General features: G+C 37.5%; 9 protein-coding genes across 11 annotated transcripts; 5 read left to right on the top strand and 4 right to left on the bottom strand.

Annotated features, from left to right (window-relative positions):
• The first annotated feature begins 32,631 nt into the window (after positions 1-32,631).
• Positions 32,632-34,770, top strand: LOC148168380 (replication protein A 70 kDa DNA-binding subunit-like). Its single transcript, XM_088046201.1, has 9 exons — positions 32,632-32,664; positions 32,711-32,955; positions 33,000-33,399; positions 33,443-33,647; positions 33,697-33,809; positions 33,856-34,082; positions 34,133-34,382; positions 34,431-34,625; positions 34,672-34,770. The coding sequence occupies exons 1-9, from the start codon at positions 32,632-32,634 to the stop codon at positions 34,768-34,770; spliced, it is 1,767 nt and encodes a 588-aa protein (XP_087902327.1).
• Positions 34,771-35,004: 234 nt separating this feature from the next.
• Positions 35,005-36,580, top strand: bora (aurora kinase A activator-like protein bora). Its single transcript, XM_088045821.1, has 2 exons — positions 35,005-35,353; positions 35,395-36,580. Exons 1-2 carry the CDS (start codon positions 35,169-35,171, stop codon positions 36,434-36,436), a joined length of 1,227 nt encoding a protein of 408 aa, XP_087901947.1. The 5' UTR covers positions 35,005-35,168; the 3' UTR covers positions 36,437-36,580.
• A 54-nt stretch (positions 36,581-36,634) lies between these two features.
• On the bottom strand, positions 36,635-38,131 carry LOC148168378 (transmembrane protein 115). Its single transcript, XM_088045822.1, has 3 exons — positions 37,216-38,131; positions 36,995-37,168; positions 36,635-36,950 (listed from the first exon to the last, which is right to left on the bottom strand). Exons 1-3 carry the CDS (start codon positions 37,920-37,922, stop codon positions 36,746-36,748), a joined length of 1,086 nt encoding a protein of 361 aa, XP_087901948.1. The 5' UTR covers positions 37,923-38,131; the 3' UTR covers positions 36,635-36,745.
• A 90-nt stretch (positions 38,132-38,221) lies between these two features.
• On the bottom strand, positions 38,222-39,240 carry LOC148168377 (uncharacterized). The gene is made up of 5 exons (XM_088046200.1): positions 39,237-39,240; positions 38,824-39,176; positions 38,620-38,775; positions 38,371-38,574; positions 38,222-38,319 (listed from the first exon to the last, which is right to left on the bottom strand). Exons 1-5 carry the CDS (start codon positions 39,238-39,240, stop codon positions 38,242-38,244), a joined length of 795 nt encoding a protein of 264 aa, XP_087902326.1. The 3' UTR covers positions 38,222-38,241.
• A 34-nt stretch (positions 39,241-39,274) lies between these two features.
• On the bottom strand, positions 39,275-39,770 carry LOC148168376 (uncharacterized). Its single transcript, XM_088046199.1, has 3 exons — positions 39,633-39,770; positions 39,406-39,588; positions 39,275-39,355 (listed from the first exon to the last, which is right to left on the bottom strand). The coding sequence occupies exons 1-3, from the start codon at positions 39,768-39,770 to the stop codon at positions 39,275-39,277; spliced, it is 402 nt and encodes a 133-aa protein (XP_087902325.1).
• Positions 39,771-42,913: 3,143 nt separating this feature from the next.
• On the top strand, positions 42,914-46,504 carry Chro (chromodomain-containing protein chromator). The gene is made up of 8 exons (XM_088045911.1): positions 42,914-43,000; positions 43,239-43,298; positions 43,346-43,729; positions 43,779-43,852; positions 43,900-44,033; positions 44,117-44,338; positions 44,383-46,133; positions 46,190-46,504. The coding sequence occupies exons 2-8, from the start codon at positions 43,241-43,243 to the stop codon at positions 46,285-46,287; spliced, it is 2,721 nt and encodes a 906-aa protein (XP_087902037.1). The 5' UTR covers positions 42,914-43,000; positions 43,239-43,240; the 3' UTR covers positions 46,288-46,504.
• Positions 46,505-46,550: 46 nt separating this feature from the next.
• Positions 46,551-51,723, top strand: LOC148168374 (deleted in lung and esophageal cancer protein 1-like). The gene is given in 17 exon segments (XM_088046198.1): positions 46,551-46,733; positions 46,781-47,197; positions 47,244-47,996; positions 48,043-48,146; positions 48,183-48,368; positions 48,406-48,532; positions 48,578-48,644; positions 48,724-48,977; positions 49,024-49,542; positions 49,626-49,743; positions 49,794-49,925; positions 49,968-50,229; positions 50,277-50,639; positions 50,681-51,002; positions 51,045-51,182; positions 51,222-51,345; positions 51,387-51,723. Coding segments are annotated over 17 exon segments (4,320 nt in total). The 3' UTR covers positions 51,638-51,723.
• Positions 51,724-51,776: 53 nt separating this feature from the next.
• LOC148168373 (tRNA (cytosine(72)-C(5))-methyltransferase NSUN6) lies at positions 51,777-53,273 on the bottom strand. Its single transcript, XM_088044644.1, has 7 exons — positions 53,184-53,273; positions 53,013-53,129; positions 52,726-52,912; positions 52,523-52,676; positions 52,265-52,472; positions 51,941-52,198; positions 51,777-51,860 (listed from the first exon to the last, which is right to left on the bottom strand). Exons 1-7 carry the CDS (start codon positions 53,271-53,273, stop codon positions 51,840-51,842), a joined length of 1,035 nt encoding a protein of 344 aa, XP_087900770.1. The 3' UTR covers positions 51,777-51,839.
• Arf1 (ADP-ribosylation factor 1) lies at positions 53,253-55,686 on the top strand. 3 transcript variants are annotated; one of them, XM_088044645.1, is made up of 4 exons: positions 53,253-53,344; positions 53,878-54,046; positions 54,105-54,214; positions 55,236-55,686. In XM_088044645.1, the coding sequence occupies exons 2-4, from the start codon at positions 53,899-53,901 to the stop codon at positions 55,524-55,526; spliced, it is 549 nt and encodes a 182-aa protein (XP_087900771.1). In that variant the 5' UTR covers positions 53,253-53,344; positions 53,878-53,898; the 3' UTR covers positions 55,527-55,686. The 3 variants fall into 3 exon arrangements, with proteins under 3 accessions (XP_087900771.1, XP_087900773.1, XP_087900772.1); XM_088044647.1 differs by having other exon boundaries at positions 53,264-53,353; XM_088044646.1 differs by lacking the exon at positions 53,253-53,344 and adding an exon at positions 53,365-53,541.
• The last annotated feature ends 7,028 nt before the right edge of the window (positions 55,687-62,714 follow it).

The following is a 62,714-nucleotide window of genomic DNA, read 5'->3' as shown; positions in this document are numbered from 1 at the left end:
TTAAAACCCGATTATTACTAAGCATAAACACTCTGTATAGTAAACTGCTTTTGTTAATAGAAACGAGTCAAAAAAAGCACAATCAAACGCGCCTAACGTTTCTCTGAATTAAAAACTCTCCAGAATGTCAATAAATGAATATAGAGTAGTACTTTACCTTACAAAATATTTTCTCAGAACAGCACTCTGTAGCACACATCTCTGAAACGACCGTCTTTATCAAAAGTCGAAACACAACTGTTTTCATTAATATGTATATTCCTAATTGCTTATAACAAAAACTGTTACTTTTTTCTTGAGCGAACAAAAAGTACCTAATCAGGTGGCGCTATTACCATGCCATAACCAAGGGTAATGAATGACAACGATTTTTCAGAAGGTCGAGTTCCAAAATAAATCCAAATATACGATGGGTAGACAAAACAGATTTTGCAACTTTACATTAGTTTCAAAATTTTCAAAAACGATAGAGAAAACCGCATATTTCTTATCTGTCATAGGTCCACAAAATTGATTTACATTCTAATTTAAACAATCGAGTTTTAGTGGTAAAACACGACTTAAAAGTAGTAATTCCTCAAATTTCACTAAAATTACGAGATTAATCAATTTTAGTGAAGCATTTGGGCATTAAAAATAAAAATTTCTATTTATGTCTTTCGATTTACAATTTTGCAATTTGGCAGAGTTAATATTTGATTAAAAACTAGTAATTTCCCGAAATTTCATAACTGTAGCACTAAAATTACCTTAGTAGTATTTTACCTTGCAAGATATTTTCTCAGAGCAGCACGAAACGACCGTCTTTATCAAAAGTCGAAACACAACTGATTCTAATAATGAGATTTATTATGTAATTTCCTAATTGCTAGCTACCTTTTTCTTGAGCGAGCAAAAAATAATCAGGTTTTTGCGTTTTAAAAAGACATTTCATTTCAAGACTTGCGGAAAATATCATTTCGGCAATATTAAAACCAATCAATTAGAAAATTTACCAAAAAATGCAATGCAGTTTTTGTCAAAACTGTTCCCTTACATTAAGAGCGGTCGCTACCTAAAATCCTTATGGGCAATGCAATGTAAACTAGAGCCATCATAACTCAAAAATGGTTTGGACTAGAAAACTGAAATTTAGAATATATACTGTCCTTGTAGTTATCTACAAACTGCATGCTTTTTTTTATTGATATCGCCCCTGGAACGGTAATTACACTGCATCAATTTTGGCTGAAGACTGTAACTTCGGTTTGCGTTGTTGTATCAAAAATGAATCCAATCGGATTGTAAAGCAAGTCGTTCTGAATACAACGGTCCTAAGTTTTAAAAAATATTTCAATAATTAAGCGAGTATTCGTGGCGTAAAATTTTAGATTCTAAATCGAAGCTAAAATTGTGTAATTTACAACCAGCAATTGCCGGCAAACCACAGAAATTAGTACTTCTCCACAAGCACAAAATTTATGATGGGGTCAGGTAGTTTGACGAAACCAAGAGGTCCAGCTGTTTGTGAAATAATAGCTCTTTCTTAGAAATGGTAATAGGAAAATAATAGAACGGTATTTTCATCTTTGCACTGCATTATTGGACCACAGGAAAAATGTTAAAAAAAAACTCTTATATTAATAAGGATTTCTGTACTAGGATCAACAGCCTATTTCACGTTCCTATGCATTTGTTATACAGAACCGGAAGCCAAAATTTGTTTTTTATCACCAATAATTTTGTCGTCGCGACGCTTTAAAAATGTAGTTTGTAAGTTTTAGCGATTTTTGAGGCATAATAGAATCAAACACCCAATCCCATTTTTCAAAATAATGCTCACATGGCGTAAGTTTTTTATTGTAATCAAAAAAAGTACATTAAAAATCATTCACAATACATTAGTCTATGATATTTAGTAAAAATTTTTTGTTAATTCCCATTATTTTAGAATGCGTGACTAATTGATTGTTAAGTTTTGCACTATGAATTACAATATCTCATTATTATTATTTAATGTTTATCTTCATAAATAAATTAAATTTTTCTCGAAAAAGGTGAGATTTGTGTAATTGCAAAAATTGAAGAATTAATAGACGTACTGAGATCTTCGAATTTTGTCCAAGATTTTTGTAAATGTAACAAAAAATAGTGAACATACTTAGAAATAATTAAATTATTAATAATATGTAATTATATTCTGTTGTTTTAGTGATTGATCTATGTTTTAAAACCTTTAAATTACGAGAAATTTTTCAGTCTTTTTACCACCCCAAAGTCATAATTTTGACAACAAGACGTTATAATACTGTCTGGTCGTTCTCAAAATACCTATGTGTGAATTTTGCAAAGTCTTCCCATGTGGAATGCTAAAAATTATTTCGCTTTCAGCCAAGTTTTCGTATTTAATTAATCAAAAATCATTAAATATTCACTTTACAAAAATTATATATAGCATTTAACATAGTGCACGTTGAACAGATTCATATGCAAAAAACAGAAAGCAATTTACTCAAATAGTTTTCGAGTAATCGTGTTTGGAAAAATACATTAAATTTGCCTTATATTGAAATTTGTTTGAGATCTCCTTAAAAAATAAAGATAAAGACAAATATTTATCACCTAAACTATTCTAAAACAATTTAAAATCCTAATTTATCAGATATAAAGTTCAAAATTTTGAAATGATTATCCTCAAAGCTACGATCAGTTTGAATGAAAGAGAAAAATCTTGTTTCAGGCAAATTTAAGATTTTGTGTGTTTATGGAAAAGCTTCAGTTGTAAACTATCCCTTCTACAAAATTGATTTATGGTACCCGCATTTCTACCTACCAGACAGACCTCTCTGGTACAGAGAAAAGAGATGTTACTGCTAAACAAGGATAAGATGTTTCGAATTTGAAATTTTCGAAACACGATTTCTCAAAAACTAATAACTTTAAAAAAAATCTGTTGGGTCGACATTATGTAAAATTACTCTACTCTAAGACAAGTTTTTGTATTTAATTAATCAAAAGTAATTAAATATTCACTTTACAAAAATTGTATATAGCATTCAACATAGTGCACGTTGAACAGATTCATATGCAAAAAACAGAAAGCAATTTACTCAAATAGTTTTGGAGTAATCGTGTTTGGAAAAATACATTGAATTTGCCCTATACTGAAATTTGTTTGATATCCCCTTAACTAGGGAAGATTCGATATGGTGTAAGAATATTATTTTGGAGCTGTTGTCATTGCCCTAATATTATATATATATATATATATAATTTCAGATGCATATGAGGCTTAACAGATGGTGACAGTTTTAGTCGATTTAATAACACGAAAATTGTTGGTTGGATCTTTGTTGCATAACAGCATTCAATTGTTATTTGAAGTACCAATTCGAAGAAAATTCTAAATATTTCGGTCGATTTAACTTATTTGTAGAGCAAAGCTAACCCATTTTAACGTTCTGGAACTACGGCAAATAGAAGGATGCGGTTTGCACCATTGTTTTTCTCTCCCTTAGCCCGGTAAAAACCTGGTGTTCGTTATCAGGATTACGAAATTTTAATGTTTTGGAAAAAATTATGTAAATCTAGTTTGGTCGATATCTCGCTCTATTGATTGATGCTCGACTTATACAGGGTGTAACAGAAATAAGTACATTAAATAAAACTGGTGATAGATCTCGATAAAACAAACAACTTTTTCCTCTTCGGTTTTCCAAAATTCTAAAGAATTTTCCAAAAAATTTGTGACTTTTTAAGTGTTCCTCGTATATGCATGCACATTTCCGTATTAAACAACGTGACACAGACCTTGTCCTCAAAAACGCTCTGCACAATAAACTGAATTATGGCCGATTAAAGTTTTCGGTTGTTGCCGTAGGGCCAAAATTTTAATGGTCCGGAAATACCAGCGCGAATTTCGAAAACTATGACAGATAGAGAGATGATATTTTCGCCATCGTTTTTTACACATTTTCCGAATTTTGAAAATAAAATTTTTTATGTCTAAAACTAGTATGTAGGTAAGTTCAGCCAAGTTAAATGCATAAAAATTTGCGGGCTACTGTATGTAGGTATGTCTAAATTATGTATGTAATTGATCTACTGATCTGAGATTTGGCTGATGGATCTTGAGTTGCTTTTTTCATGGACGTATTGATGATTTTAGCACCAAAAAAGCGCATTAAAAATGACCTCGAAAAAAGCCTCTGCAAACAAAATTCGGCCATTGTTTTATTTTTTTTATTAAAAATCTGGTTTTAACATGTTTTGAATTCATTTTTTTTTTCAATTCACAAGGTAGATAGATATTTCTTGATTCTTGATTTGAATTTTTGAAGCGGCAGATTTTGCGCCATGGTTTTGTTCATATAAATCCTGCCTTATTTCGATTTAATTTCTTGCATTTGGTCTTTACAGTCACTTGCTGCGCGCCATCGCGTTTTTAATTTTCCACCTGTTACACGAAGACAGCGAGCGCATGCTCTAAAGGATTTCTCCGGTGATGGAGTCACGTAACGACGGTTATTGGCGCTGCCAGTTAATTGTATTTGGTGAATTCTGCCAATAGAAGGCTCGCACTCCGGTAGGGAAAAGAGAATAAAAAGCATACAGAATGTTAAATTTTTTTCTTCACAATCTCAATGATGGATTGAAAATTTGAAGTAAAATGAAACACCCGTACCTTCTAAGCAGCGGCTACTTTGCGGAACACTTGAATCGAGTTTAAAATCGCGACACACTTAAGCCGCAACAAAGTGAAGTTGAATCAACTTGAAGCAAGTTTAGTTAATTTTTTTACACCAAGGTTCGCTCTAGCTCATTGTCATTGGCAGTACTGGCCATTGGAGTTCATTCAGCTGCTTCAAATAAACTCCTAAAAAAGTAGCCTTGTCACACGACCTCAGCTAGCTTGCTTCTTTATCTAGGGCTGGGTCTTTTTCACCAACATTCCGGAATCCTGCGTCAGAATGAGGCGCATGAAGCCAGCAAGAAATATACCAAAATTAAACAAGCAACGTTGAAAGAAAGAAATACAAAAAATGGATTCAGCCACTGAAACATTATTACATCAATGAATCCAATAAATAGTGTTATAGTTCATACAGTGAGAGTTTGAATGACAGAAAAGTCACTAAATCTTCGCAATAAAAAATGTACTATACGCGCGAAATTTAAAATATCAAAATAACCCTAGTTACTGACAACCCTGTCAACCCATTTCGCGTAGGAATTTAGTGTTTTTAGTGTATTTTGTAGCATAATTTGCTGCCAACCTATATGTCAACTGTCGAAATGTCCCAATCTCTCACCGGATATACTATATACACTATTTTTTCTATTTTTTTAGAGCCACAGAATCTGACTTGTATTTTAACCGCGAAAATTATTTGAAATTGAATTCATCGGTTTGAATTTACTGACGAATAAACACGAAGGGCAATTTTTTGCTCAATTACCGAAGTTTCGTAATGACTTAATCACTTCATTTCAATCAGTTCAGCGCTGCCACTCAACGGAGTCGGATGTGTTTGTGTATGTGAAGTGAAAATGTGCCGTTTTGGATTAAAATTGTAAAGGTAGGTGCTAAACAAGTTTATTTGGGAACAATGCAGTGCAGAAACATTTCGCGGGACTTTCGATTCAATGCAGAGTTTAGTTGATAGAGCTTCACGCGTTAACTTGTCTAGTGGACAGATACAGTAATTTAATTAAAATATCGGGTTTATTTCAAGTTTCTTCACTTTGGGATTTAGAAACATTTATTAGTACACAATGTTCTTTGAGATTGTAGTATAAATCGGTCGAGGTATCAATCGGATCGCGCTTTTGGAATTGAATAGTTGCGGGGTGGTTTCTAGCAGATAGTTTAGTTTAGTGCCGTTTCAGTTTAGACATTTCGCGTGAGTTTCTCGGGTCGTTTTGTTTATAAGTTTAAACAATTTTGCTATGGTTTAAAGTTAATCGATGAACAGCGCAATTTTATGGTGTTAGTCGGACCGCGCTTTTGGAATTAAATAGTTGAGGAAAGGGTACTAGCAGATAGTTTACTTAGGGATGATTCAACTTAGACACATTTTGCATTAGTTTCTCGGGACTTGTCGTTTATTTTGATTGGTTTAAACAATTTTGCTTTTGTTTAAAGTTATTATATGGCTTTACGCGTTAGCTCTTCAAGTGGATAGTGACAGAAAAATATAGGAGACGTTCGGTTTATTCCCTTTAAATTTTCATAGTTTTAAAGTGCAGTGTCTTTGTTAGCGCAAACCATTTTTTGCGCAATAAAAAAAACAGTTAGGTAAACACGTAATTAGGTGATCGGGGTCTCAATCATTTAGCGATTTTGTCCGGACCTTTGTCTGCCACTATTAATTTTTTTGCAATTACAAAAAAAAGTTAGGTATCACGTAACAGTATTTAATTAGTCGGTCGAGAGGGCAGTTGTGCAGTGGCTCTCGACGAAGAAAGACGTGTTATCAGTGTGTTTGTAGAAATAAAGTGATTTTTGAATTGAATCGACGCAGGGTGAGGTACTAGACTGATGGTTGATTTAGGGACGTTTCACGTTAGTTTCTTGTGATTTTTCGATTACCTTTTGTGTTCGCTGATTGTACTTGCTCGTTGGAGGTGTTAGACGGACCGCGCTTTTGGATTAAATACATAGTTGCAAAGTGGGTACTAGTGGATAGTTTATTTTTAGAACCGTTTCCATTTAGACACTTCGCATTCGTTCCTCGGGATTTTCGTTTATTAGTTTAAACAATTTAAAGTTATTTAAAATGTGTTTAAATGTTATTCAGTGCGCGGCTCATTTGAGAACTTTGTTTTGATTCGATTTAATTTTTAACTCCGCCTGCAGCGTCCTGGGCTGTATTAAGTAATGCACTAAGGACGCTGCTGCCGGTCCCAAGCCCGGATAAAAGGAGGAGGGTTTGTGGACAGGTTTGCTAGCGACTTGTCCACTGTAAAAAAACATGAGAAGCTTCAGGACTCATTCCTGTTGGCTCTCTCCACGGAAATCTTCAGATGGGTTGATGGGAACAAATGTTGCACTCTTTTCTTAGTCATAAAGCATAGAAGCGATTCCTCAAGTGTGTCTTTTCGATTAATTTCTTTTTGTTTCAGATATTCATTCCCGAAAGGATAAGAAGATCTTCAATAAAAAATTTGTATATTTTTATTTCAGAGCTCTCCTGTATTTAGTATAGTTAGTGGTTAAGTTAGCAAGTAAGTTTAGAAAGTAAGTTTTGAAATAAGTTAATTTAATGAAGATGCGCCAATGAATCTAATTGAAATATTTAACTCTCGGGAAACTAACATCTTGGGATATTAATATGAGACTAACACAAGCATGGAATGTAATATGTTTTAGGTTCTCCTGGTCGAGTTCGAGGAAGATCTTCATGGATGGGAAAAGACAACGCCCCGGCCAGCAAGCAAGTCCCATTTCATTACTACTGTCCTTTTTAGGGCTTGACTAGAAGATTTTAATGTTCTGAATGTAACAGAGAGAAGCCAACATTGAGGTGGAGGACAGGAGTTCAACTTCCAGGTCCATCTTCAAGAGTGCAAGGATTCAAGGCCCCGGCCGGCAAGCAAGTTTCATTTTATTTATACTAGATTCCTTTTCAGGGCTTGTCTAGGAGTTTTTAATGTTCTGAATGTTATAGAGAGGAGCCAACATCGAGGAGGAGAACAGGAGTTCAACTTCCAGGACCGTGTTCAAGAGTGCGAGGATTCAACGCCCCGGCCAGCAAGCAAGTTTCATTTTATTTATACTAGATTCCTTTTCAGGGCTTGTCTAGGAGTTTTTAATGTTCTGAATGTTATAGAGAGGAGCCAACATCGAGGAGGAGAACAGGAGTTCAACTTCCAGGACCGTCTTCAAGACTGCGAGGATTCAACGCCCCGGCCAGCAAGCAAGTGTCATTTTATTTATACTAGATTCCTTTTCAGGGCTCGTCTAGGAGTTTTTAATGTTCTGAATGTTAGAGAGAACAGCCGTCATGGAGGTGGAGGACAGGACATCGACTTCCAGGACCGTCTTCAAGAGTGCGAGGATTCAACGCCCCGGCCAGCAAGCAAGTGTCATTTTATTTATACTAGATTCCTTTTCAGGCCTCGTCTAGAAGTTTTTAATGTTCTGAATGGTAACATTCAGCCGTCATCGAGGAGGAGGAGGACAGGAGTTCAACTTCCAGGACCATCTTCGAGAGTGCATGGATTCAACGCCCCGGCCAGCACGCAAGTTTCATTTCATTTTACTACTTTTCTTTACAGAGCTTGTCTAGATCAGAATTCTTGATTCTTTTCACTAATTTCTGTTTGTTTCAGACGTATTCCAGTGAAGAATTTTCTTCAGTGATTCTTCCTTCTTCATTAATTATAATGTCTTTTGTATGTTTTTATTTCAGAGCTCTCCTGTATCTGGTATAGTTAGTTAAGTCATCAATTAAGTTAGCAACTAAGTTTAGAAAGTAAGTTATGAAATAAGTTTTAGAATAAGTGCGCAAATAATAAATCAGAATGTGAAAATAATTATTTGGTAATGTTGGGGTTTTTAACTATAACTAGCTATTGGGAACTAACATTTTGGGATACTAACACGGGACTAACACGAATATGCAACATAATACGTTTCAGATTTTAGGATTCTGCAGGATTCCAGTACTCACAACGTTACAATCCACCAGGTCGAGCTGCCAACGCTGGAGATGTCGACGACAGGTTTGAGTTTCTAACCGTTTCTTTTTCAGGTTTGGAAATGTTGAGTGCTAGCACTCAATGGTTTGGTGATTTGTTTTGTGTTGTGTTTCTGTTTTAGATTGCAGAGTTCCCTTGGTCACTTGTGGAGCGCTTGCGCCCACTACACCAGGGCCGGCCGGCCGAAAGGTCGGCCGGTCTCACCGAAAGAAATTGTTTCCAGAGCAGAAACTGCAAGAGTTCGAGGACCTCTCAAGCGGTTCGTGGATTCCGAAGTTTCCGGAGATGTGCCTACAAATAAAGCGATAAGTTTCTAACCGTTTCTCTTTTAGGTTTGAAAATGTTAAGTGCTAGCACCCACTTGTATCCTTTTTTAATTTTTGTTGATTTGTTTTGTGTTGTGTTATTTTGTTTCAGTTAGCAGAGTTCTGCAGGGTTCCCTTGGTCACTTGTGGAGCGCTTGCGCCCACTACACTAGGGTCGGCCTTTGGGCCGGCCCGTCTCACTAAAATAAGTTTTTTCCAGAGCAGAAATAACAGAGGACCAGTTGTCAAACGAGCCGTTCTTGAAGACATAAGATACTCAGCGAAGGTAACAGTTTTTCTTTTTGTAATCACTGTTCCCAATAACACGAAATGTAATTTCAGATTCGGAGTCCAAAGAAAATCCAGCCTCGCATCGTCTACAGCTAGGAAGTGGAGACTCCTGGTGAGTACATTTCTTCCTTTCACTATTACGCACAAAACAGATACTTACACACAAACAGATTTTTAACTCCGCCTGCAGCGTCCTGGGGTGTATTAAGTAATGCACTAAGGACGCTGCTGCCGGTCCCAAGCCCGGATAAAAGGAGGAGGGTTTGTGGACAGGTTTGCTAGCGACTTGTCCACTGTAAAAAAAACATGAGAAGCTTCAGGACTCATTCCTGTTGGCTCTCTCCACGGAAATCTTCAGATTTATTATTTGTTTTGGTAAATTAAAATAATAAACTTGTTTTGGTTCCAACGCTGCCATCCACTTCGTATTACGAACAAACTAAAACAAAAAAAAAAAACACAGTTAAATTTGTTTACACTGGTTGGATAAGAACTTACCCTTTAATCCGGTTCCGGATACATTTTCGTCAGACTCCAGAACTCCTCCATTCCTCATTCCCCATTCTTCTAGGGACCACTCACAACACCCACAGCACTCACAATACTTTGATTAAATACGCCCATATCAATTTAACACTTTCACTTCTTACATTACTTTTGAACCTAAAATAAAACACCCGCACCAAGAAAAATTTACAACTTTGCGGGACACATCGAGTTTAAAATCGCGACGCACTTTACCCGGAACAAAGTTATGTTGATCAACTGGAAGGAAAACTAGTTAATTTACTTACACCGAAGTTTATTGAACCCCAATAGAGTTATTTTAGTTGCCTCAAATAACAAATTCCTAAAAAAGTAGCCTTGTCACACGACCTCAGCCTGAAGCTGGGTCTTTTTCACCAACATTCCGGAATCCTGCGTCGGAGTGAGGCGCATGAAGCTGAAGAAGGAAACCAGAAGAACTAACTAACTTTGAAGGAAAGAATTAACAAATACACGTCAGAGATCACTGAAACTGTAATAAATTAATGCAACCATGCAATAGGTGTTAAAGTTACCAACAACAATTAAAAATTTTGGTAGTAATAATGATTTTGATACTTAACATAATTTAAACACTAATCCACGTTTGCACACACTTTGGAACACTGTCACTCCGCGAACCTTTAATAAACAATAATAATTGTTCATAATACGCAAAAAATACTTCAATCATTAGTAGAACTAATTACAAAATATGAAGTAGTACTAAAAAAATCCAACCTTTTTGGTTCCATCGTTGCCGTCTGCTTGATTGTCACGAACAAACTGCAAAGAAGAAATCGAAATTAAAATTTTATTTTGGTTCTTTTCAGCGATAACTTACCCTTTTCTCCGGCCCACGACTGCTGTCTCGTCGGATTCCAGAACTCCTCCATTCCACATTCTTCTAGAGGCCACTCACAACACTCACTACACTCACAAAACTTTGATTAATTACGACTATATTAATTTTAGAACACTTTTGCTCTTTACATCACTGTTGAACCTAAAATAAAACACCCGCACTAAGAAAAATTTACAACTTTGCGGAACACATCGAGTTTAAAATCGCGACACACTTTACCCGGAACAAAGTTAGGTTGAATCCACTGAAAGCAAATATAGTAAATTAAATTTTACCAAAGTTTGCTGAACCTCACTGGAGCTCTTTCAGCTGCTTTTAATGACAATGAATAGGTATCTAAAAATCAGATGAATCTAGAAAAAGTTACTTAAACTTACCTCAAAAAACTTTATCACTTTGAAGGTTTACATTCTTCCAAACCTATCATTTTCCGACCACATGCACTGCTCGAGTGTTTTCGGGTAAAGTTCAAATTTTGCGCTAAAGATTTAAAAAAGACATATTTAAACACTTTCCCACTTTTGCACACACTTTGGAACACTGTCACTCCGCGAGTCTTCAATGAACAATGGTTTGTTCATAATGCGCAAAAAAATACTTCAATTATTAGTAGAACTAATTACAAAATATGAAGTAGTACTAAAAAAATCCAACCTTTTTGGTTCCATCGTTGCCGTCTGCTTGATTGTCACGAACAAACTGCAAAGAAGAAATCGAAATTAAAATTTTATTTTGGCCTTTATCAGCGACAACTTACCCTTTTCTCCGGCCCACGACTGCTGTCTCGTCGGATTCCAGAACTCCTCCATTCCAAATTCTTCTAGAGGCCACTCACAACACTCACAACACTCACAAAACTTTGATTAATTACGACTATATTAATTTTAGAACACTTTTTTTCTTTACATCACTGTTAAGCCTAAAATAAAACACCCGCACCAAGAAAAGTTTACAACTTTGCGGGACACATCGAATTTAAAGTCGCGACACACTTTACCCGGAACAAAGTTATGTTGATCAACTGGAAGGAAAACTAGTTAATTTACTTACACCGAAGTTTATTGAAGCCCAATAGAGTTATTTCAGTTGCCTCAAATAACAAATTCCTAAAAAAGTAGCCTTGTCCCACGACCTCAGCCTGAAGCTGGGTCTTTTTCACCAACATTCCGGAATCCTGCGTCGGAATGAGACGCATGAAGCTGAAGAAGGAAACCAGAAGAACTAACTAACTTTGAAGGAAAGAAATAACAAATACACGTCAGATCACTGAAACTGTAATAAATTAATGCAACCATGCAATAGGTGTTAAAGTTACCAACAACAATTAAATATTTTGGTAGTAATGATGATTTTGATACTTAACATAATTTAAACACTAATCCACGTTTGCACACACTTTGGAACACTGACACTCCGCGAACCTTTAATGAACAATAATATTTGTTCATATTACGCCAAAAATACTTGAATCATTAGTAGAACTAATTACAAAATATGAAGTACTAACCAAATCCAACCTTTTTGGTTCCATCGTTGCCGTCTGCTTGATTGTCACGGACAAACTGCAAAGAAGAAATCGGAATTAAAATTTTATTTTAGTTTTTTTCAGCGACAACTTACCCTTTTCTCCGGCCCACGACTGCTGTCTCGTCGCATTCCAGAACTCCTCCATTCCACATTCTTCTAGAGGCCACTCACAGCACCCACTACACTCACAAAACTTTGATTAATTACGACTATATTAATTTTATAATACTTTTACTCTTTACATCACTGTTGAACCTAAAATAAAACACCCGCACCAAGAAAAGTTTACAACTTTACGGACCACTTAAATCGAGTTTAAAATCGCGACACTCTTTTACTCGGGACAAAGTTAGGTTGAATCCACTGAAAGCAAATATAGTACATTAAATTTTACCAAAGTTTGCTGGACCTCACTGGAGCTCTTTCAGCTGCTTTTAATGACAATGAATATCTAAAAATCAGATGAATCTAGAAAAAGTTACTTAAACTTACCTCAAAAAACTTTATCACTTTGAAGGTTTACATTCTTCCAAACCTATCATTCTCAGACCACATGCACTGCTCGAGTGTTTTCGGGTAAAGTTTCCAATTTTGCGCTAAAGATTAAAAAAAAACTATTTAAACACTTTCCCACTTTTGCACACACTTTGGAACACTGTCACTCCGCGAACCTTCAATGAACAATGGTTTGTTCATAGTGCGCAAAAAATACTTAGAACTAATTACAAAATATGAAGTACTAAAAAAATCCAACCTTTTTGGTTCCATCGTTGCCGTCTGCTTGATTGTCACGAACAAACTGCAAAGAAGAAATGGAAATTAAAATTTTATTTTGGCCTTTTTCAGCGACAACTTACCCTTTTCTCCGGCCCACGACTGCTGTCTCGTCGGATTCCAGAACTCCTCCATTTCACGTTCTTTTAGAGGCCACTCACAACACTCACAACACTCACAAAACTTTGATTAATTACGACTATATTAATTTTATAACACTTTTAACTCTTTACATCACTGTTGAATCTAAAATAAAACACCGCACCAAGAAAAATTTACAACTGCGGGACACATCGAGTTTAAAATCGCGACACACTTTACCCGGAACAAAGTTATGTTGATCAACTGGAAGGAAAACTAGTTAATTTATTTACACCGAAGTTTATTGAAGCCCAATAGAGTTATTTCAGTTGCCTCAAATAACAAATTCCTAAAAAAGTAGCCTTGTCACACGACCTCAGCCTGAAGCTGGGTCTTTTTCACCAACATTCCGGAATCCTGCGTCGGAGTGAGGCGCATGAAGCTGAAGAAGGAAACCAGAAGAACTAACTAACTTTGAAGGAAAGAAATAACAAATACATGTCAGATCACTGAAACTGTAATAAATTAATGCAACCATGCAATAGGTGTTAAAGTTACCAACAACAATTAAATATCTTGGCAGTAATAATAATATTGATACTTAACATAATTTAAACACTAATCCACATTTGCACACACTGTGGAACACTGTCACTCCGCGAACCTTCAATGAACAATTGTTTGTTCATAGTGCGCAAAAAATACTTAGAACTAATTACAAAATATGAAGTAGTACTAAAAAAATCCAACCTTTTTGGTTCCATCGTTGCCGTCTGCTTGATTGTCACGAACAAACTGCAAAGAAGAAATCGAAATTAAAATTTTATTTTGGCCTTTATCAGCGACAACTTACCCTTTTCTCCGGCCCACGACTGCTGTCTCGTCGGATTCCAGAACTCCTCCATTCCACATTCTTCTAGAGGCCACTCACAACACTCACTACACTCACAAAACTTTGATTAATTACGACTAAATTAATTTTAGAACACTTTTGCTCTTTACATCACTGTTGAACCTAAAATAAAACACCCGCACTAAGAAAAATTTACAACTTTGCGGAACACATCGAGTTTAAAATCGCGACACACTTTACCCGGAACAAAGTTAGGTTGAATCCACTGAAAGCAAATATAGTAAATTAAATTTTACCAAAGTTTGCTGAACCTCACTGGAGCTCTTTCAGCTGCTTTTAATGACAATGAATAGGTATCTAAAAATCAGATGAATCTAGAAAAAGTTACTTAAACTTACCTCAAAAAACTTTATCACTTTGAAGGTTTACATTCTTCCAAACCTATCATTTTCCGACCACATGCACTGCTCGAGTGTTTTCGGGTAAAGTTCAAATTTTGCGCTAAAGATTTAAAAAAGACATATTTAAACACTTTCCCACTTTTGCACACACTTTGGAACACTGTCACTCCGCGAGTCTTCAATGAACAATGGTTTGTTCATAATGCGCAAAAAAATACTTCAATCATTAGTAGAACTAATTACAAAATATGAAGTAGTACTAAAAAAATCCAACCTTTTTGGTTCCATCGTTGCCGTCTGCTTGATTGTCACGAACAAGCTGCAAAGAAGAAATCGAAATTAAAATTTTATTTTGGTTCTTTTCAGCGACAACTTACCCTTTTCTCCGGCCCACGACTGCTTTCTCGTCGGATTCCAGAACTCCTCCATTCCACATTCTTCTAGAGGCCACTCACAACACTCACTACACTCACAAAACTTTGATTAATTACGACTAAATTAATTTTAGAACACTTTTACTCTTTACATCACTGTTGAACCTAAAATAAAACACCGGCACCAAGAAAAATTTACAACTTTGCGGGACACATCGAGTTTAAAATCGCGACACACTTTACCCGGAACAAAGTTATGTTGATCAACTGGAAGGAAAACTAGTTAATTTATTTACACCGAAGTTTATTGAAGCCCAATAGAGTTATTTCAGTTGCCTCAAATAACAAATTCCTAAAAAAGTAGCCTTGTCACACGACCTCAGCCTGAAGCTGGGTCTTTTTCACCAACATTCCGGAATCCTGCGTCGGAATGAGACGCATGAAGCTGAAGAAGGAAACCAGAAGAACTAACTAACATTGAAGGAAAGAAATAACAAATACACGTCAGATCACTGAAACTGTGATAAATTAATGCAACCATGCAATAGGTGTTAAAGTTACCAACAACAATTAAAAATGTTGGTAGTAATAATGATTTTGATACTTAACATAATTTAAACACTAATCCACATTTGCACACACTGTGGAACACTGTCACTCCGCGAACCTTCAATGAACAATTGTTTGTTCATAGTGCGCAAAAAATACTTAGAACTAATTACAAAATATGAAGTAGTACTAAAAAAATCCAACCTTTTTGGTTCCATCGTTGCCGTCTGCTTGATTGTCACGAACAAACTGCAAAGAAGAAATCGAAATTAAAATTTTATTTTGGCCTTTATCAGCGACAACTTACCCTTTTCTCCGGCCCACGACTGCTGTCTCGTCGGATTCCAGAACTCCTCCATTCCACATTCTTCTAGAGGCCACTCACAACACTCACTACACTCACAAAACTTTGATTAATTACGACTAAATTAATTTTAGAACACTTTTGCTCTTTACATCACTGTTGAACCTAAAATAAAACACCCGCACTAAGAAAAATTTACAACTTTGCGGAACACATCGAGTTTAAAATCGCGACACACTTTACCCGGAACAAAGTTAGGTTGAATCCACTGAAAGCAAATATAGTAAATTAAATTTTACCAAAGTTTGCTGAACCTCACTGGAGCTCTTTCAGCTGCTTTTAATGACAATGAATAGGTATCTAAAAATCAGATGAATCTAGAAAAAGTTACTTAAACTTACCTCAAAAAACTTTATCACTTTGAAGGTTTACATTCTTCCAAACCTATCATTTTCCGACCACATGCACTGCTCGAGTGTTTTCGGGTAAAGTTCAAATTTTGCGCTAAAGATTTAAAAAAGACATATTTAAACACTTTCCCACTTTTGCACACACTTTGGAACACTGTCACTCCGCGAGTCTTCAATGAACAATGGTTTGTTCATAATGCGCAAAAAAATACTTCAATCATTAGTAGAACTAATTACAAAATATGAAGTAGTACTAAAAAAATCCAACCTTTTTGGTTCCATCGTTGCCGTCTGCTTGATTGTCACGAACAAGCTGCAAAGAAGAAATCGAAATTAAAATTTTATTTTGGTTCTTTTCAGCGACAACTTACCCTTTTCTCCGGCCCACGACTGCTTTCTCGTCGGATTCCAGAACTCCTCCATTCCAAATTCTTCTAGAGGCCACTCACAACACTCACAACACTCACAAAACTTTGATTAATTACGACTATATTAATTTTATAACACTTTTAACTCTTTACATCCCTGTTGAACCTAAAATAAAACACCCGCACTAAGAAAAATTTACAACTTTGCGGAACACATCGAGTTAAAATCGCGACACACTTTACCCGGAACAAAGTTATGTTGATCAACTGAAAGCAAATATATAGGTAGTAAATTAAATTATACCAAAGTTTGCTGGACCTCACTGGAGCTTTTTCATTTGCTTTTAATGACCATGAATATCTAAAAATCAGATGAATCTAAAAAAAGTTACATAAACTTACCTCAAAAAACTTTATCACCTTAAAGGTTTACATTCTTCCAAACCTATCATTCTCAGACCACATGCACTGCTCGAGTGTTTTCGGGTAAAGTTTCCAATTTTGCGCTAAAGATTAAAAAAAAACATATTTAAACACTTTCCCACTTTTGCACACACTTTGGAACACTGTCACTCCGCGAGTCTTCAATGAACAATGGTTTGTTCATAATGCGCAAAAAAATACTTCAATTATTAGTAGAACTAATAATTACAAAATATGAAATACTAAAAAAAACAACCTTTTTGGTTCCATCGTTGCCGTCTGCTTGATTGTCACGAACAAACTGCAAAGAAGAAATCGAAATTAAAATTTTATTTTGGCCTTTTTCAGCGACAACTTACCCTTTTCTCCGGCCCACGACTGCTGTCTCATCGGATTCCAGAACTCCTCCATTCCACATTCTTCTACAGGCCACTCACAGCACTCACAACACACACACACAACTTTGATTAATTACGACTATATTAATTTTATAACACTTATACTCTTTACATCACTGCTGAACCTAAAATAAAACACCCGCACCAAGAAAAATTTACAACTTTGCGGGACACATCGAGTTTAAAATCGCGACACACTTTACCCGGAACAAAGTTATGTTGATCAACTGGAAGGAAAATTAGTTAATTTACTTACACCGAAGTTTATTGAACCCCAATAGTTATTTCAGTTGCCTCAAATAACGTATTCCTAAAAAAGTAGCCTTGTCACACGACCTCAGCCCGAAGCTGGGTCTTTTTCACCAACCTTCCGGAATCCTGCGTCGGAATGAGGCGCATGAAGCTGAAGAAGGAAACCAGAAGAACTAACTAACTTTGAAGGAAAGAAATAACAAATACACGTCAGATCACTGAAACTGTAATAAATTAATGCAACCATGCAATATTTGTTAAAGTTACCAACAACAATTAATTATTTTGGCAATAATACTAATTTTGATACTTAACACAATTTAAACACTAATCCACGTTTGCACACACTTTGGAACACTGACACTCCGCGAACCTTTAATGAACAATTGTTTGTTCATAGTGCGCAAAAAATATTTAGAACTAATTACAAAATATGAAGTAGTACTAAAAAAATCCAACCTTTTTGGTTCCATCGTTGCCGTCTGCTTGATTGTCACGAACAAACTGCAAAGAAGAAATCGAAATTAAAATTTTATTTTGGCCTTTATCAGCGACAACTTACCCTTTTCTCCGGCCCACGACTGCTGTCTCGTCGGATTCCAGAACTCCTCCATTCCACATTCTTCTAGAGGCCACTCACAGCACCCACTACACTCACAAAACTTTGATTAATTACGACTATATTAATTTTATAATACTTTTACTCTTTACATCACTGTTGAACCTAAAATAAAACACCCGCACCAAGAAAAGTTTACAACTTTACGGACCACTTAAATCGAGTTTAAAATCGCGACACTCTTTTACTCGGGACAAAGTTAGGTTGAATCCACTGAAAGCAAAAATAGTACATTAAATTTTACCAAAGTTTGCTGGACCTCACTGGAGCTCTTTCAGCTGCTTTTAATGACAATGAATATCTAAAAATCAGATGAATCTAGAAAAAGTTACTTAAACTTACCTCAAAAAACTTTATCACTTTGAAGGTTTACATTCTTCCAAACCTATCATTCTCAGACCACATGCACTGCTCGAGTGTTTTCGGGTAAAGTTTCCAATTTTGCGCTAAAGATTAAAAAAAAAACTATTTAAACACTTTCCCACTTTTGCACACACTTTGGAACACTGTCACTCCGCGAGTCTTCAATGAACAATGGTTTGTTCATAATGCGCAAAAAATACTTAGAACTAATTACAAAATATGAAGTACTAAAAAAATCCAACCTTTTTGGTTCCATCGTTGCCGTCTGCTTGATTGTCACGAACAAACTGCAAAGAAGAAATGGAAATTAAAATTTTATTTTGGCCTTTTTCAGCGACAACTTACCCTTTTCTCCGGCCCACGACTGCTGTCTCGTCGGATTCCAGAACTCCTCCATTTCACATTCTTTTAGAGGCCACTCACAACACTCACAACACTCACAAAACTTTGATTAATTACGACTATATTAATTTTATAACATTTTTAACTCTTTACATCACTGTTGAATCTAAAATAAAACACCGCACCAAGAAAAATTTACAACTTTGCGGGACACATCGAGTTTAAAATCGCGACACACTTTACCCGGAACAAAGTTATGTTGATCAACTGGAAGGAAAACTAGTTAATTTATTTACACCGAAGTTTATTGAAGCCCAATAGAGTTATTTCAGTTGCCTCAAATAACAAATTCCTAAAAAAGTAGCCTTGTCACACGACCTCAGCCTGAAGCTGGGTCTTTTTCACCAACATTCCGGAATCCTGCGTCGGAGTGAGGCGCATGAAGCTGAAGAAGGAAACCAGAAGAACTAACTAACTTTGAAGGAAAGAAATAACAAATACATGTCAGATCACTGAAACTGTAATAAATTAATGCAACCATGCAATAGGTGTTAAAGTTACCAACAACAATTAAATATCTTGGCAGTAATAATGATATTGATACTTAACATAATTTAAACACTAATCCACATTTGCACACACTGTGGAACACTGTCACTCCGCGAACCTTCAATGAACAATTGTTTGTTCATAGTGCGCAAAAAATACTTAGAACTAATTACAAAATATGAAGTAGTACTAAAAAAATCCAACCTTTTTGGTTCCATCGTTGCCGTCTGCTTGATTGTCACGAACAAACTGCAAAGAAGAAATCGAAATTAAAATTTTATTTTGGCCTTTATCAGCGACAACTTACCCTTTTCTCCGGCCCACGACTGCTGTCTCGTCGGATTCCAGAACTCCTCCATTCCACATTCTTCTAGAGGCCACTCACAACACTCACAACACTCACAAAACTTTGATTAATTACGACTATATTAATTTTAGAACACTTTTTTTCTTTACATCACTGTTAAGCCTAAAATAAAACACCCGCACCAAGAAAAGTTTACAACTTTGCGGGACACATCGAGTTTAAAGTCGCGACACACTTTACCCGGAACAAAGTTATGTTGATCAACTGGAAGGAAAACTAGTTAATTTACTTACACCGAAGTTTATTGAACCCCAATAGAGTTATTTCAGTTGCCTCAAATAACAAATTCCTAAAAAAGTAGCCTTGTCACACGACCTCAGCCTCAAGCTGGGTCTTTTTCACCAACATTCCGGAATCCTGCGTCGGAATGAGGCGCATGAAGCTGAAGAAGGAAACCAGAAGAACTAACTAACTTTGAAGGAAAGAAATAACAAATACATGTCAGATCACTGAAACTGTAATAAATTAATGCAACCATGCAATAGGTGTTAAAGTTACCAACAACAATTAAATATCTTGGCAGTAATAATAATATTGATACTTAACATAATTTAAACACTAATCCACATTTGCACACACTGTGGAACACTGTCACTCCGCGAACCTTCAATGAACAATTGTTTGTTCATAGTGCGCAAAAAATACTTAGAACTAATTACAAAATATGAAGTAGTACTAAAAAAATCCAACCTTTTTGGTTCCATCGTTGCCGTCTGCTTGATTGTCACGAACAAGCTGCAAAGAAGAAATCGAAATTAAAATTTTATTTTGGTTCTTTTCAGCGACAACTTACCCTTTTCTCCGGCCCACGACTGCTTTCTCGTCGGATTCCAGAACTCCTCCATTCCACATTCTTCTAGAGGCCACTCACAACACTCACTACACTCACAAAACTTTGATTAATTACGACTAAATTAATTTTAGAACACTTTTTTTCTTTACATCACTGTTAAACCTAAAATAAAACACCCGCACCAAGAAAAGTTTACAACTTTGCGGGACACATCGAGTTTAAAGTCGCGACACACTTTACCCGGAACAAAGTTATGTTGATCAACTGGAAGGAAAACTAGTTAATTTACTTACACCGAAGTTTATTGAACCCCAATAGAGTTATTTCAGTTGCCTCAAATAACAAATTCCTAAAAAAGTAGCCTTGTCACACGACCTCAGCCTCAAGCTGGGTCTTTTTCACCAACATTCCGGAATCCTGCGTCGGAATGAGGCGCATGAAGCTGAAGAAGGAAACCAGAAGAACTAACTAACTTTGAAGGAAAGAAATAACAAATACATGTCAGATCACTGAAACTGTAATAAATTAATGCAACCATGCAATAGGTGTTAAAGTTACCAACAACAATTAAATATCTTGGCAGTAATAATAATATTGATACTTAACATAATTTAAACACTAATCCACATTTGCACACACTGTGGAACACTGTCACTCCGCGAACCTTCAATGAACAATTGTTTGTTCATAGTGCGCAAAAAATACTTAGAACTAATTACAAAATATGAAGTAGTACTAAAAAAATCCAACCTTTTTGGTTCCATCGTTGCCGTCTGCTTGATTGTCACGAACAAACTGCAAAGAAGAAATCGAAATTAAAATTTTATTTTGGCCTTTATTAGCGACAACTTACCCTTTTCTCCGGCCCACGACTGCTGTCTCGTCGGATTCCAGAACTCCTCCATTCCACATTCTTCTAGAGGCCACTCACAACACTCACTACACTCACAAAACTTTGATTAATTACGACTAAATTAATTTTAGAACACTTTTACTCTTTACATCACTGTTGAACCTAAAATAAAACACCGGCACCAAGAAAAATTTACAACTTTGCGGGACACATCGAGTTTAAAATCGCGACACACTTTACCCGGAACAAAGTTATGTTGATCAACTGGAAGGAAAACTAGTTAATTTATTTACACCGAAGTTTATTGAAGCCCAATAGAGTTATTTCAGTTGCCTCAAATAACAAATTCCTAAAAAAGTAGCCTTGTCACACGACCTCAGCCTCAAGCTGGGTCTTTTTCACCAACATTCCGGAATCCTGCGTCGGAATGAGGCGCATGAAGCTGAAGAAGGAAACCAGAAGAACTAACTAACTTTGAAGGAAAGAAATAACAAATACATGTCAGATCACTGAAACTGTAATAAATTAATGCAACCATGCAATAGGTGTTAAAGTTACCAACAACAATTAAATATCTTGGCAGTAATAATAATATTGATACTTAACATAATTTAAACACTAATCCACATTTGCACACACTGTGGAACACTGTCACTCCGCGAACCTTCAATGAACAATTGTTTGTTCATAGTGCGCAAAAAATACTTAGAACTAATTACAAAATATGAAGTAGTACTAAAAAAATCCAACCTTTTTGGTTCCATCGTTGCCGTCTGCTTGATTGTCACGAACAAACTGCAAAGAAGAAATCGAAATTAAAATTTTATTTTGGCCTTTATCAGCGACAACTTACCCTTTTCTCCGGCCCACGACTGCTGTCTCGTCGGATTCCAGAACTCCTCCATTCCACATTCTTCTAGAGGCCACTCACAACACTCACTACACTCACAAAACTTTGATTAATTACGACTAAATTAATTTTAGAACACTTTTTTTCTTTACATCACTGTTAAACCTAAAATAAAACACCGGCACCAAGAAAAATTTACAACTTTGCGGGACACATCGAGTTTAAAATCGCGACACACTTTACCCGGAACAAAGTTATGTTGATCAACTGGAAGGAAAACTAGTTAATTTATTTACACCGATGTTTATTGAAGCCCAATAGAGTTATTTCAGTTGCCTCAAATAAAAAATTCCTAAAAAAGTAGCCTTGTCACACGACCTCAGCCTGAAGCTGGGTCTTTTTCACCAACATTCCGGAATCCTGCGTCGGAATGAGACGCATGAAGCTGAAGAAGGAAACCAGAAGAACTAACTAACATTGAAGGAAAGAAATAACAAATACACGTCAGATCACTGAAACTGTAATAAATTAATGCAACCATGCAATAGGTGTTAGAGTTACCAACAACAATTAAATATTTTGGTAGTAATGATGATTTTGATACTTAACATAATTTAAACACTAATCCACGTTTGCACACACTTTGGAACACTGACACTCCGCGAACCTTTAATGAACAATAATATTTGTTCATATTACGCCAAAAATACTTGAATCATTAGTAGAACTAATTACAAAATATGAAGTACTAACCAAATCCAACCTTTTTGGTTCCATCGTTGCCGTCTGCTTGATTGTCACGGACAAACTGCAAAGAAGAAATCGAAATTAAAATTTTATTTTAGTTTTTTTCAGCGACAACTTACCCTTTTCTCCGGCCCACGACTGCTGTCTCGTCGGGTTCCAGAACTTCTCCATTCCACATTCTTCTAGAGGCCACTCACAGCACTCACTACACTCACAAAACTTTGATTAATTACGACTATATTAATTTTATAACATTTTTAACTCTTTACATCACTGTTGAATCTAAAATAAAACACCGCACCAAGAAAAATTTACAACTTTGCGGGACACATCGAGTTTAAAATCGCGACACACTTTACCCGGAACAAAGTTATGTTGATCAACTGGAAGGAAAACTAGTTAATTTATTTACACCGAAGTTTATTGAAGCCCAATAGAGTTATTTCAGTTGCCTCAAATAACAAATTCCTAAAAAAGTAGCCTTGTCACACGACCTCAGCCTGAAGCTGGGTCTTTTTCACCAACATTCCGGAATCCTGCGTCGGAGTGAGGCGCATGAAGCTGAAGAAGGAAACCAGAAGAACTAACTAACTTTGAAGGAAAGAAATAACAAATACATGTCAGATCACTGAAACTGTAATAAATTAATGCAACCATGCAATAGGTGTTAAAGTTACCAACAACAATTAAATATCTTGGCAGTAATAATAATATTGATACTTAACATAATTTAAACACTAATCCACATTTGCACACACTGTGGAACACTGTCACTCCGCGAACCTTCAATGAACAATTGTTTGTTCATAGTGCGCAAAAAATACTTAGAACTAATTACAAAATATGAAGTAGTACTAAAAAAATCCAACCTTTTTGGTTCCATCGTTGCCGTCTGCTTGATTGTCACGAACAAACTGCAAAGAAGAAATCGAAATTAAAATTTTATTTTGGCCTTTATCAGCGACAACTTACCCTTTTCTCCGGCCCACGACTGCTGTCTCGTCGGATTCCAGAACTCCTCCATTCCACATTCTTCTAGAGGCCACTCACAACACTCACAAAACTTTGATTAATTACGACTATATTAATTTTATAACACTTTTAACTCTTTACATCCCTGTTGAACCTAAAATAAAACACCCGCACTAAGAAAAATTTACAACTTTGCGGAACACATCGAGTTAAAATCGCGACACACTTTACCCGGAACAAAGTTATGTTGATCAACTGGAAGGAAAACTAGTTAATTTACTTACACCGAAGTTTATTGAACCCCAATAGAGTTATTTCAGTTGCCTCAAATAACAAATTCCTAAAAAACTAGCCTTGTCACACGACCTCAGCCTCAAGCTGGGTCTTTTTCACCAACATTCCGGAATCCTGCGTCGGAATGAGGCGCATGAAGCTGAAGAAGGAAACCAGAAGAACTAACTAACTTTGAAGGAAAGAAATAACAAATACACGTCAGATCACTGAAACTGTGATAAATTAATGCAACCATGCAATAGGTGTTAAAGTTACCAACAACAATTAAAAATGTTGGTAGTAATAATGATTTTGATACTTAACATAATTTAAACACTAATCCACATTTGCACACACTGTGGAACACTGTCACTCCGCGAACCTTCAATGAACAATTGTTTGTTCATAGTGCGCAAAAAATACTTAGAACTAATTACAAAATATGAAGTCGTACTAAAAAAATCCAACCTTTTTGGTTCCATCGTTGCCGTCTGCTTGATTGTCACGAACAAACTGCAAAGAAAAAATCGAAATTAAAATTTTATTATGGCCTTTATCAGCGACAACTTACCCTTTTCTCCGGCCCACGACTGCTGTCTCGTCGGATTCCAGAACTCCTCCATTCCACATTCTTCTAGAGGCCACTCACAACACTCACAAAACTTTGATTAATTACGACTATATTAATTTTATAACACTTTTAACTCTTTACATCCCTGTTGAACCTAAAATAAAACACCCGCACTAAGAAAAATTTACAACTTTGCGGAACACATCGAGTTAAAATCGCGACACACTTTACCCGGAACAAAGTTATGTTGATCAACTGAAAGCAAATATATAGGTAGTAAATTAAATTATACCAAAGTTTGCTGGACCTCACTGGAGCTTTTTCATTTGCTTTTAATGACCATGAATATCTAAAAATCAGATGAATCTAAAAAAAGTTACATAAACTTACCTCAAAAAACTTTATCACCTTAAAGGTTTACATTCTTCCAAACCTATCATTCTCAGACCACATGCACTGCTCGAGTGTTTTCGGGTAAAGTTTCCAATTTTGCGCTAAAGATTAAAAAAAAACATATTTAAACACTTTCCCACTTTTGCACACACTTTGGAACACTGTCACTCCGCGAGTCTTCAATGAACAATGGTTTGTTCATAATGCGCAAAAAAATACTTCAATTATTAGTAGAACTAATAATTACAAAATATGAAATACTAAAAAAAACAACCTTTTTGGTTCCATCGTTGCCGTCTGCTTGATTGTCACGAACAAACTGCAAAGAAGAAATCGAAATTAAAATTTTATTTTGACTTTTTTCAGCGACAACTTACCCTTTTCTCCGGCCCACGACTGCTGTCTCGTCAGATTCTAGAACTCCTCCATTTCACATTCTTTTAGAGGCCACTCACAACACTCACAACACTCACAAAACTTTGATTAATTACGACTATATTAATTTTATAACACTTTTAACTCTTTACATCACTGTTGAATCTAAAATAAAACACCGCACCAAGAAAAATTTACAATTTTGCGGGACACATCGAGTTTAAAATCGCGACACACTTTACCCGGAACAAAGTTATGTTGATCAACTGGAAGGAAAACTAGTTAATTTACTTACACCGAAGTTTATTGAAGCCCAATAGAGTTATTTCAGTTGCCTCAAATAACAAATTCCTAAAAAAGTAGCCTTGTCACACGACCTCAGCCTGAAGCTAGGTCTTTTTCACCAACATTCCGGAATCCTGCGTCGGAATGAGGCGCATGAAGCTGAAGAAGGAAACCAGAAGAACTAACTAACTTTGAAGGAAAGAAATAACAAATACACGTCAGATCACTGAAACTGTAATAAATTAATGCAACCATGGAATATTTGTTAAAGTTACCAACAACAATTAAATATTTTGGCAATAATAATAATTTTGATACTTAACACAATTTAAACACTAATCCACGTTTGCACACACTTTGGAACACTGTCACTCCGCGAACCTTCAATGAACAATGGTTTGTTCATAGTGCGCAAAAAATACTTAGAACTAATTACAAAATATGAAGCACTAAAAAATCCTACCTTTTTGGTTCCATCGTTGCCGTCTGCTTGATTGTCACGAACAAACTGCAAAGAACAAATCGAAATTAAAATTTTATTTTGGCCTTTATCAGCGACAACTTACCCTTTTCTCCGGCCCACGACTGCTGTCTCGTCGGATTCCAGAACTCCTCCATTCCACATTCTTCTAGAGGCCACTCACAACACTCACAAAACTTTGATTAATTACGACTATATTAATTTTAGAACACTTTTTTTCTTTACATCACTGTTAAACCTAAAATAAAACACCCGCACCAAGAAAAATTTACAACTTTGCGGGACACATCGAGTTTAAAATCGCGACACACTTTACCCGGAACAAAGTTATGTTGATCAACTGGAAGGAAAATTAGTTAATTTACTTACACCGAAGTTTATTGAACCCCAATAGTTATTTCAGTTGCCTCAAATAACGAATTCCTAAAAAAGTAGCCTTGTCACACGACCTCAGCCTCAAGCTGGGTCTTTTTCACCAACATTCCGGAATCCTGCGTCGGAATGAGGCGCATGAAGCTGAAGAAGGAAACCAGAAGAACTAACTAACTTTGAAGGAAAGAAATAACAAATACACGTCAGATCACTGAAACTGTAATAAATTAATGCAACCATGCAATAGGTGTTAAAGTTACCAACAACAATTAAATATCTTGGCAGTAATAATAATAATATTGATACTTAACATAATTTAAACACTAATCCACGTTTGCACACATTTTGGAACACTGTCACTCCGCGAACCTTCAATGAACAATGGTTTGTTCATAGTGCGCAAAAAATACTTAGAACTAATTACAAAATATGAAGCACTAAAAAATCCTACCTTTTTGGTTCCATCGTTGCCGTCTGCTTGATTGTCACGAACAAACTGCAAAGAACAAATCGAAATTAAAATTTTATTTTGGCCTTTATCAGCGACAACTTACCCTTTTCTCCGGCCCACGACTGCTGTCTCGTCGGATTCCAGAACTCCTCCATTTCACATTCTTCTAGAGGCCACTCACAACACTCACAACACGTTGGTTAGTTACGACTCTATTTTTTATGCTTAGAACACTTTTACTTTTTACTTCACTTTTTGAAATGAAATACCCGTACTAAGAAGACTATTTAATACTTTCGACACATTAAACGAGTTAAAAGTCGCGATACCTCACCGATGTCAAAGTTAGGTTGAATTGACTGCAAGAAAAATTAAGAAAAATCTGGATATTATAAAAAATGTTATGAAAATTTCTACATACCAAAATTTATTCACTTGTCCACCGTAACACCCACATCAAAACACTACCACTATACGGGTTTGAACACTCTGAACACTGCACACTGCATCAACGTTTTGACGAATATAGGATTAACAAGTTGGCGCGAGCAAAAGTAACTAGAAAATGATAATCTGACCTTTTTGGTTCCAACGCTGCCATAAGCTTCATAGCTACGAACAAACTGCTGTTTCGTTAGATTACAGAACTCTTCCATACCACAACCTTTCAGGAATCACTCATAACACTTTCTATTATTTACGACTACCACTTTTCAGTTTAATTTCACTACTTCAACCCGCACCAAAAATACAATTTACTATTTTGCGGTACTCTTACGGGTTTAAAAACGCGACACTTTTGACCCGAGACTTAAGTTATGTTGATATGACTGAAAAAAAAAATAAGAAATTAAATAATAATAATATACCTACGCCACAACTCCACCACAAATCCACAAATTTTCCACATTCACTACGCGAAAAAGATTTGGGATTATCGATCCCTTTTTAAAACTTGCTAATCAAAACATTCAAATTGCGCAAAAAATGGGAATAAAATGAAAAGATCTGACCTTGGTTGAAGATTCAACTACTGTCATCCGCGTCCAAGCCAGCAACTTACCCCAGGACATCGCTTGTTTTTCCGAACTCCAGAAATTATTCATAATACAAAAGTTCACTGATGCTCACAATAGTTTTCTTGTCAAAATCACTTAATGCACTTTTGATCTTCTTCTTCGTATAGGTATAACACATGATCTGTAAAAAAAGAAAGTGAAATCAGAAAAGTCGTAATTGAGAATTTTTTTAAGTTATTTAAATTTTTTAGGTACAACATATTCTTTTAATGTAAAAATAAAATTTTGGCCTTAGTAAATTTACCGCCATTCCATTAATCCACTCATGGGCGATTTACTTAACAACCATTAGACATGGTGACGTGCATTAATAAATGCCAACAATTTTTTGCAGAAAAATTTACACTTCGACAGAACTAAAATTCACCGCATTGAAATTTCCACACCGAAGCGCGAAACCATTAATTACTTTCATAAAAAAACACCTGTGCGCATCACCTCTCATTCCGATTTTACTAACACCAAACAAAAAATCTAGTAGGTTACTCACCGGCCGCCATGTTTTCATCTTCCCAAAAAACTAACATAACTTAATTTTCGTGAGGTTTAAGCGCGATTAAGGTTGATATAACCCATGCATGCTCTGATTGGGACTGAATTTTACTATTTTTCACTATTATTGATTATTTTAACACTAAAAAATCACAAGCAAAAAATTGGCACCCTTTCATCACTAATTGTTACTTCCGAATGAGAGCAATGACCTTTTCGGATGCCGCCGCCGAGGTACGACGTCTTGAAGTTGCGCTGTGATTGGTGCTCGAAGGGTGACGAAGGTAAGAGACCAATAAAAAACCGACTAGCAAAGAAAATAGACATGCAGACGTGACGTCACGGATTCCAAGAAAAGCGCTCTTGATTTTTTTAATAAAGCGTCTAAAATCCGAAATCCAGAAATGAAGCAAAACGAGAAGTTCCTGCAGGTTTAGTGGTTGGTGTTTATGCTCTGTCTGATATTTTTCACCAACGCAAAAAATTAAATTTGTTCTGATTTTTGGGGGGGTTGAGACGCGACTTTTTGTGTAATTGTGGATAATAAACGCTTATTAAAAATTTAAAAGCAATTTAATAAGAAAAGTTCTCGGATCTATCGAGTTTTGAGACCGACGCTAAATTCACGGCATTGAAATTTCCACTCTGAGCTTCGAGATTTATAAAAATGGATTTTATCCGCGTATCGAGTATTGTTAACACCAACGAAAAAATCAAGTATGTACTCACGCGCCGCCATATTTGGTCATTTTCATCATCGCAAAAATCTCGCTTTTCTTGCTTTTTTGGGCTGTTCAAATGCGACTGGGAATAGAATAACCCAATCCAGCACTATTTGGCACCAAATTTCACCAATTTCGATAATTATGGACAATTTCAACAATCAAAAATCACAAGCAAAAAATTGGCACCCTTTCATCACTAATTCTTACTTCCGAATGAGAGCAATGACCTTTTCGGATGCCGCCGCCGAGGTACGACGTCTTGAAGTTGCTCTCTGATTGGTGCTCGAAGGGTAACGAAGGTAAGAGACCAATAAAAACCGACTAGCAAAGAAAATAGACATGCAGACGTGACGTCACAGATTCCAAGAAAAGCGATCTTGATTTTTTTAACAAAGCAACCAAAATCCGACATCCAGAAATGAAACAAAGCGAGAAGTTCCTGCAGGTTTAGTAGTGGCTGAAGTTCTTGCTCTGTCTGATATTTTTCACCAACGCAAAAAATTAAATTTGTTTGATTTTTGGGGGGTTGAGACGCGACTTTTCGTGTAATTGTGGATAATAAACGCTTATTAAAAATTTAAAAGCAATTTAATAAGAAAAGTTCTCGGATCTATCGATTTTTGAGACCGACGCTAAATTCACGGCATTGAAATTTCCACTCTGAGCTTCCAGATTTATAAAAATGGATTTTATCCGCGTATCGAGTATGGTTAAGACCAACGAAAAAATCAAGTATGTACCTACTCACCCGCCGCCATATTAGGTCATTTTCTTCATCGCAAAAAACTCGTTTTTCTTGCTTTTTTGGGCTGTGCAAATGCCACTGGGGGTAGAATAACCCAATCCAGCACTATTTGGCACCAAATTTCACCAATTTCGATAATTATGGACAATTTTAACAATCAAAAATCACAAACAAAAAATTGGCACCCTTTCATCACTAATTCTTACTTCCGAATGAGAGCAATGACCTTTTCGGATGCCGCCGCCGAGGTACGACGTCTTGAAGTTGCGCTCTGATTGGTGCTCGAAGGGTGTCGAAGGTAAGAGACCAATAAAAAACCGACTAGCAAAGAAAATAGACATGCAGACGTGACGTCACGGATTCCAAGAAAAGCGATCTTGATTTTTTTAACAAAGCGACCAAAATCCGACATCCAGAAATGAAACAAAGCGAGAAGTTCTTGCAGGTTTAGTGGTTGGTGTTCTTGCTCTGTCTGATATTTTTCACAAACGCAAAAAATTAAATTTGTTCTGATTTTTGGGGGGTTGAGACGCGACTTTTCGTGTAATTGTGGATAATAAACGCTTATTGAAAATTTAAAAGCAATTTAATAAGAAAAGTTCTCGGATCTATCGATTTTTGAGACCGACGCTAAATTCACGGCATTGAAATTTCCACTCTGAGCTTCGAGATTTATAAAAATGGATTTTATCCGCGTATCGAGTATTGTTAACACCGACGAAAAAATCAAGTATGTACTCACCCGCCGCCATATTAGGTCATTTTCATCATCTCAAAAAACTCGTTTTTCTTGCTTTTTTGGGCTGTTCAAATGCCACTGGGGGTAGAATAACCCAATCGGGCCCTACTTAGCACCAAATTTCACCAATTTCGATAATTATGAACAATTTCAACACTCAAAAATTACAAGCAAAAAATTGGCACCCTTTCACCCCTGATTACTACTTCCGAATGAGGACAACGACCTCTTCGGATGCCGCCGCCGAGATCGCGTCGTCTTGGATTGGTGCTCGAGGGGTGACGAAGGTGGTGCACCAATAAAAAAACACTTACAAAAATTCCAAGAAATAGAAAAGCAGTCTCACGTCACAATTAATTCCGCAAGGGGAGCTAATAGACTAATTAATAAACAAACAAAATTTCCAAAGAACAAATCTTACTTGCAGGTGCATGCAGAATTCTTTAAATGCAAGGCCACGATTATAAAGACGCGTTCTCATTGATCCTCAAAAAGGAGAGTTGATAAATAAAAAATGTGAAAAAATAAGAAAGAAATGATTGAGGCGTCACACTTTGCAAGAAAAGAATTGTTGTTGATAAGTGAAACTTAGGGATGCATGAATCCTACGAGCAATGAATTTTACTCTTGAAACAAATTATTGATTGTCTATAGATTTTCTTATCGTCAAACTGAATAAGTTGTAGTCGCGATCTTCTTCATTACATTTATTTACGGAATATTAGCGTTTTTAATTTTACAGAGATCATAGGTAATCATTAGCTGGACATTTAGACATACAGCACCACAATTATTTAGCACTGTTAATAGGTATAAAAAAGTTTTTAGTAGATGGGATTCTTTATCTACTTACTTATAGATAAATAAACAGGTAGGTAACGCAAGTTTACCTATTCAAATTAGAGACATGCATTCTTTAAGCATGAACAAATCATTGGCTGTCCCGAGACTGCCCAAGATGCTTACATAAAAGACCCATTGTGATGGAAGTTGTGAGGTTGGTAAAACCAACCATGAACCCTACCCATCCGACAAGTATTAGGTAGGTAGAACAACAAAAGGTAGACCAATCCACGACTCGCAAGCTGATGCGATGGCAAGCGAAAGTGTACCCCACTGAACACTATGAATCACATAGAGCTCTTCTTGTATTTTTTTAGTAAAAAAAGCATTTTTTAAGAATACATATCTACCTCTCTATTATCAATGAAGTATGTGGATTATTTTTACAACTCGAAGGAAATAAGCAATTGTCTAGGTCTGTTTTAAAATAATTTTGTGGTCATTTGGAACAGGATAAAGTAATTATTTGATATCGATATTCATGCAGACTTGTGGTAGCATCAGAATCAAGAACCAATTATGTATCTATTATTTTATTAAGCTCAAATTTTAATGGCAACATGTTCGGCCTCTGATTAAAAAAATAGAAGAAGAAAAATAATCCTGCTTAGTTGTTTCAACAGAGCTTATTTCTTTTTTAGGACTTGAATAAAATAAGTAATAAAATATCTTGGCTGCGTGTTTTATTGGTAGCGCATATCGAAACATATGCTGGCATTGCTAACTTTAATACTTGACATTTCACAACTCAAAATTGGTTTTTCTCATATTTGGTCTTTAACCTAGCAAGTATATACGCCTAACCCCATTAATAATTGATATAACAATGAGAGCACTGTCCTAAAACTCTAAAACTGTTATTTTTATCGCAAAGTGGGCCGTTTTAGTATTTTTTAATTATAAGGTTGGCAACGCAACCTCCATCTTGTGACAATTTGAGTTTGGCGTCGTTTTTAAAGTATTCATAACAATGAGTGATTTACTGACGATAGGTGTCCTCGAGGTACGTTCTAATAGTGTAAACACCACGTTTAGTCAGGTTCTTCCAGACTATAATGAATGGGGGTACCGTTCCCGACGCTGTCGTTCAAATTTTGGGAAGTAAGAAAATGCTGCCTTCAAACGAAAACGAACGCTACAGACTCCTCCTTTCGGACGGGAAATTCAAAATAAACGTGGCTATGTATACAGTTTCCAGTCATCTCGTAGACCCTCGTGCTCTGGAACTGCATTCTATTCTGAGGTTGAAGCGCTACATGTCAAATGTCATCAAGAGTAAAGACCAACAAGACACGTAAGGACTCGGTGGTTTTGACCCTTGCACAGCTGTTTTTTTAGGCGCATTTTATTGATTTTGGAGCTTGAGCTTGTGGCCAAAGGTGCGACCGTGGGGCACATGATTGGGGATCCTGTGATTCTCTCAGATGAAATTATTAATTCGCAACGCTCAGATTTATCAGCTTGTACTGGAAAAGTCATAATGTTGTATCATACCAGACCAGATGAGAGCGCTCGGAGTCTCCATGAGTGTAAAATTATAACCCCCATTTCTAGTCTCAATCCGTTTCACAACAACTGGGTGATTAAAGCTAGAGTTTTCAACAAAAGTGCCATTAGACACTGGTCAAATTCGAAAGGCGACGGCAAGTTGTTCAGTGTCGAACTTGTTGACAAAGGGAGCGAAATTAGGTGCACCGCGTTCAAGGAACTTGTCGACCAATTTTACGACGTGCTTGAGGTATATTATTCAAGTTTTGATTCTGTCTCAGAATGGGTTTTAGGTTGGTAATATCTACTATGTCGCCAGATGTGTTTTGAAACCTATTAATCGACAATTTTGCTCATTGAAACACGAATTTGAAATGACTATGACTCCTCAGACTATAATTGAGGAGACCGTCGAGGATGATGGGACAATACCTCAAGTCACTTACAATTACACTACGATAGATAAGATCGTCTCGATGGTAGCTGGAACTGTCGTTGGTAATTTTTTACGCCCTTATTAAAGGCACAAAAACTGCTTGTTTTTTAGATGTGATCGCTGTATGTATGACTATTTCCGACCTCCAAACTTTCACTGCGAAATCCACCAACCGTGAGCTTAAGAAAAAAGAACTCTTATTGGTCGACCAATCAAAATCGGGGGTACTTTGAATGCTTTTTGTCCCAATTTTAGAATTAATTTTTCTAGATTGTCTTGACCCTCTGGAACACCGCTGCGGAATCTTTTAACTGTGGCGAGCATTGCACGATTTCCATCAAAAACGCAAAAGTCCAGGAATTTCAAGGAAATAGAACTTTGTCAACGACCGCTGGGAGTCAAATTAAAGTCAACCCAGACGATCCAGAAGCTCTTAAATTGAAGCGTTGGTTTGAGTATGAAGGCTATCAGTTGGATTTTCAAAATATCAGCCCTAAGTAAGTGTAGAGGACCGTTCTGAGTATGACACACTTGCGATTGTTAATAGCAGTGGATTAGTCGGTCCAATTCCTTGGATGACTTTTAAAAAAGCCCAATCCCGCATCCTTGAAGACGATCAAAATTTCGTTTTTCAAACTTTGGCTACAATTCTACTGATCCGCTCCGACAGAGTCGTCTACAAATCATGTCCTTCAGGAGAGTGTCAAAAAAAAGTTGTCGACTTAGAAAACGGGATGTACCGTTGTGAAAAATGTAATCGAGAGTATGGCGAGTTTAAGTACAGGTTTTTGCTCTCGGTAAGACCTTTTTTACTTCACAATTCCAGTCTTAATTAATTTGAGTAGATTAATGCCTCTGACGCTTCCTCCAGCCAATGGCTGAGTGTGTTTTCCCGCGAAGCTGAAAAAATTATTGGAAAAACAGCAAGTGAAATAGGGGATGATTTAGAACGAGATCCGGACAAGGTTTCTGGAATTTTTGAAGATCTACAATTTCAACAATATCTTCTGAAATGTAGAGCCAAGATCCATAATTTTAACGTAAGAATGCGGGCAAACGAGACAAACATAAAAATTAATTTTCTAGGACGAACAAAAAGCGAACATATTTGTGATCGGCGTGGAAAACATAAATTATGAGCCGCACAATGCTTTCTTGATAGAAAAAATGAACCAATTATGTTAAAAATGCAAAAATTAGTGAGTAGTTTAATTCTCAACCGATTTTACGTTGCTACAATGTTTTTAGGACAAGTTAAATTCCTCTAATGTTAAGTTTCATTTTTTTAGAAGTTGAGTAAGTTTATTTGTTAATAAAAATTCTTTGGAAATGGTCCACGTACGTGGTTTGTGTGGGTATGTAACCAATAATACATGTAACGATCTTTTCGCTCGGTCTAGGGTTTTTTCGCCCACGTTGGTACCTCCTCAAATTGGCGGAAAGTCAAACGGTCAAATTTGTTTTCAAACGTAACGTCATAACGGTCGGTCTCGCCTTTTTTGTGTTCACCTTAGTTTTTAAGTGCACCCAACTAACCCCAATTTGTGATATCTCGTAATGTTTTAATTTATTTTAACTAAATCATGGATTTGCACCACGAAACCCCATCGAAATCAAAAACAAACATCGCGAAAGTGTTGAATCATATGAGCTGTGATAGCCCCTTCCGATTCCTCCCTAATGTTTCCACTCCTCCATCCCGTTTTACTAAAATTCTTAACCCTTTTGAGCAACATTTGATCGACCGTTTACATCTACCGACTTTCAGGTGAGTGTAAGCTTTAAAAAAACAATCTAATTATCTCGTAGTCCTAGCGTTTTTGCCCAAGTATCGACCCCAAAAAACGACGAAAAGTTTAAATGGAGTATTGAAGACATTTCGAGCCTTAAACCGGCAGATATAGACGAAGATACGATTTCTCAACATGTTTCAGATCACGACCCCAGGATAGAATCGTTAGTTCAAGAACGTATTGACAAGTTTTTTAGCGAGAAGGCCATTGTACCGAGTCCTTTGAACGAGCAAGTTAAGCAGATGCCTTTTATAACGAGCCCCCTTGCGGAGGAAAAGCCTCAGTATTCCGACGGTTGTGCCCAAACAGTTCTCACTTTGCCTCCAATACTCCCTAAACACGTCGAAGATGTGTTGGCCCCGTTTTTTACATACACGATTGACCAACAACATGACCAGAATTCGTCTTTATATCGCAAACTTTTTGAATTTGAGGACCACAGCAGTCCTACCTCAAGTCCCGCGCTTTCAACGGGACTCTCGCCTATTCAGTTCTCCCCGGAATTTAACTTAGAAAAGAAGTTTGAATGCAGCGTAGAGATGCCCGAACTTAGAGACTGCACGTTGTCCCCGATAGGGCGCTCACCCCTCTCTCGATCTGCTTGTAGACTCAATTTCTCAGAACATATGTCGGTGGATGCGAGTATGGTTGTTCCTGATGTCAACAAAAGTCTTAATTGTACGAACATTGAAGCGAATGCGTCTTTTCTGCCTTTGGTGGAGCCCCCAAATGAGTCTGTTAACTGGGACATGGAATACAATCATGTTTCACTTTTGTCGAAATCTCCAAACAGTAGCCCCGAGACGAGTAACTGCTCGGATTCTAATACGCCTCATTCGAAAATCTTCACTAGTCAGAGAAAAAGACTGTCTGATAGTTTTAAGGAAAGTCATCTTGATAGAGATGTCGAAATGAAGGAAGAAATTGTTCCTAAACGATTAAAAAATAAACTGGGCAACGATGCCACCGATGCCGGATACCACACAGGCGGTGCCACCAGTTGTGACGAAAGTTCTCTGCATATGTTTGCATCAACGCCTACAAAACTGAAACTTTAATTACAACAATTTTATTTGTTATTTAATGTATCCATTAAGTTGTAAACTACAATATTTTTTATACAGAATTTGTGTTTTTACGTGACGATTGTAGAAAGTGGTTTTATGTGCAATCACTCAAATAAACCTAAGGAAGAGAGAAAATTGATTTTTATTAAAAACGAACTGTGGAGGTTTTTAGGGCAATAAAACACGTCGTAACAAACTAAATATGTACTCAGTTCATTAATAAAGTCTGTCATCTTACAAAATAAAGCAACAATTAAATATATTCTATATAAATTATTCACCTAAAACTGCCTCAAATAGTTACGTCTGCGACTGGGGCGGTGCCGGGGGCGCCTCACTAACGTTGATTACAGTTTCAGGTTGCGCCGGCACAGTCGCACTGGTGGAAGGTCCGTGCATAAAATTCGGCGGCATCAAAATCTTCGGATTTGTTTTGGGTAAAAGTGGTTGTTTATCGGCATGGGATTTGGATAGACGTTCACTCAGAGCTTTGAGGGCTATTTGTCTGCAAAAAATGAGTAGAGACAGAAGCACGATTTGGTTTCATACCTTCTCCTTTCCATATCATGATGGTCTGCTCCCGGCACGGATACTGTGACTCCTGTAGGATTCGACATGTCGAAACGTCGGACGACTTTCTTGCATAAACCGATTTTAACGAGGACACTGTGGATGCTGTTGCTAGCCACAGAAATGGGGGGCTGTACGACGTTGGGGAAGAAACTGAAATTTGGAGGGTTAATAAGTCGTTTGTGGGTGAAAATAATTACCTGGCGAAAGTGAAATAATCGGCCATATCCCCTCTAGAGCCATTGGTGTGCTTCTGGTAGAATCTCAAGTAGACCCAGCTTACTAACAACCCACTCAGAAACATGGTAGGATAAGTACCATCAACTAACCCAACAGCCCACATGATCAGAGACAGAAAGAATACACTCAAAGGTATATTCCTGTTGCTTAGTTTCCCCAGTGGTGTTTTAACAATCACCAAATCAGGCATGATTTGTTTGACAGCTACTGAGACTCCTGCGATGTACCCAGCCAATCCATGGATGTGCACAGTAAACAAAAGGTCCGTGTTGAACGTACACACATACAGTATAAAGTAGTAAACGGTGGTAATAACAGCAACACCGAAATTAACAATCGCAAAGAACGTCAACATCTCCATTTGCCCCCATAACGGCTCGATTAGTTTCCCGCACAGTCCCACGGTTATAATGTCTACGAGCACTTCCCAGAAGTGAATTTCGAGAAAACAAAACGTGAATGCTGTCCATAGCCAGAAAGCGGGGGGCATTAAATAGCCTGGTGTCACTGATATCACTCGCACGGCTTCATCGGAGTACGAAAGACCGTAACTGAATAAAACAACGCCACAGATGAATTTGACGGAGGTGCTCGTGTTGCCCAGTAAGGCACCAAACTGCTGCCGAAAATACGGCAGATTACGACCTAGGGCTCGAAACATTGACATCGTCAAAGCATTGAGGTTATGTTGTTGATGTGATGACAGCTGACGATGACAGGCGAATGACAGCAGCAAAAAACCCTAAGCCGCGTCCAAACAATTAAACGATAACTGCGCCGACACCGATTATGACACAAGATAATTATTATGGAGAGATGACGAGCACCCCATTTGTATTTGTCACAAAACACCACAACAAACCGCGACTGAAAAACAACATTAGTGGAATTTCGAATTTGTGCTAGAGTTGTGAGCGCGGCTAAATTCCAGAAAACGAGCGTTTTTTAAATATTTTTACAAAAATACCTAGTCAATCTTTCATTTATTAATACAAATATATTCCTTCTTTTATCCGTCGATTTACAGCCAGGATAGCATGCCACGTGACGATGACCTCAATAGCCTAGAATTTAAAGATTTCTCACCATAATTAAATCCTCAAAAATGAACTTACCATGATGGCAACGGACGTTAAGCTTGTTGCGACGACAAGTGTGAAAATGCCTTTCATACGGAATGATTCAAGTAATGTGACCCTGTTGTAGAAACAACTCGAGGTAAATGCGGTTTCATTTGTACAATGTTCCGTTCCATCAGGGCAACAACTGTCAGGGTAAGCACCCTTGTAACTATGCCACGGTGAACCACAACACTGGAACTTAAACCCATTCATAACCCTTTTGTAATTTCACAATTATCTTACTTTTCTCTGGAATATATCCGTCGCAATTTGAATTCTCATGCTTTTGTTGGAGTTCTTGTAAAGTGTTACAAGACCCATATCCAAGTTGGATCTTATCATTGTCGAAATAGTAAAGCATGCATACCATAGAATTAGTACAAGTAGGTAGCATACGTACTAAAACAATAAAAAATGAGAAGGTGAACGATAAAAAAAGCGATTTACAAAGGCCAAGAGTTTTCGGTGAAAAAAAGAAAAACCATGGACTCCAATTGCGCATGCGATGATATTTAGTAATAGAAAAACAATGAGGAAGAGCTTCACAAGGAATGGAGCGTTTGCAATGTTTTTTGCTGTGGATTCCTCTAACATAAGAATAGTGTCTTCGATGTCATGTGAGAAAATTAATATGATGAATAGGGCGGAAAACCCTATCTGAAACAAAACGTGAAAGTTTTGAAGAAGAAAATTATCATTACCAGTTTGAAGGTCACTATAAACATGCAAACTGAAACTTGAGAGCCTGAGACTACGTCGAAAAAGCTCCTGCTTGAAGTGATAGACGTCGATTCCGGAGACTTCATGTTAATACAAAATAATTTGACAAGACGGTGTTGACAATTTTTTACCCGGCGCACCCATCGTTTTTATTATTTCTCATCAAGAATACAATCAATCAGTCGAACGCTTTCTCTAAACGCACAACTGTTTTTCTTGAGTATCTCGTCAGGGAATTAGCAGAAAATATTAATAAACACTGAAAACAGCAATAAGAAGTTTATCAGCATGTGAGAAGGTGAAGAATACCGATATTACAACAGTCACAATCGCCACAATACCAAACATGATCTTCTGACTTTTGTAATATTGAACCAGTTTTTCAGTACATCCCATATAAGAGTTTGCAGTCGTACAATTCGATGATTCGCAACAACTCGCGGGTATATCAGCGCCCCAATTTGTTACATTCTCTAAACCACAACATTTTATCTAAAACTGTTTTTCAAACCAAGAAACATCACCACGAATTATACTTCTTTTTGTATTGTTTCCACTTGTGCTCCATAAGATTTACTGAAAATTTGTTGAAAAGCGACCTTCGTTTTTTCACTGTTCATTTGATAAGCAGTGTCGAAAGCTAACACTGCCAACATTAGCTGGATGATTGCCATCACCTTCACGATAAAGACAAACTGAGAAATTAATTTTTTTGCAAGAAATACTTTACAAATTCAAACAGCCGAATTTTTTTCTTTATGAGGGTTAGAGCGCTAAAGATAGGAAGAACGGAACAGATGCTTCCAGTGATGATACTGACGATACAGTGGGTGCAGAGACGTACGTCAACTCGGTTGTACTTACGAAAAAACGCAATGGAAAAAGACATTGTAAAAATTGCCAATATCTGAAACTCAACTTGTGAATAAGACCGAGCCATGGCAGCTTTTACTAAGAAGGCAAGAAGCAATAACTCGAAGACCACAATGCGAAACTTCATATTGACAGTTTTAGACAAAAAAATAAACTGAATTATATGTAGAAAAATTTATTAATGATATTTAAATAGAAAATGGTGGATGCGCCGGGTTAAATACCTCAATCCTCGTCGTTGCTATCTGACGAACTTTCCGAATCGTACTCTTCATCAGGATATTTGTTTTTGTACCTCGCCAAAGTTAAAGCCACAATAACTGAACCAACCTAAAATCACTTTTTTTGAGAGATCCCAAATCGAGTCAGCTCATACTCCCATAATTCCAAAAATGATCGACTGAAATTCCACTGAACTGTAACAAGATTTAAAATTGTTGTACAGATAAAGACAGTTTGTCAAATAAGCTCGACTAAGAATGCAGTCTTCTCCTTGATACTGTTCTTTGCAGCAACTTGTCGGAATTCTTATTCTCCAGAACTCGCGGCCGGTTAACCCACAACATTTAGTCTAAAAAAGTCGTAAAGAAAACTACTTGGACATTTCTTACTTTGAGTTGTATGTAGTCAATGACCGTGTGATTTTCGTCGCTTCCATCGGCAAGAATGCTCCACTCATTTGCGAGGCCGTACGAAAAAGAAGCGTCTCTTCTTGTTTCGTTCAGTTCTTGCATTTTTTCCGGGTTTTGTTTGTTACTAATTAGAAATACTTCTCTCAAACGATGATCTATTATAGTTGCAAAACTCTTTGTATAAAACCCCATTCCCACTGCTGAAGTAAACTGACATGCCGTAAACACCATCATGTTTATGGCTGCCTAATAAGGAAAATGGTGATTACGTTTACAGATTCGTTATAAGTTTACCGAAAAATTAACTACTGGGAATGTGTGCAAATATACTGCCCCCATAAAACCAAATAAATTTGTGAGAATAACACCAATTTCTATCATGTTTACGAACATGGTCGCGAAATTGCAAGCCAAGAAAAAAGAATGGGACCTGCCGATGACATTCCAAGGCAAAATTTCGTACTTCTTAAACTGCAATAGACAGTCATTGTTGGTTTGAAGTAACATTACGCTTCCGACCTTAAAATTTACAAGTTGTTGGAGAATAGAAAAGATAAGATTACCAGTTGGAGGATGATCAGGAGGAAAAGGAGATGGCGGAGGAAATTTACGTAAACTGCTGTGTTCATTTTGTCGGAAATTGACAAGAAAAAGTTTCAGTTTCTATCGAGATAAAGAAGCCAAAAAACAAACATCAAGTAGACTATTTCCCTTTACTCTTTTTTAACTTTATTGGATGTATTTTAACAATAATGTAACAAAGTTTGAAATTTTCATTTTCCCTTTCTTTTATTTTTTTTTTAATATGATATGCAAAAAGTCTACTTTGTGTTTCTGTTTTTTCGAATTTCTGCAAACTTTCCAATTTATTATTTATTTTTTTGTCTTTTTCCGGAAACCGATATTTCTGAGAGTGCGCAGAATTTGCACAATTTTGAGTGGATTTTTTTAAATTTAAATGAAGAGAACCATTTGAAAGAAAAACACGAAAAAGTTTTTTTTCATTTCCGGTTTAAAAGTGATTATGCGTTTTGTCAAAATTCGACGTTTGCAGTGTTGCCAACATTAGAAAAAAAATCTTGTAATGTTGCAGTCAATTTTCTGAGGAATTTCTCTTTCCTCTTCAATTAAATTAAGCTTAAAGCGTTTTATGATTATTGTAAATAAATAATTTAGTTTCATTTGTTTTCTTGAACAATAATTCCGACTTTTTTTCAGCAGTACCAACCAATTTTTGAAATTTCCGCTAATGTCACCAAATTGTAAAAATAGAATTAAGTAAAGAAAACTTATTGGATATACAGGGTCCGGCAACACTTGTGTCCACCCCCAAAATCGTCTTTAATTTTAAAGATAAAATTTTGAAAATTTGCATACGCTCACAGTTGACAAAGCTCTAGAAGCTGACGTAAAAATTTGTTTTTTATCACTGATAGTTTTGGCGTCGCGACGCCTTAAAAATGTAATTGTTAGGTAATTGTGAGGGTTTGTGATATCAACCCCTAATTTAATTTTTTTTCAATATAAATATGTTAAAAATATCTGAGTTATTATTTTAGATTCAATGCAAATAGTCTTCAAAATTTGAGGAAAAAATGCTGTTTTATCAAGTTAGTTTCCAATTTTATTATGTCAAAATTGGGAACTACGTTTACACCCATCTGTCAACATCTTGTGTCACAAATGACATCTATTCTTTGGCTCGCTTTAGATTGTAACAAAAGTGTTACTTGGTGAAATTGTCACTTTGTCGATGTTAATTAACGATTTCTGGTGTCCATAAAGTGCAACATGCCCGTGGTAATCAAAATTAACCTTTATAAAAGTGAGTGAAGTGACTTGTGAAATTTTGGTGTAAACGTAGATTGCCGCTGCACTGTCATAATTTTGAAAACTAACTTGATAAAGCAACGTTTTTTTCGCAAATTTTAAACACAATTTGCATTAGATTTAAAATAAAAACTCAGATATTTGTACCACAGTTATGTTGAAATAAAATTGAATTCGCGTATATTTCCGCAAAAACTCAAAAATCGCTAAAAATTATACTTCTTAGGCGTCGCGACGCCAACCAAACCGTGATAAAAAAAACAAATTTTTACGTCAGCTTCTAGAGCTTTGTCAACTATGAGCGTATGCAAATTTTCAAAATTTTATCTTTAAAATTAAAGACGATTTTGGGGGTGGACACAAGTGTTGCCGGACCCTGTATATCTACTGATTGCGATACGTTAAAATAAAATAATAACCGTAGTTTCGTTTTATTTCTTTCTAGAAATTTCAGCAAAATAATTTTCCCGCCATGAGTAGTTCACGTTGCAATGGCATAGAGTGCAGCACAGTTGCTATGTTTAGAACGCTTGCAGTCGTCAAACATTAATAAAAAAAGAATTTTTAAGGTAAGCGAAATAATTCTCAGTGTTTAAAATGCGTGAGGCTCTCATTTCGTGTCATTTTTTGTGCACACAAACAATTATTTCATAATTTTCGTGATTCTGTGTCTAACGTGCAACCTTAGAACGCTCAAGGATAAACGTCCATTTCCCAACCAAACGGTGTCAGAAAAACACTTTAGAACGATTTTTTCATAATGGCGCTAAATATAAATAAGTGTAAGTTTAGGTTATGTTATTTCAGTAATGGAAGAGGCTGCTACCGACCCCTTGGACATCTCCAAAGAGCCGGAATTGGTTAAAGGTACGCGTGGTTTTGTGGCTGTCAATTTGGTAATTTACTTGTTACAGACGCGCAAAAAGAACTGTCAAAAGCAGATGTTCTGGTTTGTGGGGGCTGCCATGAAGTCTTTCACTTACTGGATGAGTTCCAGCAACACAAAAGCTCAAATGAGTGCACCAATACATCAGTGCTCAAATGTGACACTGAAGAGAAGTCCCAAATATGGGGCTTCACATTGTGGAAAGTCAAACAAGTAAACACTTTTAAGAGCAAGGGAGAGGAGCTCCCTTGCTCATGGGAGATTTACCAGAACTGGACCAAACTGGACCAAATTGAAAAAGATTTGTGGATCACCGCCGGACGGACGTTACAAGTTATGAAGAAAATTGCCATGGGAAAAATTAGCGTTAGAGAGGAAAATAAAGAAAAAGATCCATTAGCTATCGACGACGGTATGTAAAAAAAAGTGAGGTTTTATTATTATTAAATTTATATTTTTAGGGATGGTAGCGAATGAGGCGGCTACCCCCAACATTATCAAGAGTGATGTCTTGAAAAATATTACACTTTTACAGGTCTGTTTAAAGTTGTGTTTCTTTAAATAAAATGTCTGTGGTTGTAGAGCCCCAAAACGGGGGTAAGGAGCGCCAAAGTCCATGAGAAAGAAGAGTACAATGTGGAAAAAATTAAAGGAAAACGTTTTAATCCCAGGAAAAGGTGCTGGGAGTACCATGTAAAGTGGGAAAACTATGAAGAGTAAGTAAAACTTCCCTGAGCGTACTGAGAGCGTTTTCTTAACTTTGTGTATCAAATATCACTCTGTATATCCATAACTCCAGATTGACGTGGGAGCCTCTAGCTCACCTAGAAAACTGCAAAACTCTGGTTCAAGAGTTTGAAGATAAAATCAGAGCGGAGAAAGAAATGAAAGATAAAGACAAGCCGCCAAGTCGGGGACGTGGCCGGCCGAGGTTGAGTTCTCAGAATCCAGGAGCTGTGAAAATAATTCAAAAGAAGCCAGTACCGCCTCCATCCGGGTTAATTTTATCATCTCCTGAGGGGTGAGTTACTAATTATTTCCAGACCACCACTTACCCTTTTTTAGGCGGCCGCAGCGCACTAGTAAACAGAAGGCTCTCAACCAAGTTAAAGCTTGGTGTGGTAACATTTCCGATGAAGAAGGGGGCGTTAAACGACCATTTGATGAGGACGGGGAAAGTGACGATTCGTTTGAAAAAAAGATGAGATTAGAGGGAGAATCTGAAGACACGGAAGAAGACGAACCGAAAACACCGCTTCGCAAAATTGCCAAAATCGTACATACGTACAATAATGGAACAGGGAAGAAACTCCCAGATAATGTTCTCATCCCTGACGCTAAAGGTGTGGTCAGGATTAGCCAGAAACAATTACCTTCGTTAAGTTCGGGGGTTTATATCATGTCGAAGTCGTCTGGAATTATCAAGCTTGATCCTACAGCGTCAAAAATTGCCACAAGTGGGGGACAAGCGATTGTGAAAGTTAGTCCAAAAATTGGACAGACGCAGATTAAGATTATTAAGAAAGAAGATGGAAGTAAGAGAGTTGTGCAGGTGAAAGGTCCTGAACCACAAGCGGTCACTCCAACGGTGCCTCCTATAGCTCCAAAACCAAGGATTATCCAACAAGTAGCCAACAGAACTCCTGTAGCAAAAAAAGAAGTGAAGAAGGTCGTCGAGTCGCCGAAGCCTGCTACCCCTGTGAAACCTCCAGAGAAAAAAGAAGAACCAAAACTACCACCTACCGAAGAAGACTCCGATGATGGTATCCCAGAATTGGAGTTTCCAACTGATATGCCCTTGCCTCAACCTGAGAGTCCACCTGGGGACTTCATCCTGGACCCTTTCACAGGGAAAGTCGCTGGTGTGGAGTACCCAGACCCTCCACCTGCGACTGTAAAGAAAGAAGAGCCAAGCCTGGACAATATTGTTAAGTTGGCTGCAGCTGACATCACGGAGGAAGATCTAAAGTCTGACAATGAGCCTGCTAATGCAACGGTTACGACGCTTGCGACAACGACCCCAGTGACAACTTTGTCTACTGTTACACCTACGTCAACTCCTAAAGCGAATCAATCAATTCTGAGCACGGCAATGGTCAACTCTAATATCCTCCAGAAAACGCTACAATCTCCCGCGCCGCGTCCCAAAACTCAACCAAGGATAATAAACCAAGCAGTAGCTCGACCTAGAACCGCCATCGCATCTGTAGTCAAAACAACTCCTAAACCTGTCATCACCCCTACACGAACCAAACCAGGAATACTCCCTAAACCCAAATTCAACATATCTCCCATGGCTCCTGTGAGGAACGTCTACTCAAATATGTCAAAGACCAACAACGTACCGAAGAAGACCTCACCGTTGTTCAAACCGAAGATAACCACGCCACAACCGGTCAAGAAACCACCTCCAAAAATCATGTCAACTCCCAAACCGTCGATCAGTATGCCGACATTGGACGAAGATCCATCGCCGGTGGTACTGGCACCTAAAGTTGTGCCAGAAGTACCAACTGTGGAAGCTGATTTGTCCACTTTTACGTTGGCAGCGACCGACCGTCCTATGTTTATCACAGGGGATGATGGGACAGTGTACCAAGTAGCGGGGCAAAACGAAGAGGGACAGACGATATTAGTGACGCAAGATAGTGATGGGCATCAACAATGTCTACTAGTGACAAGCGAGGCGATCCAAGAAGAGGTGGAGCAAGTCGGTAACCCAGCCGAAGTTTTGATGGAAGTACAGGAACCCGTGGAGGTAGCTGAAGAGCAGCCCTTAGTTGCGCAGTTTATCAGGACGGAGCCCCCCAGTCCGGGTAAGCAATCGCAAAGTCTACCAAAAATTTGTGATTATCTGTTTGTTTTGTTTCAGGGGGCACCCATAAAGTCGTGGTGATGTTACCCGATGGCGACATGATGGTGACGCAGGTCACACCTGAGGAGTACGCAAGTTTAGAGTTAGATAAATAATTTTGAGTTTAGATTAAGGCATGGCGGATTGCGATCTTTTCCCTGTTTTTAGTTTTCTTCTGTTGTGTTATGTTGGCATTTACATGTATTAATAAAACTTGAGACGATGATCAATGCAATGCAACATTTTCAAAGGTTATCTGTATATAATCTCGATTAAAATTTTTTTCACATGTGTATGGATAGTGATGGACAAAATATATAGAAATTTAGTAAACTGCTGTTATTTGTCCCGAAACTATTGTGACAGCTTTCAAACTAACATGGATAGATTGCCGTTGGTACCGAGGAATGAGGACCACGACGTGTTGTACGTCTTCAGAGATGTTTTTCAAGATGTTCTCCGAGTACCAGAGTACCCAAAAAACGTCGCGGGGAACTATGAGAACTACCAGATTGATTTAGAGTTCCGAAACGCTCAAAAAACTGGACTTGATACCATTAAAGTGAGTAACAACTTCCAAGGAACAAAATTTTTTATTTATTCTGTGAGGTGCTTCAAACTTTGGATGCGAGTCGGGACAACATCACCAGCGTCGAAAGAGAAATCTTAACTTCGCACGCTCAAGCTATAGTCAACAAAAATGACTGTGCTCCATTTCTCGAAGAAATTAAACTGAAGAGATTCGGACTTTTTACAAAACTATCAAACGAATCATACGAACTCATCCAAAAAAGCGACTTTTTTCCTAATTTTGTTCAACAACGTTTAGACTTCACATACAACCCACAACTTCACAAGTGTAAAGCATGCAAAGAACCACAAATTCAATTTTTACCGGTAAAAAAACTCACAAAAAACGTTCAGCGCAAAAATCCTCTAGATCCACCACCACAAGTAGTGCCATCCTTCGAAGCCGAACCCAAGTGCATCGTCTTCTACAACTACGAATTGAACAAAGTTTACAGGGTGTGAATAAATTCTTCGTATCGCTCCACTACCACGAATTTTGCAGGAAAAATTCAAGCTTCGCAACATCACTAAAACCTCCCAAAGTTTTCAATTTCGGAACTTCCCAAAAAGCAGCGTTTTTCACCTACAAATGATATCAGATTCGTGTAAACTCGCTCCAGGAATGTTTGCTGAGTTCGTTGTGAGCTTCCATCCCGAAATGTACCAAAATAGATACGAAATTATTACATTCAAGACCTCGACAGGGGTAGACGTCACCCTTGATGTTATAGTTTCACGGGATTCCCCTAAACTTGTCTGCTACGTTTTAAATCCTTTTTTTCCTTCAAAAAGTGTAAAAAAAGCAGCACTTGGAAGCCGGTTCTTTGTGGAGCAACGGCAAAACTCCATCAACTTCACAATTGATTGTGGAACTTGTTTTTTAGGGAGTTACTCAATAATGTCCGTGATTATGAAAAATGAAGGGTCGAAAGGGAAATTTTTTATTACGTCGGAACAAGAGTGGGTTTTTGGCGAACTTGAAGTTTGTACAACTGTTTAACTTAATATTGGTAACTTAAGATTGTAGGACAACGCCGTTCGCCAAGTCGAGTTACATCATGGTTGTTTCCATGTTTTTCCTACTTTTTTTGAACTAGAAGAGAAAGAAATGGGTGAGCTTTGTGTTGTTTTTGTGCCAGAGAAATTAGGAGTTTTCACGGAAAAAGTCTTCATGATTTGTGACAATAATTGTCACCAGGAACTTCAACTTTTGGGGAATTCAATATCGTTCCGCAGTTCTTTTCTTAGGGTTAACGTAAAATTCTTACGTTTCGCACATGATGTTTCATCATCAGTTTTAGATGTTTTTGGTGGAAGATACATTTTCGTATAAGAAACATGCTCTTGAACTCAGTTTAACTCCTTTTGAACGATACACACTTCTGTTTACTATCACGAACGACAGGTAACTAAAAACTCTTAAAACCACTAATTTTTGTAGCCCTGTTTATTTGGAGTACTACTGGATACTCGCTGCTGATAATAAAGAAGAAAGCTACAAAAGAATGGACACGGATTGGATCAGTGTTGACTGTACTGAGTTTTTACCGCCTTTTAGTGACACAGACGTAATGATACAACTTACCCCAAAGACTAACGATGAAGGAACGTATTACATATATTTGAGGTAATTCACCTGAACAGGCATACCAAATTGATTAAAGTTTGTGCGTGAAAAACATCCCCATAGAGTCGGTTAAGCCGGGAACATTTTTAACATACGGTCCTGACGACAAATTGGCTTTTCTTCCTTTTACCGTACCTAAGGAGACGGATAATTTGTTACCCAAGGTTGTTGATGACCATGTCCCCTTTGATTACTTATTATTTGTTTAGTTGGTAAACGTGCGCATTTTCGAACTAAGGATTTTTTGCAATGTGAAGAAACCACTAGTTCCTTTTAGTACCACAGAAAGGTAAGTAAGAGTTTCACTAACTTGTTACCTAATTGAAGTACAGACAAGAGAACGTGGAACCAGAAGACCTCTCAGATCCTCGAACCATCATGTTGTCTAAAACATTTCTTAACTTCGGTCACATTCCAAAAGGTGTTGAGATCTCCAAGAGTTTCTTTGTTAGGAATTTAACCGAAAATGAAATCGATTGGAAAATTGTCGAGGTATTTCGTAAAAACAGTGACATCTTTCTGCTTTTATTGCCAAACTACCTTAATCGCGCCAGTGGGACTTTGAAAGGATATGAGAAGAAAAAACTTGTGTATAGTATCAAAGCTAAAGTAATCACCTCTTTTTAGTATCCAACTATTGCAACGCCCTTTCCAGGAATGTTTCCAATCTCTTTCTATTCTTGTCCTTTTTTCATCCTCCAAGTCCACCGGTCACAACTTCATCGCTGAAACTATATGTGTCGTAACGTACGAAATTTCTGAAGTAAAGATCTCGATCAGAATGGCCAACAACACGACAATTCTTTGTCCCAACTTCAGCTACGTCGGTTTACCAACCTACGATAAGATCTACGTTCACAACGAAGGAGTACTAACTGGTTGTTTTTACTTCTTAAAACCCACAGGGGCGAACTCCGACAAAATTCGCCTTAGATTTCAACCGCAATCTGCGGTGGTTCCCGCAGGTACGACCATTGAAGTCGTCGTGGAAGTAGTCGCCTTAGAGAGTGGAATTTTCGAGGACATTTACGTCCCATGTTTTGTTGGCGATCCTGACAAACTCTTGACTTTAATAGTGATTCTATCGGCGGCTACGATCAGCGTTCATTTTTACCTTCCCTGTGATGAAGGATACAAACGAGTTTTGTGGCCCGCAAACCAGTGCTTGGACTCAGTTTCGGTAGGGGCTCTTTGTGAAGCCAAGCTATTACTTGATGGTTTTAGTGTCCGGGAGAGGATCGGTTGGATGAAGGACAGTGGGACTACTCCTTCTCAAGTACTTCTCATGATGAAGCTTTAGGAGAGCTCATCGATGGAAATTCTGTGGCGATGACGTATCCCACGGTACGGATGAAGCCCATCTACGTGAAGAACTGTGACAAAAGTTGTAAATATGCTTATTTAATTTTTATCGCGTTTGTTCAGGTGCGAAACTGACTTTCCATGTGGAAAATCTCACTCCTATTAGCGGGCGGTTTTTAGTCAATCCCATTAATTATAGTCCTGAGGAAGAGTGCTTTAGCCACATCCTAGTTAAAGCCAAGACACGTCCTCCTGGTTAGCACCCCATTGTACCCGTTGATTTTAAAATTCTTTTAGAGGTGTTTTGGGAAAAGGCATGTTTAGAAGGACATGGAATTGTCGTTGAAGCGGAGCAAGTTTCTGGTAACATAATCGATTACGAAGTCATTGAAATTAACTTATGGATTTACGCCAACACCTGGGGGACATATTTGGAGGAGATGATCGTCGAAATTAACGATCTTACTCCTTTTTGCTTTAACTTGTTGATAGAGGTCCTGGGAATCCCTCTTGAATTTCCATTCGCTAAAAATACAACTCTTCCTTGCCCCACACTTCGGTACCTATTTTCTCATCTTTTGAGTTAGTTTTGAGTTTTATTCGTAGTATCGGACATGTGTCGTATTCCTCCAAGACCACCACAAAGGCTTTCAGTGTCATCAACATTAGCAATGTTCCCGTCATTGTCAGTTGGTACGTTTTTACAGACGCTCCGATCGACGATACATGTTCTCTAAACGTGCTACTGGAGTTTGAGGAGGATCTTCCAAAAATCACAGTTCCGAAGACTTTCTACGGGTATAAATGCTCTAAATATATCTCAGTGACTCCTTCTGAGATGGTAGTAGAAAAACAATCAACGGTGATGGTGTCAGTTGAGCTAAACACCAATTGGCTTCCTCCAAGTTCCCGAAAAACTAATCTTAAATTCAATTTGATTGGTTTTATTAATCTGACTGACAAAGATAAGTAAGTTTGTTGATTGGTTAGATGTATTACATTCAGAGTAGGTTTAAGGAAAACTACTTTAAAAGAGACTGTGGTGCGGATTTTTCTACCGCGAAACTAGAAATGTTGGTAACACTGGAACTTTCAATAACGCAAATAGAAGTTTCATGTGACGAAACCACTATCAATGTCTTCGTGAACGATATTCTTTTGAAGAAAAAAAAGTTCCCAGAAGTTTATCTAGTGTTAAGAAATGTCCAGAAGAGTACTGTTGAGTTTACGTTAGAAATAGACCAGCCCTTTCAAATTTGTGCAGCCCGAGCTGTACCTACAGGAATTCTAGACCCACAGAATCTATCTTTGGCGAGCAATGAATGTTTGCAGGTTGGTACTCCTTGTCAATTTTATTATTTTATCCTCTTGTAGGTTGTAGTCACTTGTCATTTTTCCCAACAAGATTTATCTGAGTATGCGGATATTTTGTACCAAGATAAAGGGCAGGAAGATTACATTAGTGTTATTACCAGAGATTTGAGTGTCTACCAAGAGGGGATTTACCGACAGGTGTACCAATACAAACATGCAAAATAACAATTTTTTTAGGTAATACCATTTCAGGTCCTGCTTCATTTTCCACATATCAAGGTTAAACCAACTTTAATTCAATTTCAACCTTGTTTACTTTACAAAACGAGAAAGGAAGTTATCTCGATTTACAATATGACAGGTATTTTTTCACACTGTTGCCAACGTAAATTACTTTCGCAGGTTCTGTTATACTGTTTGAAGTTTTAAAAACGACCAAAACAGAAACCATCGAAGTTTATCCCAACATTGGGGAACTCCCTGCGAGTACTGGACTCAACAAACAGTTTATAGACATCGGTGTGTATTTCACCCCAACTCGTTGCAAGCTACACGTTGAAAGTCTCCGAATTTTGACAAACATCTGCCAGTATTACGTCGACATTCCTATTTCAGGTACAGGTACAAATAACGAGAAATTCAATCCTGACTAATTTATTTTTATAAATTTGGCAATAAAAAAACCCACTGAATCCACCCTTTGTCTGGGTCCAAACCGCTGTAATTTTTTCAATTGGTTGTCACTAAGTTGCGTCCCTTTTAATCCCGGTCCTGCTAAAATCGGAGTGGCTTCCTCTAATCGGACGTTGAAATTTTTTAGAGCCCAAGTTACAATGCCTTCGTTTTCAGCTAGAGTCACAGTGCAGGTGCTATATACTAAAGTTCCGTTAGTTTTTAATAGTTGGACAGCCTGAAAATTGTGACTAAATGTCAAGTTGGTGTAAAATAGGTATTACCGTGGTGAAAAGTTTACGTTGTAAAGGGACGTAAGAGCGGAGAACTTTTCTAGTGATCGTGTTCACTAACTGCGGCCGTTTTCCTAAAGCACTGCAAGGTGCGTCTAGGAGAATTCTATCAAAAGTTTCATTCCCAAAGCGATTCTCAAGTTTAGTGGAGTCTGCTTGGAGTATTTCCACTTTGGCGCCGAAAATATCACATCGGTGTTGCAGTTGTGCCACTTTTGCTGGGGTCTTGTCAATTGCTACCAACCTACCCTAAATAAAAATGTAGGATAGCCAATCGCAAGTCAGAGACTTAATACTTATTCTTTCAAAACCCACCTGATTTTTTACTAAAGCGGCAATATGAGTCGTTTTATTTCCCGGGGAAGCACACATATCCAGAATTGTTTCCCCAGGTTGCGGGTCAAGGACGTGAATGCAAATTATTGAGGGCAAATTTTGCAGGAGTGCCAACCCTAAAGGTAGAAAATTATCCCCTAAAGACGGGCAATTAGAAACGGTTTCAAACATTTGGATGGCTACACCCCTGAAACACGGAATTTTTGGTGGGAAATTTGAACATCATGGTGTACTAACGTTTCAGGTTTTTCACAGAATAGTTGGTAACGTTCCATTTTTGCTATTCCATTGCCTACTAATATTTTATCGCCATCGTATTGTTTAGATAAGCCCTTTTTGCAATGTTTTTCCACATCAGCGTAAACACTAACGTGCTCCCCCACTTGTGTGCCTTAAAAAAACAGTAATCTATTTCTTTGTTTTGTTCATTAATTATGTACCTCCCATCATCGCCATAACACCTGGTGCATAAACGTGGGCACCTCGTAAAACGGCCGCGGCACATATCGGATCCACTATAATTTCTTTCTCATAAATTTTTAATTTTTCCGCAGTAGAGGGGTGGTGAACTATAATCGCATCGTCGCAGTGGGCGTGCTTTTCAACTCTTGCTTCGAACCCCAAACCCTTCAACAAAAACTTTTGAGTCCGGTCCTGTCGTTCTAATTATTGTGATGACTAATAGTGAACGCCCATGATCGAAATTTGGTTTGTTTACAGTACGCACCCGCATATGTTTCTGAATTCGTTCTAAAACGTCTCCCACGTTGCTTTTCAAAGTGTTGACCCTAAAAGAAGTTATTTTTGGGGTCTCACACAGCCACGCCGTCAATTCCTTTTGAATCTGAAATTCCGCGCCATCAGTGTTACCACTACTAGTGTCAAACTCCCTGGTTACCTCGTTGACAGTTGTTTCTTCGTCATCGCCGAGTTCCCACAAGATCCCTTCGTGGAAATCGTCACCAAAGGGCGACTTTGGGTATGGCATTATCCTTGAACTGAAGACAACTTGGGTGTAACGTGAAAATCCCGAATTCTACCGGATTTCAACACTTACAGGTGCACTAGGTTAGATTGTTTTGATTGGTAATATCAGGTCACGTGAGTAGGGGTGACCAATCACAAGAACGATAGCCCAAGACGTGGCATGAACTACGAATCTCTTTCACGTCCGCCATATTGACGTACGACGACTTTTGGGAGGATTGGTGAATGTGATTGCGTTTCTTTGAGTGTAAAGTGTTATTTTAAAAGAGGTATGTGCGAAATGGGGGCTCAAGGGGTTTGAAACACGTCGAGAAAAGCGCGCGCGAATAACTGCGTATTTGGCATTGTTTTAACGCCGGGTCTTCGTGGGGTGACTAAGTGACAACAAGTCAAATCGGCGTTTTAGTATTTTCGGGGCGAACCTTAGGAAGTAAAGCTACGTGGGCGTCGAGACAAGGGTCGGATCGCCCAACTTCACAGCTGATATTAAATCAATATGTCAATTTATTTAAAGATTAATAACCTCAGAATTACTTGTCTCTTTGTTCTAAATATAACTAAATGTGCAAGCATCTGCCGATGAATAATTTTAATTTGATTTTTAGGTTATCTCACAAGCAGCCACCATGGGCAACGTGTTTGCGAACTTATTTAAAGGCCTCTTTGGCAAGAAAGAAATGAGGATATTGATGGTAGGATTAGACGCTGCTGGTAAAACCACAATTTTATATAAACTTAAATTAGGAGAAATTGTTACGACTATTCCCACTATTGGTGAGTACCAAAACACTGTGGACCTTGACCCCATTACAATTTCTTTTTTTTTTTTCAGGATTTAACGTCGAAACTGTAGAATATAAGAACATCAGCTTTACAGTGTGGGACGTCGGTGGTCAAGACAAAATTAGGCCGCTATGGAGACACTATTTCCAAAATACACAGGTATAAGATTGCGGCAGTACCGTAACCAACACAATTTCCATGATTAATGATCCTAAATTCGCGCCCCAATTAACAGACTTCAAATTTCGCCCGGTTGCGCACTGTTTAGCCACCGCGCCCTCTTTCGTCCGAAATGATCATGCTTTTGATGACGTCATTAATCGCGTTTGATTTTCGTAAAGTGGGCAACAGGTGGCTTAATTTACACAGAAATGTAAATAATCACAATCGGTATCTATTCTTGACTTTGATTAGTCACGCTTGATTCGATGCGATTTTGTTTAACAAGAAATGTCTAACAAATGTCAAGTTTTGGTCGTACTTTCTTCAATTTTTTCTCTTTAAATTGTTATTTTTGGCCAGTTAACGAGTTCTGCAAATAACTCCAAGTCATGAGTAATCTAATGTTTTGATGGCTGTCATAAAACGCTATCGTTGATGGATATTTGAAAATGCGTTTTTTTGTTACCGAGTGATGATATAATTGAAAAAAATGTGTGTCGTGGCATGTAAACTTTTTTCGATAGCAAATTATTTGTTCACGTTATTTACAGTATTAAGTTGTATGTTTCAGTTTTTGTCTTTTGTTTTGAAATATTATCGTTAAAACTGTCAATTATTGATCGAGACTGCCATTTATGATTCGATTCACTTTCAAAATATGTAAACTCGATGACTCATTAAATTGCGGCAAGTATCGTGACGCATATTGTGATAAAACTGCCGTCATCAAATTGTAGTTGGTGATTCCATTGATAAATGTCAAAAAATTACGTCCGAAATTAAAAAGTTTGACGACAACACTGATTTTTTGTAGTATTTTTTTCCTCGATTTCGAAAAAATTAAGATGAAAGTGAAATTTTAGTATTACAGAAGAAAGAGAATGAGTTCAAAATTTGAAAAAAGCTTGAAGAACACTAGAAATTTTTTGAGAAAACTAGAAGACGTTTTAACAATACATGAAGAATTTTCCGCGGTGTTTCACGAAGAATGCGGTTAAAACCGCTTTTATTTTTGCAGGGCCTAATCTTTGTAGTGGACAGCAACGACAGAGAGCGTATAGGAGAAGCCAAGGACGAATTGATGCGCATGTTGGCCGAAGACGAACTCCGAGATGCTGTCTTATTAATCTTCGCAAACAAGCAAGATTTGCCAAACGCAATGAATGCAGCAGAGATTACGGATAAGTTGGGACTACATTCACTGAGAAATCGCAACTGGTATATTCAAGCAACTTGTGCGACTAGCGGAGATGGCTTATACGAAGGTCTCGATTGGCTGTCAAACCAACTGAAGAATGCCAACCGTTAAAAGTGCAGTGTTGATTAATTTTTCATTTTTGTTCAGAAGCAATCACTTAACAAAAAAAAATGTGATTGGGACTCTGTCAATGTTACTATACCATATGTTGCAATTACAACTGTCACATCCACTGTTTGTCGAACATACTCTAATAAATTCGTTCAACGTGGTTTTGATTTTTTTTAGGGTCGGTATGACTGACAAACAGGAGGGCACTACCCAGCCATGGCACTCTTTTCGTTCTTATATCGGTACTTTTTTTAAGGTGTATTTATAGCTTGTACAGTAGTTTTCGTGTGAAATGTTGTATTTGTAACATATGGTAGGTTCCATGTTCATTATAGGACATCTTTTATTGAGCACAGCTCAAAACATTTTATTGTTTATTTTCTGGTTATTTTTCTTTCTTCCATTGATTACCGTAATTCATGTTTACGGCTAGCCGTTTTTTTGAAGTAGTTTCTATTTTCATTTTTGACAAACAGAGGAGCGCATGGATTTATAAAAAAATAAATAAAAATATATAAATATTGGCTGATCAGTCTCGTGAACATTCCCGTTTGTCATCATACTGTATTATGAAATAAATTTATATTATTAACTTATTGTCTTATAATTTAATAAATTTTAATCAACATGTTTTCTTTTATTGTTACATTTTTTGAGACATTCGACAACACACGAAACATGTTAATTAAAATCGTTCTGTGTTTGGAGATCTGCATCAACTATTGGAATTCTGTACAATGGTCGAAAACGAAAATTGTTTTCCGCTAATAATAGTTAGTTAATTATTATAATTACTGAAACTATTTTAGGTATCGCTTTTGCGATTATGTATGAATGTCAATCATGTGAAATATATTGTATTGTGCTTGATTGGTAAAAGATTTATTTTTAATGCTTCTTGTGACATTTTTACCTATTGTCATGAATTGAGGAAAGCGAATGTGTGACAATACAATACATATTTTTATTTAGATTTTTTAAACATGGTTGAAGACAGTAGTGGATTGCAGTTCCGCAAATAAATCACATTTCATATGAAGACTTTTTATTTTTACGACGACAAACAACAGACGCCCACTTAATCTAAAAAGTTATTACAGTGCTAAAATAAGAAGATAAGAACAGGCGCCAAGGTAAGTACCACAAAATATCAAAAACGTGGGCGAGTACTTCAAGGATCATTACAGGAATCTATTTTTTGTTCTACGCATCACCGGAACGAGTCGCTCGTGTTCTGCTTTATAGCAAACTTATTGGGAATTATTTCTACGATCGTTGATAAAAAAATACTATTGTTTTGGATTACTTTTATTTATAAACAATTAAATTACAATGCGAACAATAATATGTATAATCGGAGGATTACAGATATTATCGTTATCAGTTCTTAAATTAATTGTCTCATCAATTTTTTACGTCCCACTTCAATGAAAAACTCGTGCTTGGAATTAAGTATTTTTCGAGGAAAATTACCAGTTTAATTATTTATTGGATTAATTAATTAATATTTCGTAATTGAAAAGAGTTATCGTGTTTTGTTTCGGTATTGGAAAATTTCTTTTCATGATTTACGTCACCGTCACATTTGCTGTTGACTTTTCGTAAATACTATTAATTAAAATTGGTTCAATTATAAAGGTGACGCATTTACCGCCTTGCAATATTATACAATACAGAAAATGAAAACATTTTGGAGACTTCTGTACCACAGAAGCAAAACGACGTAATTTTCGGAATTTATTGCAAAGCATTTGTCTAGACTTCATACAAAATACCACAATATTTTATAGCTTCTAATTCGATTTGATTTAAAAGAGATAACAGTTTCACTTAATAAATGTGTTTGACCGCTAGGTCCCCTTATTTCATTTTGTTGGCCTAAATACAAGTATTTTATAAATGAATTTAATCTTTTATTAGCTCGTAAAATTTGTAATCGTCAATGTTTCTCTATTTATTTTTGCAAGAGGTCTCTATTTTTACCATAATTCAATCAAATTTTTATAGCACTGAAGAATTTGGCACCGCGGTTCGAAAATACCAATATTTTTCCAAAAATAAACAGTCTTTTACAACTTCGTAAATATCCAAGCACTAGAAAATTCCATTTTACGATTTGACAGAAAAACGAGCTAGTCTTTAAATCAAAGTTTGTAGATAATGAGCGATTAGTATAATTCCATCGTTAATACACAGGGTGCTTATGCACATTGACGTCATTTTCGCGCAACCACTCTTAATTTAAACCACCGCCGATGGATTATTTATTACTTTAATTGACGTTGGTAATGAAATTACGTCGTTGTGAACAATTGTTGAATATGTAAGCTGTTCTTAGTCACATCGTCTAATCCTGCCTCAATGTCAAAGAATGGGCAGAATTCCGCCAAGTGTCCACTATCTGGCACGTTTATCAATCCATCCAACGAGTTGAGAAAAACAATTAAGCGAGCAAAATAATTAAAAATGCACTCAAAGCACGATATTAGACAATCGTTATAAATAAAACTGACACAGCCTTTAATTGGGAGCGGAAAAACGGGGCCCCTCGCTGTCTGCCAACACCAGACAGGGAAGTATGGACATATAGACGGGGAAAAGCTTAAATTTTATGAAAATCGCTGAATTTTTTAATTTTGTGGCGGTCTCGTGCCGTGGCGGTAACCAAAATGCGTGTCCATAATGTAAACGTGAGTTTTCAGGGTGTCGACAGATGTTAATTACATCCCAACCGTGTTTTTCATGATCTCAGAAATTTGCTTGGTATTTCCTGCATTCTAGTCATCCATGGCTCTTCTCCTCCTTCACCGAAATCAAGTTAGCTTTTCCGGTGATTAATTACGTACAGTAGTAATAAAAGTTTCTAAATTTTGGAATTTTTATAGTTTACGAGAATCCTCTCTGAGCGATTCTTAATTTGTGTTTAATTAGTGTTTTAAGCGGAAAAAAAGTCATTCAAAGTTGAGAGTGTTCTGTTCATCAAATTTAAATTGAAATTAATGCGTTTAGATCGTCCATTTATATTTAGAAATGTTGTAAAGCCTGAATTGGTATTAATTATTTAATTCGAGCGTATCGAATTGAGCCTTAATGACGATCCGTCATTGTGAACTTTTTCCCTGAATTCCGTGAGAAAGCGTTTTCCTGAAATAAATCCCGTCCAATTACAGCTCTTGAGCAGTGGCGTAACTGCGGAATTTTAATTAGGTGAATTTAATAAATTCCCGCGAAAATCCAGAGGCGGATCGTCATAAATATTCATCGCGGCTTTAGCACACAATGCTCGAATGTGGAAAAATGTTTACGTAGGTGTTGTGCACTATTAGCGCGGGGATGATTTATGGGGCCCTCGCGACGGGCGCCGCTGGCGGGGGGCCGCGTCGCTTTCTCGGAATGTCCCCCCCGATTATGCACGCTCATTTTTATTATTAATAAAGCAAAGGATAAACACTGGCAGGTATAATAAAGCGCTTAACAATGTCTGAAAAATCCCGGATCAAGGACGGTCCCGGCTTTTGTCGAGGGCATTTTTATGGTCGCCGGGGCCGGTTATTTATCGGCGGCGGCGGCGATACGTGTCATTGAACAATGTCGTTCTTGACGATGCCAATCTCATTTTCCTACAATGGCTGTCACGCCTAAAATTAGGCGCGACGAGACGCCCGGATTCCGGACATTCCGGGATTTGCGATCATTCTAAACTAATATACAACAATAAGCCCAAAATAAACTAATCATCAAAATTCGGTACAAAAATTCAGCCAAAAGAAACGAGATTTCTGATTTTCAAATCCCGGAAATATGAAACTTGGAAGTAATCTCTGTTTTTCTCTTTATGATTACCATTAGCGTTAAATGGCATATTTTGTTCCACAGTTCCATTCAAACCTCACGGTCCATTATTTTACCAAATTGCCTATTCAATTAAACTACGTTTAGACTAAGTTATACGTTGCCTTTACTTTATTGCAACAGCTCGGCATAAATTACAATGAGAAATAGATTTACCGCGAGGATTTCAAATTGAAAAAGTGCAAATTGCATTCTGACTGCATTTAAATAAATACGCGCCAACTCGTTCGGTTCTTGTTGACATCTTGGTAAATTGGTTTCGGCGCGTTGCTTTTTTCCATCGGCAACTTTAGCGATTTTATCGCCGAAATGCGAAATTGGTTTCGAAACCGAGGCTATTTAATTTCTCGGAATGCGAAAAAACGCGAATAAAACACTTCCAAAGGCGGGAGCGATTTCCCAAAGGGCCCGAATTTTACTACAGTTGAAGCCTGGAATGTTACCTACATAATGCAGTCAGCATAAAAATATGTTGACGAGACTATGCAATTTTGGAATGAACTGGCAGCACTGTCACTATTGGATATTACTGACAGAGGTGCAAACATGCACAAAAACGCACCAAAAATTTAAATTTTTTAGCCATTTGGGCGTGAAATCCCAATTCGCATTTGTATTTTCTCACCCGTCGCGACATTCCTTGGTGGCAAACAACAAACAAGTTTATCAGCACTATTTATTGGTAAATTACGAAGAAACAAAGCAAAATGAAAGTGACAGCGGTCTCTATAATTATTCTGTTTATGAATCTCCGCGCACATTGTATTAAAATCCCATAAAGGGAGTCGTAAAATGGTTTAAAGCCGCGATTAAGTAAATCAGATCGATATTAGCCAAGCGTTTTTATGGTTCGTTAAACGTCCCGACGTCGCCCTAATTGATCGAAATTACGAAATGATGTCAGTAATTTAATCAAGTTTAATAAAAGGCCACGTGATGCAGAGCATAAATCACTTTTTTTTCCTTTCGGGGATCAAATGAATTCCTAATGGACATCGATAAAGGTTAGGTTATTGTGATGTGGACGCATTTCAAGATGGCTGCCTAAAATATACAACAAAAGAAATTCTTCGTGTTGTATTTATCGAGTTATCTCATCATCACGGTGCAATAATCGTCAATGAGATCTCAGTTGGCTTTATTCACACATCACTCAACTTTGGCGGGTGATTCATGGATTTTTGACATTTTAGAGAGGGGAGTAATGGCCCCGGAGGGGAGGTTTTAAATTGTAAACCAAATATTGTTATCACGTTTGTATTATGGGTTGGTCGCTAAGATAACGGCTGAAAAGGAAAAGGGCAAATAAGATACACCGCACGTGGAGCAAAAGTAAACGATTTTCTCAAAAATCTGAGAGTACTTTCCAAGAGAAACGTTCCAGCGTCACTTTCTAAGGCTCCTACAGTTCTCAAAGCCATAGTTTAAAACTAAATCTCGAAACCTCTAGCTTTGTTTTTATTTATATAACAGTAGTGTGCCGGGGGTGAGTTTTAGACACTGGCGCCACCTCTTCGCAGGCGCCCTGAAACAGCGTTTTTTGCCCCCAGGTGTTTATTTCTCCCCGTTCTTGTTATTCGTCTGAAAAACTGTTTGTTTTCAGTGCGCGTTGTCTGTCTTTGTTTGGATTTGTTCGCATGTGCATCTTGCACCACGAGCACGGCGCCAACGCTCGTTGAGTGATGAAAGCCATCCTCGAGGCGCCCACAACTCGGACTGTTGACCCCAACGTTGCATTTTTGCCATCGTTTCGAATTGGTATCGCGCAAAAAATGCCGTTAACAGATTTCTTCTTAATGAAACAGCTCCAGTGTTTACGTCCGTTTAAAAGTTTGTAGCCGTTAGAAGCCGCCGATGCAACGGGACCTTTTTTTCCCAAACGTGTGAACCAGCCCTAAGGGCCAAACCAGTGGCGCTGAATTAATAATTGCTAAAAACCGAGTCTGAATTATTGATGGAGACGAGAAGCTAAGACTGATGGAATATTCATGGGAAGAGATGAAGTGGGTGGGGCAGGGCCGGATTCAGACGAGACACCTGTCTTGAAGGGCGCAAAAGATTCATGACTGACGTCTTGCTGCTTGTCTCTAGATCATAACGTCCTCAATTTTCCCACGTTTTATGGGACAAACACTGAGATGGCGCCAGAGTCTACAACTCACCCCTTCATGTCGGCTGTCACTTACGTTAAAACGCAGCACGCGGTCAATTTCGTGATCTTTCTGCTCAAAATCCTGTCATTATCGGTTTGACCCATCAAAAATGCATTTATGCGTGTCTACTGCTTCCAGGTGAATAATCTCCGAAACGCGCCATCTGGCGGCATCGCTCCCGTCTCGGTTATTTCCATATCGCTCGCATACACCCTCGTGTTCTTTTTGCCGTGACGTTATTACAAAGCGCGCAAAAACGTACAAAAACATCCGTTCAACCTCCGTAAATATTTTATGAAGAAGAAACTTGCAATTTCCTTCTACGTCTCTCTGTTACCACCGTCTTACAAAAACATACTCGCAGACGGAGAATTTTCAAGGCGATTTATCGCAGTCGTTGGACGAACGACGCAAATTTCTTAAAACGACACGTAAAAGCGGCTATGTTTATGCAATTTCTGAAGAAAAATTGTCATGATTGGTTAACATATCGCTTAAAAACAATACGAGATTATGGTTGGGGTAATCTAGACGGCGCGGAATGGCAGTTAATGGCAGCTGGCAGGGAGGCAAATTGATTTCAATTCAAAAGGTAACCAAAAAGTTGATGGCGACCCTCCCACCCCGATTGCTTGCTATCGATTTGTACTTTTTCTTGCGGTTCCCGAAGAATGCACCCTCAGCACTGGCGTGAAATCTCCATAATGAATCGCAGCATGTTCGTCCCATTAATCGTGTTCACCTCGGGCCACCTTTGTCTTTATCTCTGGGATTTTTTCGGTGGTTTTGTTCTTCGGCGGACATCTGTTGTGGCTTGTAATATGAAGTGTGGCGCCGTCGTGCAAGAGGTTCGCGCGCGCTAAAAGAGGTGGACTCGTGGGTGTACCGAAACCAGATTTTCATTCAGGTTTCTCGCCGTTATTTATGTCGTTGTTCCAGCCGTCCTCATCTCGCTCATCATCGCGCCTCCACTTCTTGGGTCAGTGTTAATTGGAGACTACACCGTCGGCTTTTTCTTCAGGTCATTCGCAAAATGTGAGCAAACAATGAAGAGGAAATGCGTTGGTAAAAAGCAACCGCCAGACTCTCCTGATCTGTGTCAGATGGAAACTTAACGTATCCGTAAACATAACGGTGCACGTTACGCAACATGCAAATGATTTGCCGCGTGGAGATAATTTAT

This window comes from Gnatocerus cornutus, chromosome 9 (genome assembly GCF_029298725.1).
Source record: "Gnatocerus cornutus isolate USDA-ARS CGAHR chromosome 9, icGnaCorn1.1, whole genome shotgun sequence".
In the NCBI taxonomy this organism is placed as follows: domain Eukaryota; kingdom Metazoa; phylum Arthropoda; class Insecta; order Coleoptera; family Tenebrionidae; genus Gnatocerus; species Gnatocerus cornutus.
Note: the sequence above shows the minus strand (reverse complement) of the source record. Positions and strands in the feature narration are given on the sequence as shown.

What these genes read in the sequence shown, in the direction of transcription:
- LOC148168380 (XM_088046201.1), top strand. Translation starts at nt 32,632, where the DNA reads ATGAGTGATTTACTGACGATAGGTGTCCTCGAG. An exon ending in AATTTTACGACGTGCTTGAG is followed by an intron (nt 33,400 to 33,442) that starts GTATATTATTCA and finishes AATGGGTTTTAG; the next exon opens with GTTGGTAATATCTACTATGT. An exon ending in GGTAGCTGGAACTGTCGTTG is followed by an intron (nt 33,648 to 33,696) that starts GTAATTTTTTAC and finishes CTTGTTTTTTAG; the next exon opens with ATGTGATCGCTGTATGTATG.
- bora (XM_088045821.1), top strand. Translation starts at nt 35,169, where the DNA reads ATGGATTTGCACCACGAAACCCCATCGAAATCAAAAACAAACATCGCG. An exon ending in TTACATCTACCGACTTTCAG is followed by an intron (nt 35,354 to 35,394) that starts GTGAGTGTAAGC and finishes ATTATCTCGTAG; the next exon opens with TCCTAGCGTTTTTGCCCAAG.
- LOC148168378 (XM_088045822.1), bottom strand. Translation starts at nt 37,922, where the DNA reads ATGTCAATGTTTCGAGCCCTAGGTCGTAATCTGCCGTATTTTCGGCAG. An exon ending in GATTATTTCACTTTCGCCAG is followed by an intron (nt 37,169 to 37,215) that starts GTAATTATTTTC and finishes TCCAAATTTCAG; the next exon opens with TTTCTTCCCCAACGTCGTAC. An exon ending in CATGATATGGAAAGGAGAAG is followed by an intron (nt 36,951 to 36,994) that starts GTATGAAACCAA and finishes CATTTTTTGCAG; the next exon opens with ACAAATAGCCCTCAAAGCTC.
- LOC148168377 (XM_088046200.1), bottom strand. An exon ending in ACCGAAAACTCTTGGCCTTT is followed by an intron (nt 38,776 to 38,823) that starts GTAAATCGCTTT and finishes TTATTGTTTTAG; the next exon opens with TACGTATGCTACCTACTTGT. An exon ending in CGGATATATTCCAGAGAAAA is followed by an intron (nt 38,575 to 38,619) that starts GTAAGATAATTG and finishes AATGGGTTTAAG; the next exon opens with TTCCAGTGTTGTGGTTCACC.
- LOC148168376 (XM_088046199.1), bottom strand. Translation starts at nt 39,770, where the DNA reads ATGGCAATCATCCAGCTAATGTTGGCAGTGTTAGCTTTCGACACTGCT. An exon ending in TGGAAACAATACAAAAAGAA is followed by an intron (nt 39,589 to 39,632) that starts GTATAATTCGTG and finishes AAACAGTTTTAG; the next exon opens with ATAAAATGTTGTGGTTTAGA. An exon ending in TTGTGACTGTTGTAATATCG is followed by an intron (nt 39,356 to 39,405) that starts GTATTCTTCACC and finishes TGCTGTTTTCAG; the next exon opens with TGTTTATTAATATTTTCTGC.
- Chro (XM_088045911.1), top strand. Translation starts at nt 43,241, where the DNA reads ATGGAAGAGGCTGCTACCGACCCCTTGGACATCTCCAAAGAGCCGGAA. An exon ending in TCCATTAGCTATCGACGACG is followed by an intron (nt 43,730 to 43,778) that starts GTATGTAAAAAA and finishes TTATATTTTTAG; the next exon opens with GGATGGTAGCGAATGAGGCG. An exon ending in AAGTGGGAAAACTATGAAGA is followed by an intron (nt 44,034 to 44,116) that starts GTAAGTAAAACT and finishes CCATAACTCCAG; the next exon opens with ATTGACGTGGGAGCCTCTAG.
- LOC148168373 (XM_088044644.1), bottom strand. Translation starts at nt 53,273, where the DNA reads ATGCCATACCCAAAGTCGCCCTTTGGTGACGATTTCCACGAAGGGATC. An exon ending in GAATTCAGAAACATATGCGG is followed by an intron (nt 52,913 to 53,012) that starts GTGCGTACTGTA and finishes TTTTTGTTGAAG; the next exon opens with GGTTTGGGGTTCGAAGCAAG. An exon ending in TTCTGTGAAAAACCTGAAAC is followed by an intron (nt 52,473 to 52,522) that starts GTTAGTACACCA and finishes TCCGTGTTTCAG; the next exon opens with GGGTGTAGCCATCCAAATGT.
- Arf1 (XM_088044645.1), top strand. Translation starts at nt 53,899, where the DNA reads ATGGGCAACGTGTTTGCGAACTTATTTAAAGGCCTCTTTGGCAAGAAA. An exon ending in TACGACTATTCCCACTATTG is followed by an intron (nt 54,047 to 54,104) that starts GTGAGTACCAAA and finishes TTTTTTTTTCAG; the next exon opens with GATTTAACGTCGAAACTGTA. An exon ending in ACTATTTCCAAAATACACAG is followed by an intron (nt 54,215 to 55,235) that starts GTATAAGATTGC and finishes TTATTTTTGCAG; the next exon opens with GGCCTAATCTTTGTAGTGGA.